General features: G+C 40.5%; 6 protein-coding genes across 9 annotated transcripts in view; all 6 read left to right on the top strand.

Annotated features, from left to right (window-relative positions):
• The window catches only part of st3gal5 (ST3 beta-galactoside alpha-2,3-sialyltransferase 5), a 14,276-nt gene extending 12,787 nt beyond the window's left edge, over positions 1 to 1,489 (top strand). Inside the window, exon 8 of the mRNA XM_071528512.1 lies at positions 1 to 1,489. This exon is cut by the window's left edge and continues 1,182 nt beyond it. The gene's annotated coding sequence lies outside the window, so the exon portion shown is untranslated.
• A 1,007-nt stretch (positions 1,490 to 2,496) lies between these two features.
• Positions 2,497 to 20,491, top strand: LOC139651554 (long-chain-fatty-acid--CoA ligase 1-like). 3 transcript variants are annotated; one of them, XM_071528514.1, is made up of 21 exons: positions 2,497 to 2,532; positions 9,938 to 10,455; positions 11,747 to 11,861; positions 12,063 to 12,127; positions 12,338 to 12,439; positions 12,914 to 13,013; positions 13,151 to 13,308; positions 13,433 to 13,465; positions 13,585 to 13,636; positions 13,787 to 13,860; positions 14,843 to 14,920; positions 15,687 to 15,821; positions 16,470 to 16,604; positions 16,787 to 16,882; positions 17,180 to 17,252; positions 17,410 to 17,498; positions 17,602 to 17,718; positions 17,835 to 17,978; positions 18,123 to 18,227; positions 18,930 to 19,001; positions 19,281 to 20,491. In XM_071528514.1, the coding sequence occupies exons 2-21, from the start codon at positions 10,261 to 10,263 to the stop codon at positions 19,419 to 19,421; spliced, it is 2,079 nt and encodes a 692-aa protein (XP_071384615.1). In that variant the 5' UTR covers positions 2,497 to 2,532; positions 9,938 to 10,260; the 3' UTR covers positions 19,422 to 20,491. The 3 variants fall into 3 exon arrangements, with proteins under 3 accessions (XP_071384615.1, XP_071384614.1, XP_071384616.1); XM_071528513.1 differs by having other exon boundaries at positions 13,133 to 13,308; XM_071528515.1 differs by lacking the exon at positions 14,843 to 14,920 and adding an exon at positions 14,556 to 14,633 and having other exon boundaries at positions 13,133 to 13,308.
• Positions 20,492 to 21,812: 1,321 nt separating this feature from the next.
• cenpu (centromere protein U) lies at positions 21,813 to 28,315 on the top strand. The gene is made up of 13 exons (XM_071528519.1): positions 21,813 to 21,863; positions 22,357 to 22,444; positions 23,184 to 23,370; positions 23,471 to 23,677; positions 24,816 to 24,900; positions 25,171 to 25,254; positions 25,348 to 25,435; positions 25,872 to 25,998; positions 26,353 to 26,431; positions 26,715 to 26,762; positions 26,906 to 26,967; positions 27,290 to 27,446; positions 27,860 to 28,315. Exons 1-13 carry the CDS (start codon positions 21,834 to 21,836, stop codon positions 27,977 to 27,979), a joined length of 1,362 nt encoding a protein of 453 aa, XP_071384620.1. The 5' UTR covers positions 21,813 to 21,833; the 3' UTR covers positions 27,980 to 28,315.
• Positions 28,316 to 28,751: 436 nt separating this feature from the next.
• Positions 28,752 to 41,757, top strand: LOC139651549 (caspase-3-like). 2 transcript variants are annotated; one of them, XM_071528504.1, is made up of 7 exons: positions 28,752 to 28,841; positions 30,792 to 30,872; positions 32,322 to 32,467; positions 33,194 to 33,322; positions 34,441 to 34,616; positions 39,744 to 39,870; positions 40,770 to 41,757. In XM_071528504.1, the coding sequence occupies exons 2-7, from the start codon at positions 30,796 to 30,798 to the stop codon at positions 40,997 to 40,999; spliced, it is 885 nt and encodes a 294-aa protein (XP_071384605.1). In that variant the 5' UTR covers positions 28,752 to 28,841; positions 30,792 to 30,795; the 3' UTR covers positions 41,000 to 41,757. The 2 variants fall into 2 exon arrangements, with proteins under 2 accessions (XP_071384605.1, XP_071384606.1); XM_071528505.1 differs by having other exon boundaries at positions 28,774 to 28,827.
• A 3,934-nt stretch (positions 41,758 to 45,691) lies between these two features.
• On the top strand, positions 45,692 to 56,167 carry LOC139651545 (caspase-3-like). Its single transcript, XM_071528499.1, has 6 exons — positions 45,692 to 45,749; positions 46,812 to 46,928; positions 49,863 to 49,991; positions 51,003 to 51,178; positions 53,185 to 53,329; positions 55,790 to 56,167. The coding sequence occupies exons 1-6, from the start codon at positions 45,692 to 45,694 to the stop codon at positions 56,017 to 56,019; spliced, it is 855 nt and encodes a 284-aa protein (XP_071384600.1). The 3' UTR covers positions 56,020 to 56,167.
• Positions 56,168 to 60,577: 4,410 nt separating this feature from the next.
• On the top strand, positions 60,578 to 68,127 carry LOC139651555 (interferon regulatory factor 2-like). Its single transcript, XM_071528516.1, has 7 exons — positions 60,578 to 60,792; positions 62,901 to 62,993; positions 63,237 to 63,336; positions 63,639 to 63,815; positions 64,013 to 64,071; positions 65,238 to 65,373; positions 67,922 to 68,127. The coding sequence occupies exons 2-7, from the start codon at positions 62,907 to 62,909 to the stop codon at positions 68,125 to 68,127; spliced, it is 765 nt and encodes a 254-aa protein (XP_071384617.1). The 5' UTR covers positions 60,578 to 60,792; positions 62,901 to 62,906.
• The last annotated feature ends 2,252 nt before the right edge of the window (positions 68,128 to 70,379 follow it).

The following is a 70,379-nucleotide window of genomic DNA, read 5'->3' as shown; positions in this document are numbered from 1 at the left end:
CTTTTCTGTGAAGAGTTTGTGAAAAGTGCACACAGCATTCATTTAAATTACACTTTCATAGGCGGTTAGTTTCACTGTGAATACATAGAACTTGAATACTGTTCATTTTTGTGTCATTATCCTAAATTCATTATTGTTAAGATGCAGTTACAGATCTACTTAAAAGTTAAGTACTCAAGTATAACTGAAAATTTTACTCAATTAACATTACTGTTTCCTTATAGACAAATACAGTCAATACTTTGTCTCCTTACAGCGTGGTTTCAGAGTCACAAAGCAGTAAGGATTTATAAATTATCAAGTCATTTAGGATTATAACGGCCTTCTGAAAAAATATCCACTTGTTATTGCTTTATTTACATTTCTTTACAAGTAAACAAATCAGTTACTAGTGAACAATGAAATTATAAATATCTGTTTCTTTAACTTTATTTATTGCACGTTCCTGTGTTCTTAATGTGAGGTCAGATTTCAAGTGAATGAGCTGCAACAGCAGTGAATTAGCGGCTTCTAAATTGATGCCAAAAACTTTGCATCTGGGTCATATTGAATACAACTAAACACAAGGATTATTATTTTTATCTTTACTTTAAACATGTAGCATTTTTAAACATGATTCCCTAGTATAATTACCATAAACAAATGCTAAGCAAACTCAAATTCTACATTTAGGAACTTAAACCTCACTGGACATGTTAGTTTTAATGATGGGTGATCATATTGTAGTCTTTATTTACAGTAGAGCCTTGTTCATTCAAAGCTCGGTCTTCCAAAACAAATGCACCAGTGAAAAAATATGTTATCATTCATGAATATGTACTTTTTGGATCTTTCTTGTTTTGTTATGCAGCCAATTTCACCTGCCTGACATTTCTGTCGTGACTTCAAAACGTTCCTGTGTGCACGCTTCATATTTTGAATATGAAGCTGAAGCTTTACTTTGATCCGTTTCACTGTTCTTCCAGTGAACTTCGTTACCAAGGAGACAGCTGTGCGTTTACTGTATACAGTGTGATTTTTAAGTCCTTTCCCCAGATTTGGATTGTCAACAGTCTTAAAAAAACACATGGTTTGGAAGGGAATTTGTCATTTCCTTTTTTTTGTGTCAGCCTGCATTCCAGAGGGGAATGTTACTGTTTTCCTTCACACTCGACTCTGTACTTTACAGTGTGGTATCACGCTTAAAATGTCTTCCATGTTTTATTGTTTTATGGTTTACAGCCCTAACTAGACGATTCCCCCTGTCTCCATTGGGATCTTAATGCCTGGCGTGTAGGAGGTGTCATGTCTTAAAGGTTTTATTTTGTCGATCGATGTTCACTTTACACTGTCGGAGCTTCACTCTGTTCTTATCATTTGAATGTACAAATGTTGGAAATTCACTTTTTTGTATTGAACAGAAGCCAATACACTTATCACACACTGACAAAATGAGTTGTTTTCATTATGGACTGGCATTATGGGTAGGCAGTAATACCACTTTACTTCACTAGAGGGCAATGTTTTATACTTAACAAAGCAAGTTTATGAGGTTCTCTTAGGTTAAAATATGTTATTCTCAAGGCTGACTGACTATCCATGAAGCAGGGGGAGATTACACCACCTACCATTATAAATGCTCTGGTCAAAGCAGTTGTACAATTCTGTGTGTTCAGCATTCACATTGATCACCCATTCAGCTTTGACCACCACATTTATGATTTATGTTTATGAGTAGTGATGTCCCTCCTTTGAAAAAGAAATAGAACTACCTTTACAAAATGATTGATTATATGAAAGCAGTTGGCATATTACTGATAGACTTTTTATCCTAGTTATCTAAGATAGTTTTAGATGAATGAAGGTCCTGTGTAGAGTTTTCAAACAGGGCCATTCATTTACGTGCTCCGTAATTAACCGATCAAGGTTTGACCAATTAGAAGTCGCCTTACAAAGACAAGTCCGTCATATTCTGAAAAACGCTCCTTGATTGGCCGATTGTGGTCTTGGCTGTGTCAAGCTACCAGAATTGATACCGGAAGTTGAGCAATTGTATCTTCAAAATAAAAGCGTAAATCACATTTGGAGGGGAAAATGCAGATTTGTTATGCTGTCAAAAGGAGAATTTGGGGAAAATACAATTTCTTTTTGCTTACTAAAGATTCCCCCCTAAATAATTATTTGATCTATTTATATTCTATTAATATTCCAGTCGTTTAAAATATTGATTTTGACTTTGGTACCTTGTATTCCGCATGGCAAAAGTATGCCGTTTTCCTTCCAACCAATCACTACACCAGTGGTTTGACTGATTAGTACACCTTCAACCAGAGAGAGAGAGAGCAACTAATTAGCTGGTGTAATGGTTGGTGAAGGAAAAACAAATACTCTTCGCCCCGCTTGGCCCTCTATGGCACGCCACTGTTGCAACACAATCATTAATAAGGGTTTTATTTTGAAAAACTTGAGAGGAAGTCCTCACCTTTAACACTACTACTACAGCACGCGCGTGGTCAGAAAGAAACGAGAAGCCGGGAGCATCGCTGCAAACAGGTGGGAAACAGTTTCCTACAAGTTGGTTATACATGGTTAATTACCTTTAAATTGAATATATAACTATTTCCCACTGTTTTCATAGTTAGTTATTATTGTGTTACTGGATAAAACACGAATCTGTAAATGCAGTATGTGAATTTGTACTTACTCGTATGGAGAGGTCAGGTCAAACTCCATTCAAAAATCTGGCAAATGCTGCCTTGCTTATCGGCAGACGTTCACACCTTGGACAGCGTGACTTAAGACCTTTTCTGAATTGTTGTGACCTGCTTTTCCATTCGGCATACATCCAATATACCAAGCGGCTCTCACTTAAATACATTTTCACCTTTTAGAATTGCTTCACCCGTTGTTCCCACGGTGGTCTTCCACCAAAATAGAGTTAAATCGCAGTGGAGCGTGGCGAGCAGTGTGAACCAGTTGTGATATTTGACAGATAAAAAGTGCTGCTTGGTGTTTTGGACGTATGTCGATTTAGGAGTGCCGCCTAGCATTTTAAAAAAAACGTTTTAAAGTATATTCTACCAGGTCGATAAGCAAGAAAACATTAAATTGACAGATTTTTGAATAGAGTTTGGCGTGAGTACTTCTCCATACACGTACGAGGCTAGTATTGTAACGTTTCAATGAATAACCTGTAGGTGAATGGGGAGACTTGACCTTTGCTCTCAAAAACTGTAATATTTCACTGGAGTGAAAGTTTCTAATCAATTTTGGAATAACTCTGTTTCGTGAGTTTGTGAAAGAGGAATTTTATTAAGCCACGTAGTCAAAGAGTCGCCAGTTAAAGCAGCAGTGGGTATCTCTGTCTGTCACAGTCAGATACGTGTGACTTTTAACACGTCCTGCCCACTTTAACATTACACAACTTGAATGGTCATACCAAAAAGAACTCGAACCAAAAGCACTCGCAGCTTTTACATAGGCTAAGCTTACAGCGTGGGACCAGTGTTGTATATTTACGACCGTGCTTTGTACACGTTTGGTTGCAGGCTGTTTGCTGGCCTGTGTGTGTGCGGTCATGTGTTTGTTGAGATTGTTGTGGCTGGCTGCTCAAAACCGTTCCAGCCTTAGGCATGATGACAAAGACAGCGAAATTGGTAGACACACAGATGGTTGGGTGGACTATAGAAGTAGGCTATATAAGACGCCTTGAGGAGGTCTAGTAGCCATGCCGCAGGTTTTGAGGTGAAAGGTGACTTGTCTCTGATTGGTTGGTGGCCATGAACCCACCCTGCTGTCATTGGTTCCTTGGCATGTCCCCTAATACCTCTCTCTCCCTCTCTCTCTCTCTCTCCCTCTCTCTCTGTGTCTGTCTATCACACACATGCACACATATGGCCCTGTGTGAAATGCAACAGTCTTGCCTGCATACTTAAACACATTTACGTAACTCAGTTGATTGAGGTGAAGTATGTTATTATCAGTGGCTGATAAGAGAGGGAGGAGATATGTATCTTTATTTATAACCGTGTGTGTGTGTGAGGGGGGGGGGCGGGGGGCTGGGATTGCCTTGGGGCTATTAGGAGTAGTATTATTATTGGGACACTTCAGCCATGTTACAATCATACTGTGCTTCTGAGATGTTTTCCAACCGCCTGAGGTTAAATCTTAATGCAAATGTGTGTATATTTAAGTTCAGCTCACAAAGAGTTTTTGCATTTTCAGTTAGTAGCCTATGTTAGCATTATTACAAGTTATTTCAGTGCACTGCAGCACACAAAAATTGCCATTGTTACATTTTGTTTGTCTAATAGATGAACATTAAAATCAGTTCTGCCTCAATTTGTCTTCCAATCTATATAATAATGAACATAATCATGTATACGGTATGGTGGAGAGTGAAGAAATGTCAGAGAAGAGATGAAATAATATGGATTCTACCCCCCCAACACTGCAGTTACATGTTGTGTGCCTCAACCTGCTGAGTCACCAGGACACTCTCTCCTCTCTTCTCTCCTCTCTTGTCCTCCGTCTGGTCAGCTTTTATCTGACTCTTTCCAATCCTCTCAGCTGACTACACCAGGGGTCATTGGTCACTGGGGGAAAGGTGAGGGGTGTGTGTGTGTGTGTGTGTGTGTGGACTTGGGGACTGTCTGAACCTGTAGGTTGAGACTCCAAGGGATTCTATTTCTATTGGAGATTTTTTTTCTTGGTTTTTGCTTAGTAGATACTTTATTTTTAGGGGGGTGATTGGGTGTAATTGGCCTTAATTGCGTTTTATTTTCTACAGTAGCAGCAGTGTTGCTTGATTTGGTGGCCCACCTTTGCTGAGTGAATGTAAAAGAAAGTCAGCATGTGGTGTCTGGTCAATCAGTAGCAGAACAGCAGTGAATGAGTGATGAGATGAAGCCGACAAAAGTACAGAGCCGGGCTTCGTTTAGGCCCAGAGCCCTACAGAGACGGAGTTCGGCCATTGCAGTTTTCAGCGACAGTCCTGTTAGCGCCACAATCCTGTTCCATGAAGCATCCATACAGGGTTCCCACTGGTCACTTAAATTCTGGAATATCATGAAATTTTGAAAGCTGTAAAATTTCAGTCAGGCAATTTGATAAATCGTCTGGCGAAGTCGGGAATATCAGGGAATTTTACATTTGGGTCAGTTGACAGGAATATAGCAGAATGTGTTTTCCATTAGCTGGTGGTTTTCAGCCCAACTGAAGTGGAAACCAGGCTGTTCACCCATAACACTAACAAACCAGGAGGAAGGAATACAATTTTTAGGATGTCATGGAAAAGCCATGGAATTCGTCATCAGGGCCACGGTGGAAAAACCCTTTCTATAGTCCAGACTCACCCAGCTCTTGGTGGCTACGGCTCTGGTGTGGCCTTGTCAAGAGAAGTTAGACATTAGAACCGGCTGATTGACTTTGCAAATTTGTCCTGTTCTTCTTCCTGGGCAACCCTTTGTTTGTACTTATCTGTTGGTTTTACTTGCTTCTTTTCTCCCCCCTCTCTCCTCTCTTTCATCTCCTATCTGTGTCCCGCTGTCTTGTCTATACCCAAGTCCCTCCATCTCTCCTTTCATCAATAACAGTGTAGAGTGGAAGAAAAGATAGGAGAGAAGGATGTGCAACAAATGTCAACCTCCAGACTCAAACTTCTGTTGTAGTGATGCTGGACACCTAACAAGCTGTCTAGTGTCTCGATGCAAATTCTCCTTCTCCCTCTCTCTTTCCTTCTCCACATCTCTAGCCATTATTTCCCTCCCTGAACCTTATCTCCATCTTCATGCTACTCTGCCTCATCAATTTGTGTTCCTTCTTTTCCTTGTCTCCTTCCTTCCTTCTTTCCTCCTTCTACCTCCCCTTTTCTCTTCACACCAAAAGTCCCAAAGAATTAATTTTTCCCTCTGCAAATCAAACGTTTCAGGAACTTATGTGAAATTTCAGTGTGAAAGTCAGTAATTGCATGAAACACTGACATGTCAATTCGTACAGGATTAAAATTAACCTAGGATGTCAGAGATAATTTGAAATAGAGTAGGTAATTTCAGCCTGAATTTCTACCAGAGTAGCTGGAGAAAATCACTGACATATTTGTTCCAGACAGGATAAAATTCATGTGGTCCTGCGGTAAAAATGACCAAACAACAGACTTCCCCTGGTAACACTATTGCTGTCTGGAGAGAGCTTTAGAGGGTCATTGGAGCTTTAAAACAGGGAGAGTGGAAAAATCCCAACTCAGTTATTGACCCGACCTCTAGCCCCTCATTGATTCAATTCATTGAATCTTCGAGTCATTCAGACCGATCAGATCAACTAGCCTTGATGACATCACCTGAAAAAGTGACTGTCTTGACACAACCAGCCAACTGAAGCCCTCGTTGGAACCAGCTTGACCTTTGATTGGTAGATTAGCTGCGGTTGCATATCACTTTGTGACGGAGAGTGGGTGTGTGTGTATCAGTGCATCCTAGTGAGAATAGTCAGTGTGTGTGGTGCTGTTGCAGCAGTGAGAACAGCGTTCCCAGAGTCGCAGTTTGTCTCACCTGGTTGGCTGTTCTGTGTGACAGGTGAGTAGGGAAGGAATTCAACAGGCCATATGGAGAAATATACACTAACCTGCTGGGAGTCATCTTGTGGACCCATTCAGTTTTACAGTTTCATCTTTTGGTAGTTGTCTGTTTGCATTCTGGGTGCAAAATTAACCAAAATAAGGCTTCTTAGTGTTGTTAGTATTGCTTATTGGAACCAATAGATAGTCTACTACTTATGGACAAGTTTGTTCGTAACTAGCAGTACCACTGGTTTCAATGAGGAATTCCAAAAATTGCCAGTTGAGACTCTGCTGCCTGGTGAAAAAAAATAAGAGGAAAATCTTAAGTGTCATTTTATTACTTTAAGCTGTAGAGGTTTTCAACCAGCTGCAGTCAGGGCAGCTTACAGGCTGCCACTATAAGTTTATCAGTAACTTTCAAAGCATACGGGTATGCTATGCTTGTGGTGTTCCACTGAGCTGCCACAGTGACAGTTTAAAGAAAAGGCCTGAATCATGTTTTGAGTGGGTGGTCACCGGACAGATTACAGTCAATGAATCATCCTTCAGACTGTCCCTTTTCTCTTCATTGTGAAGTTGTAATGATGGGGTCCACTCCACCTCAAAAGCAAAACAAAATGCTCAGCAAGAAATCAAGATGACAAAGGACGTCACAAGGGCCAGCTTACTAGAGCTGTGGTCATGTTGCCGTTCATTCTTGCTGGAAGTGCTGGGAGTGCTGGGCTTCATGACAAGCCCCTCTATTGGCCCACAGTAAACCAGAGGACAATGGATTATTTCATTCTAAAGGGACTACTTAGAAAAGATGTAAAACTGGCCCTAATGAAGGTGATTGAACCTGAAAAACCACTGCATACAGCAGACATAGAATAATCTCTGCTCTTTGTCTTTATTGTCCCAGATAATGATTGGTACTAGGGTTGGGCGATGTCTACCAAATTGGCATATGACGATGTCCACAGTGAAACATCGTGATGGACGATGACATCGTTGTTGGGGGGGGGGGGATTTTATAGACAAACAAGAAAAGATCTTCCATATGTCCGTAATGAAACGGATATATACTTTCTTTTATACTTTTTACATGTATGTAGCCTATGTTGGATATTAATTACTATTTCTATTAGTAGGTGAGGATGGGCCCAAAGCCCATCCTCACCACCAATCACTCCTCCACTCACTTCTACGAGTTAAAAGGAGACAACTGGTTTGAATAGTTGGATGTGATGTCATCCTGTATTTTGGAACTGTCAGGAAATAGACGCCAGTTTTGGAATTATGTTTGTGAGTTATTGAATCCTGACAAGACTGTGTCTTGTCAGTTTGACAGAAGGAACTGCACTGAGAGCTGATAAATATCTGGAAAGGTTTTACTTGCAGCCAATAAAATGGCAATTACAAGGAAATGGACTGGATCCCCCCCTCAAGTGGTTAGATATTACTGAGGAGTTCATTCAAGGAGAAACTCAACTGTATTATGAGTACAAGAAACACAATATGAGGAAAACTGATTGTTGATGCTGTTTGCGATTTAAAGGAGCAACACTAATAATGAAATGAAAAGACTCAATGATAATGGTTGTTCCATGATTGTTATAGTAGTAGTATTTGTAGCAGCAGTTGTTCTCAACATACAGGATTACCTTTTCTCTCTTTATTTGACAAATTGAGACCCTTATATGATGATGAGAATTGGTCTGTAATCTATTGTGATAAAGGCTCTGTGAGCCTTCAGAGTGGGTCTTGATGTGATCAGTGGAGTTCCCTTTGTCCCTGCTGTTGGCTAGTAGTCTGGGTCTAAGGTCGGGGTTCACATGGAGGTGGACCTGTCGCTCGGTTTCACCTGAAGACCTCACTCTCTATTTCTAATGAGCTCAGTCTGTCACCTCAACCGGGTGTGTGTGTGTGTGTGTGCGCGCATGTGTGTATTTATGTTACAACACCGACAGCTTGTCTTTGCCACCTGTTACACACACACACACACCCATGGGAACCTTACACCTGACACCTGCTAATCTTGTCAGGAGAAAATCTGTTAAATATGGTAAGGTGATCTAATTATACTGTCATGTGAGCCACAGCTAAACAATGTAGGTTGGTATTAGTAGCACTACAGTGTGCCAGAGGTGCTATACGTTTTTTTTTTATGCTGCGACCAAACTGAGAAGCTAAAAATAGACACAGCAGTCTGCGGTTGGGGAATCCACCAGTAACAGGCCTGTGATCTATGGCCTCCTTTCCACCTGGCTAGATATGATTTAACTAGATAACATTTACACCTGACATTAACATGTGTCTTCAGGATACACACTGGAGTCAGATTTCTCTTTTTCCCTCACAAAATACAGACTGCCACACATCTTTTCCTCTTAATATCTCCTCTAAAAATAAGTAAGTCGTTTAAATCCTTTAAAAGTAAGAAGGCCTGAGTTTCCTGACGATCCATTTTTAACAAGTATGTTTCTATCCAAGCTGCCTGACTGATAAATTGTATGTGCATCCTGGTCGGATCCCCGTGCAAAAGTTTATTTCCATTTCCATAGTTGCTCTATGTGGATTGGAGACACTGCATTTACACTTTTTTGTTAATGTGGCCAGATGCATTTTTGAGCACCTTCAAAGGTGGTTTGGGTGCATCTACACCTGGGTTTCTACACCTTCAGTGTGTTTTAGGTAGATTTACGCCTAGGTTTTATGTCTTTTTTTGTTCTATCTGATTACAATCTGATCACCCAGGAAGCAATTTAATGCCAGGTGGAAAGGGGTCTATTTTGCACCCCACCCAAAGGTCTAAGAATCTAGGCTCTAGACTTATAACAGGCTATTGTAAGCTGCTCTCAGTTTGCATTTTAACAAGAGTAAGAATCACTTATTAGAGCTATCCTGATGGCTCTGTGGGTGCAGAATGTGTGATTGCAACACTGTGGGCCTCTCCATTGTATACTGTCTGACACAGCTGAAATACCATTAAGAACAATTTCTTTAAAGAAAACAAATATTCTCCAGTCACAAGAGCCTATGTACTGTGGATATCAAAGTCTGCACACCCTTTAATAGTTTGCTAGTTGTTATTGCCTTGAGAGCTGAAATGAAAAAAACATTAAATCCAACTTTTTTCCAGTTTCTTTTGGATATATTAACCAAGCAAAATCAACGTAAAAAACAAAACGCTACTCATTTCTGACAATACATTAAAAATAGTTGCCTCAGTGTGGCCATGCTTTATATTTGGAGGTTTAATTATGTTGAGATTATCTAATCGCATTAGGAAGCATGCACAAAGTTAGGAATTTGATTGGTTGGTTGGTGGTTAAACGTAACAAAGCTACACAGAACCTACTGACCAAATAAATACTTACTTATCCAGAAAGTGAACAAATCTCTCTCTTGCTCTCTCTCCAGATCCTCTCCTGGCCAGCTCTTCCCCTCACCCCTCCACACACTCCTTACCATTACACACACTCTTTACCTCACCTCAGGGCATTCACCTTAACTCCACCTTACCTCAGGGCCAATTTAGAGTGGTAAGTGTTTTCAAACGCAACCCTTACCACACCCTCCCTACTGCTATTGGCACCATCACGGCCACCTAACACACACACATAGAGGCACGTTTACTTGACACACCCATCCTACCACCCCACCCACCCACACACACACACACGCAGGCGTACCATCCCCAAGCACACACGCCCCTCACCCAACACCATATCAGCAGCAGCAGCATGCTGAGCCAGGAGTTACTGCGGAAGCTGCGGATGCCAGATCTGGATGAAGTCAGCCAGTATGTCAGGAGTCTCTCCACCCCCACGCTGGTCAGCATGGGGGCGATGGCTGCCATGACAACCTACTACCTGGCAACGCGGCCCAAGCCCCTCCCACCACCCTGCGACCTCCGCATGCAGTCGGTCGAGGTTCAGGTGAGTTAAAAAGTAAACAGTTAAAAAGCAAAATAAATAAGTGTGTTTAGTGCCCTGCTGAAGTGAACTAACTGGTTTGAATCCCCGAATTGTCTGGGAAAGCGAATGAGTGCCGCTCTCCCCTCCCTCCACTACTGTTAGTGCCCTTGAGCAAGGCACTGAACCTCAGCTGCTCTAGTGGAGCTGCTCAGTGTCCAACAGTAGAAGACTTGTTTGTACTGGGCAGCTCCAAGGTGTGAATGCGTGTAACTGTACAAGTGTGAAGCAGGGTGTTGCTGGAAAAGAGCACAATGCTCAGTCAACATTCACTGGATAAATAAAGGTTGCAAAAATCTGCTGGGCTTCAAACCAGAACCAAAGCAGGACAGTTGCCTTGACTGAACTACAGACTAGGCTACAAACCTTTTCATGACTTCTAAGGGCTGCACACTACTAACTTCTTTCACTGACAGGCCTGAAGTTACAGCATACATCTAGTGTCCTCTAGCAAAGATCCACATTCAAATGTAGCCTAGTTTAGTAAGTAGTGTTCTAGGAAGGAGTTAATTTACCAATAAATGTCTACACAGGCACAACCCAGTCTAGGATTGCGGTGCCCTTGGCGTACCCTTTGAATTGGATTTATACGACATAGCTGGGGTTACAGTAGGCTGGGTCTTAACAGAACAGGTAGAGCCTGCCTGGCTAGATATTAGATCAGTTTAGGTGACACCACAAACACTGTAGTAACACTAGTCATGTATTAATAGCAAACAGGAATGTACTGTGTGTATGTGTGTGTGTGTGTGTGTGTGTGTGTGCGTGTGTGTGTCTCCCATAAACTCGTATTACTTCCTCCACTTAAAGGGGCCAGACACAAACCGCTTTGTTTTGGCCAGCAGGTTTACTTCCTGATTCCATCCTGACACGACACACACAAGGTCAAACACCCCGTGGCTGTCAAATTTCAAACCTTGCACCTCCTAAAAGTCAGCCTTTCAGGAACTGAAAGAAATGGGCTGATTTTCCCTTTGTGGCCTATGCGTTTTTGAAAAACTACGCTGGGTTTTGACTAGGTTTCGTTGGCCCTAGGGTCTTGAAACTTAATCAACTTAATGAAGATAAAGACCATGTGAGCTTTCAATTCAAGTCAAAAAAGAAAGTAAATCACCAAAACCGTTACAATGTAACTGCTTTGTATCGGCCAGGTTTTCCACTTTTCCACTTCTTCATACAAATTTTGCGCACAACATAATGTCCACAGGAAAACCTGACATATATTTAATTGACCGTTTCATTTTCGTCCAATCAGGGAGGAGAGTTTGCGCGACGGTCGGCTCTGCTGAACGGAGGCGGTCACATGACTCATTTCTATGACGATGCCATAACCATGTACGAGTTCTTCCTCAGAGGGGCCCGAGTCTCCAGTAAGTCATCAACACTGTAATATCATTATGTACTTAAGGACTATTCAAGAGCCTAGTAGTATTACTGCTGACTGTTCTCCTCAGCCTTCTGAGTTACCATCCTCCACTGTTTACATTACAGCTTATTGCTGCCACTATAAACACTTTCTTTCTTTCTTTCTTTCTTTCTTGCTTTCTTTCTTGCTTTCTTTCATCCCCCAGATAATGGTCCCTGTCTGGGCTCCAGGAAACCCAAACAGCCATATGAATGGATGCCATACAAACAGGTTGGACTCCATGCCGCCATAATCGGCTCACCATATAAAGACATAATGACATTTTAACTGTGATAGTGACAGTACATGTGATTTAGTTTGCATGTCAAAATGTGAAGCCACAATATTGAAAATCATAGCTAGTTTATATAGTTATTTTGTTATAATTAGAGCAGTGTTAACAGCTGTGTGTGTGTGTGTGTGTGTGTGTGTGTGTTTTAGGTATTGGAGAGAGCAGAGAATCTAGGTTCAGCATTTCTCCACAAAGGACACTCAAAGACCACAGACCCCCACATCGGCATCTTCTCCCAGAACAGACCGGAGGTACGGGCACACACACACACACACACACACACACACATACAGTTTGACTCCATCCTCTTTATTACTTTGGTATACAGTAACGATTAGGTCAAAGTACAGACTGTCAGTTTAACTTTGAGGGGATTTTCAGTCATGTAGTTTAATTTTTAGTTAACCAGCTCTTTCGGCTTGAAATCACATTGCAGCTATGGACAATGAAAGTCCTAGAGAATTTTTTTTGTCATCTTCCCCTCTCAGGTTGCCAAAAGTATTTGGACAGTTGAAATTTGTATTCAATAAATGGGTCACTTTTCATATTTCTTGAAAAATTGACTGCACAAGAACACCTCGATGTGTATGTGTGTTTGTAGCAGACTATTTCAGAGCTGAACTGTTAAACCTATTCTGTAGTTTCAGTTCCTTTGCACAGTACTCTCAAATATAACAGTATCTCTCATTAACACAATTAAAATGTGTGTGTGTGTGTGTATGTAGTGGACCATCAGTGAGCTGGCCTGTTACACCTACTCCCTGGTGTCAGTTCCTCTCTACGACACACTGGGGACAGAAGCCATCTCCTACATTATAGACAAAGGTAAACCACAGCAACAACAACAGTGGCATTACACTTTATTTCATCCCTTATATTCTTATATATTATTGCCTCTTTTTGACCTGATGTTTACTGGTGTGTGTGTGTGTGTGTTGCTGCAGCCACCATCTCGACCATAGTGTGTGACGTGGCTGTGAAAGCCAACCTGGTCCTGGACTGTGTGGAGAACAGGCAACACTCAGTGAAGACCATCGTTCTAATGGAGACGCCCAGTGCGGACCTGGTCAACAGGGGGCGCCAGGCCGGTATCCACATCCTCAGCCTGGAGGAGATGGAGGTCAGCAGGGGGTTTCTACCTTTCTTTTTGTTTTGTCTTTCTTTCTTTCTTTTTTGCTTTCTTTCCTTGCCCTCTCCTATCCATCCACCCTGACTTCACTAAGGTCCTCTCCTTGTCTCTACAGGCGATCGGCAAGGCCAACCATCAGCAGCCAGTGGTGAGTAATGTTGTCAACTTGCTGAATTCCCTCCGTCCAATCAGTAGTTTGCATGATGATGATGCCATCTGTTACCTGGCAGAGTTTGACCCTTGATGTTCACACTCCCTCCCTTCCAGGCTCCGCGACCTGAGGACATGGCCGTCATCTGCTTCACCAGCGGAACCACAGGTGACACACACACACACACTCTCTTGCACCATACACTCTTCCATCAATATTTGACATTTGCTTCAATATGTCTTTGATTTATTGTGGTCCCATGTGTACTGATCTATAAATATCTGCCAATTTCCTGCTTGTGTGTGTGTGTGTGTACAGGCAATCCAAAGGGAGCCATGTTGACCCATGGGAACCTTGTGTCCAACTGTTCAGCCTTCATCAGGATCACTGAGGTAAGGCACTATCTTTATACTACTACTGTTAGTACTGTTCAATTATAACTATACAAAACAATGTTTAACAAGACTGTTATTACTGCTATACTACAACTATTAATACTTCTGTTGTTATGCCTTCACCAGATTTACTGTGGAAAGGAGCAAGGGAATGGAGGGAGTGCGGGAGGGTAGAGTGTTAAAAAAAAAAAAAAGGGTTTAGTTGTTTTCCTTTGCACCATTTTGTGTCCCCGTTTAGATTAGATTAAATAGAAAGAAAGACACAAGCGGGACAGAGGAAGAGATGAGGAGAGAGAGAGAGAGGGATAGATGCAGCGAGAGTGCTCGTCCTTTCATCTGATGCTTCCTGCTAAACCGGTTGTTGACAGGCCAAACCTTCCGCTGATTCAGCATCCAGTGGTACCAACATACTGGGTTCAGACTGTTCACCCCTTTAGAAAAACAACAGGAACAAACCGGGAAATAATAGTAATAACCTTTATTTAACCAAGGCAAGACAATTAAGAGCAGAAAAAGAAGAAAATAAAGTAGTAGTGGGAGGAAAAAAGAAAAATGGAAATAATACTAGATGAAAAAAATAGATATATGATCATAACAGGGAGGCAAAATAAGAAGGCATAATAAGGAATAGGAGATGAGTTGTAAGTTTGTATGCTGGATGACTGAACTCTGTCACCTCCTCTTCCCTCCAGTCTTATGCTCAGACTACTTCAGAAGATGTCATGATGTCTTTTCTGCCTCTGGCCCACATGTTTGAGAGGGTGGTGGAGGTACAAACAGTAACATTCACACCCTTCCCTCCCTCTTTGTGTGTGTGTGTGTGTGTGTGTGTCCATCCCTGTCTGGGCCCATGTGTGTGTTTGTACATTCTGGTTTGTCTCTGTGTGGCCATGTGTTCCTTTGTGTGGGTGTATGTCTGTGTGTGTCCATGTGTGTTCCTATCCCTGTGTGTGTGTGTGTGTGTGTGTGTGTATTTTAGACCCACTGTCCATTGCGTCCCGGTGATGTCCATGTATCCTACCTTCCCTTGGCTCATATGTTTGAGAGAGTAGTACAGGTATGTCCCTTCTTCCTTCCTCTTCCTTCCTCTTCCTCCCCCGCACTTTAATAAAGCGTTCACATTGTACAGTAGCATCAAAATGAGTGGAGGAGGATGGCACATTATCTACAGTTCTATCTAGTTTTAAGCATATTTTCCAAATTTAAAAATAAGGCCTTTACATAGTGGGAAGGCACAAGATCATACTGAATCTATTCCCACGAAGCCGATTTTCAAAAGAGCCTCAAGATTTGTTGTATTTTGGATTGAGAGCATGGCAAAAAGAAAAATCATATTTTTTTATGCATTATTTGTACTTTGCTGCTGAAGCCAACCTCAGAGCATTATAGAAAGTGTAATTGAATGGTGAATAGTGCAGTAATGCTGACAAACAGCTCTGCCAGAGCCTGAATGCTGAAACCCTGTTTGTTTTTCTGATTCTGCCTGCTGAGCATAATCATCCAAACTATCCTCCTCCATTTATAAAGATGTGTCCTCTTCCCAGACCTCCAAACCCTATCCTTACCTGGAACTGTCACACCCCCATTTCCCCACAATGAAACATGTAAACATCTCTCTCACTGTTTCTCTGTATCACCCTTTCTCTCTGTCCTCCACAAACCCCCTTCTCTCTCTCTCTCTCTCTCTCTCTCTCTCTCTCTCTCTCTCTCTCTCTCTCTCTCTCTCTCTCTCTCTCTCTCTCTCTCTCTCTCTATCTGTCTCTCTTTCTCACTCTCTCTCCCTCTCCCTGTGTGTCTCTCTCTCTGGCTCGTATGGCTCACAGGGGGTGATGTTGGTGCAGGGAGCCAGGATCGGTTATTTCCAGGGAGACATCCGTCTGCTGATGGACGACCTGACCACATTGAAGCCTACCGTCTTCCCTGTAGTACCCAGACTCTTAAACAGAATGTTTGATAAGGTAGGTGTGAATGATTTGGTGACACTCTGCGTATTCTCTACCCAGCATCTTCTCTGCTTGTCATGCCCTTCACTACACCCCTGGACAGTGAGCCCTATGGCAGGCCCGCCATGCTCTGCCTCAGTCTGACTAGCCAGTTTACAATGGCTCACTACATTTTTTTTTTTTTTTTTTTTTAGAGAATTTTGCTTTACAGACTTACTTAGAGACAATAGAGGTGCTGCTGAATCTCTGGTACTGCTGCTATGAAATCTTGACTTTTTAAAACCCGAAGATGAAAGGCACATCTCTGCTGTCTCTCTGCTAGTGGAGTGTGATTATTGAATAATTTTGGTTTTGAATGACTCTCTTCCATGAAATGGGATCAATGTAATTGATTATGTAAAATATCTATTGTGTTATGGAAACGGTCATAATTTTATTTGCAGCTCCATGTCCTTCAAAACAACATTGCATTAATTTAAAGTGGAATAGATGAAGATGAAGCCTTTATCTTCTTATCTTTGCAACAGATTAACATTCAGTAGGAAGCCCAAGTCTTCTTTACCAGAACCTACACATAGCATCTGTTGTTGTCGATGATGATGATGATGATGATGATGATGATGATGATGATGAGCATCTGCGTCGGTCTGTGTGTGTATGTAGATCTTTGGGCAGGCCAACACCTCAGTGAAGCGCTGGCTGCTGGGATTCGCCTACAGGAGGAAGGAGGCGGAGCTGATGAGCGGCATTGTCAGGAGAGACAGTATCTGGGATAGACTCATCTTCAGGAAGGTCCAGGTACATTAAACCAGCACAGCCGTAACTCTCAGCACGTTACTGTAATAGGAAGTACCACACAATATATGTCTTGTGATGCCCTCTACAGGCCAGTCTATGTGGCACACATGGTGACAGACTACAGTATATAAGGGGGGATTGTATGGTAAATAAATAGTAATGTAGTGTGCTGCCCTCTACAGGCCAGCCTCGGAGGTCATGTACGTCTCATGATAACAGGAGCTGCTCCCATCTCTCCGACTGTCCTCACTTTCCTGAGAGCTGCATTAGGCTGTCAGGTAATACACACACACACACACACACACACACTAATCTTTCCCTGTCATCACAATGTCATGGGTAAGGGTTTATCCCATGTTCCGCATGCTATCCTCTCTCTTTCTCCCATCTTCCCTGTAGTTGTACTATGTACTGTCTAGTAGTAGAAATGCCTTTCAAATCATCTTTAATCAAATTATCATAGTGGATAATATGACATCCCCAATAATGTTCTGTTCCCTATTTGTTCCATTAGGGTATACATCATATAATGTTCTGTCAATGATAATAATAAGCATACCTTTTCTCTGTCTTAGTTCTATGAAGGCTATGGACAAACAGAGTGTACCGCTGGATGCACCATGACCATGCCCGGCGACTGGAGTGCAGGTAAAACACACACCTAGCTAAATACACACACACACACTGACTTTAAACTAGTTAACTAACTAACTAGTTCAAACTAGGTAGTCTGGATATCTAAATTGTATCCTAAGTTAACCTATAGTATTGGTTGCATTAACTTTACATTCCTCCAATTTACCAGGTCACGTTGGAGCTCCTCTTCCCTGTAACACAGTAAAACTGGTGGATGTGGCAGAGATGAACTACCTGGCCGCTAACGGAGAGGGAGAGGTGAAACACACACACATCACCTCAATACCATCAAACAAGCTTCACTAATGACATCTTAACACGATAAGTATATGTTATTCTTAATAACTGTGTGTGTGTGCAGGTGTGCGTGAAGGGTCCTAACGTGTTCCAGGGTTATTTGAAAGACCCAGAGAAGACTGAGGAGACCATCGATGCGGACGGGTGGGTTCACACTGGAGACATTGGGAAATGGCTGCCGGTGAGTTCATTTCAGCCTCGGTTCATTGTATTTCTGCGTCTTAGATGACATGAAGATTTCTGTAGATATGTGGACAGACATTCATCCTGTGTGTGTGTGTGTGTGTGTGTACGCAGAACGGTACGCTGAAGATCGTGGACAGGAAGAAGCACATCTTCAAGCTGGCGCAGGGGGAGTACATCGCCCCAGAGAAGATAGAGAATATTTACACGAGGAGTGATGCACTGGCACAGATCTTTGTGCATGGAGACAGTCTGCAGGTAGGTGGAGGAAACTCTTGTTTTGTGGTGTCTCAGAGGGACGTATGATGAAACAAATTCCTAAATACACTATGTGATATAGCAGTTCAAGCATTCTAAAAATCCCTGTCGTATTTGTTATATATGTATCGTCCTTATCTCCAGGCGTGTCTGGTGGCAGTGGTGGTTCCTGACCCTGACTTCCTGTCTGGCTGGGCTAAGAAGACCCTGGGACTGGAGGGCAGCTACCTGGAACTCTGTGGCAAAGCGGTAATACTCTACAAGACTTAATTATACATACAGACTACATGCACTACCAGTCAAAAGTTTGGACCCACCTGACTGAATGTTCTATGTTTTTCATTCTCTTAAAGCCATTTTGATCTAAAGGCTTCTGCTTAAATGCTTGAAATGTGTTTCTTAGACAAATATAAATAGTGAAGTTGATCCTATGTATGAATTTCTTTCCAAAGCCTTTTGCCTTTCCATCAAGGCAAAGGGCGGCTACTTTAAAGAATCTAAAATATAAGATAGTTTTGATTTGTTGAACACATTTTTTGGTCACTGCATAATTCCATTTGTGTCATTTCATAGTTTTGATGTCTTTACTATTATTCTAAAATGTGGAATATAGTCAAAATAAAGAAAAATGCGGTGTGTCCAAAGTTCTGACTGGTAGTGTACATACTGTATACAGTCAGAATGTGTAAGACTAAACTGCAGTTCTATATAGTTCTGTATGTATATTTCTTGCACATGTATTGTTTCTAACTCTTCTAATAAATGAAAATGTCATACATAACTAATTGTATTTTTCATACACAAATTCATATGCTAAAAAGAGTCATGCAGTCAGGACGTGTAGCTTCTTTTACTCAGAATTCATTAAAGGTATCATCTTCAGTGATGTAACTGATGCAGACCTGGTGACATCATCATTCTGAGGTATCCTCCTGTTCCCCGTCTGTATAGGAAGTGAAGGCGGCCATCTTGGCGGACATTCTGCGGCTGGGCAAGGAAGGAGGCCTCAAGTCCTTCGAACAGGTAGAGCAGTCTGTCTGTCAATCAAGTCGAGCTTTATTCATGTAGCACAGTATACGAACTACAGCATGACTAGATATGTTATTTAAAAAGGGTTATTTTAGTGTAGTATCCCTTTAAACCTCCCTATAAATCAATAATTAGCCTTGTAGACTTTGTAGCATTACCTGAGGAATTCTCTGAGCCTTGACATGCTGTTTTACTGCCGATAAGAAGACTTTATCACCCTCTCTAAGAGAACCTATCTGCTTGTGTGTGTGTGTGTGTGTGTGTGTCCTCCAGGTGAAGGCCATCTGCATCCACACGGAGCTCTTCTCGGTCCAGAACGGCCTGCTCACCCCGACCCTGAAGGCCAAGCGGGCCGAACTCCGGCAACACTTCAGGTCCCAGATAGATGAACTGTACGCTGGGATCAAAATGTAGAACAACACCACCAGAGGAAACTCTACCAAAAGGGAGTTAGATTTAGAGAGGAAGAAGAGGAGAACAAGGGAAAAAGAGCAGAAGAAGAAGAAGAGGTCATCTCAGACCAAAAGGACTGATCAACTGGTCAAGTGAGGTGGATTCTGGTGGAACTGGCTTGAGTCAGAGCCTTTAGAACAACATCTATCAAGTGATATAAGATCTATAGAACCAAATAGGGAAAAAGCTATGGGTGCAAAATAGAACCTATGCACATTTATGCATACAGAAATAAAGCTGTCCATTAATGAAGTAGTTTTATCTATGCTATATACACCATATACTCTATGGTAATGTATTGATTCAAATCGGATGAATTGTGATACTGTCTTTTTAAAAGGGAAATACTGCAGCACTGCACTGTAGGAGCAGGCATCTTAGGACTGCAGGGTCACAAGCCATACAGAGTACCTCCTCCACACACACACACACACACACACACACAGAGTTCTTTTACCTTCCCCTAACACAAACACACTTCACCGGCAGCATCACCGACAATTTGTATTCACTTCTCAGGACATTGTTATATTTGTTTCTTAAACTAAGGGTTGGAACCCAGAACGGCTCACAGGCTCGTCTCTGTTGGGCCCCTACATGTTGTTATCACTGAGCTTGGGTCCTGTTTGGATCCCGGGATATATCAGGAACTGGAAGAGGCAGCCATATTGGAGATCATCTGAAAACAAACTCACACGCAGGGAATTCAGATACTCTATAAATCATCATTCAAGACATAGGATTACTATGTTAGTGTCTTAATTTCTTAATGATGGTAACCGAAAAGGGAGAGGTTTGTTTTAGGAATCAATTGTTTTAAATTAGATGTTTTACTAGGGTGAAAGTTTTGAGACAGTATATTTCAAACTAATATTGTGCACAACCTTTCACATGCTCTCAGTGAGATCCCATTGAATGTTTGTGGTTTTAATTTCATGGAAATACTTTTATGTCTATAGCGGTGCTATAATTTGTTGTTTTTATTGTGCACTGTGATATGTGTGTTTTGTAAAAATAAATTGGAATTTTAAATCACCAAAGAGTTGTGTGTTTGTATGTGATTTGCTTCATCAGGGCGCTATCTTCCTTCATTGTTTTGTGTCTATTGAATACCTTTTAGTATGTAGTAATACTAGTGAATTTGGTACCATACTGCATAGGCTTAGTATGTATTTTACTATTGTATTATGCACTGCGTTCTATTCAGTGCGTCTTCAGTGTCTTTCTATTGCATGCAGTATTTGCATGTGTGGTGTCAACATAGGTTTCATGTGTAACTGAATGGCAACTAGTGAGTTTCACACACTCTGAAGTGGACCATTTCGCTCTCCGTAGGAATCAAGACTGAAGTAAATTATGGAGGTAGCTATTGTTTTCATAATGTAGTTTATGCAAAAATATATACTGACTCAAGGTTATCTACAAACTTTGTTACAGTCTATGTCTGCAACATGTCAACGTTATTGGAATATACGACATTTTTATACGACCTCTACTTTCGAACTTTCGGCTTTTCACTTTACGGTCCCCCCTGGGTTTTTGTATTGGTACAGTCCGGAAATTGGAAACATTTTGCGGGAAGCTTGTCTACAAAACAAACTTGTTGTGTAGGTAGTGGTATGCGTCCATGGCCTTTTGTAATGTTTCAGTTCAACTAAGAATAACTAATTTTGCCGAAAATAAGGTGTCAGGAAACTTAGGAAAGTGCTGACCGGATTAAACGGCGTTAGCTAGCCAGCTAAAGTGGCAAGTCCCCTCAAATCTCCTCATTCCTTGGGCATTTGACAGCTGCATGTACGTTAAGGATACTACGGTGATGAGGTAAGAATTTTGAATAGTACATACTCTAATAATATCCCAACCACTATCTCAGATGTGTTGTCTACAAAAACTGGTAAGGTTAGAACATAACTCAAGACTTGTTACGAATCGTTAGGTCTTTAGTCGGACGTGAGGCACTTTCTTTCAATATAATTGCAACGTTTAGACTTGGCCCACACTGCTTGCTAACTTTTCGCCCTCCGCGATGTATTTTTGTGGAAGATGTGCGTGGTTAAAACAGGCAAACCAAGTCTAAAAGATGTAATTTATTTGTAGTAAATGCTGTTTGGTGGGGGGATATAACGTTACTGTATATGCCGAATGGAAGAGTGGCAGCTAACGATTCAAAAGAGGTATTGTGTCCTATTTTATGAGGCATGTAGTTTTGCTTATTAAGAAGGCCACATTAAATTGCCAGATTATTGAATGGAGTTTGGCTTGAGTTTTACCAGGATGATGAAAGGTGGTGTCTCTATTCATTCAGCCACCAGGTGTCTCAGGTCTCAGTTGTTTCTCTGTCTCCACAGTGCTAAAAAAGGCAAAGGAGCCAAGATGCCTACAGCTCCACCAGATGAGAGTCAGGTCAGTTGGGCACTGTAGCAACCTTTTCAGTATTCATTTTGATGGGAGGGGATGTCACTCCCCTTTCTTACAGTGAAATAGCCTCAACCCCCTTGTTAAGTCTAGATTGTAGGAAAGATGTGAGTGGGTAATTTTCACACCCACCACTGTACTTGTTAAAACTGGACAAACCACTCACTGAATGCAGCTGCCATAGACAAGCACAGAGTAAAGAGGCTGGCATGGTGGGTGTAGGTGTTGGTATATAGTAGTATAGTATTTTATACAAAATAACTGGATTTCATTTTGCATATCTTTACTAAACACACACTCTGTTATACGCTTCATGTCTTTAAAACCAGCTTGAGTGATTATGAAATGGTTTGTGAATGTTATGGAAGGCTGATGCTGCACCATTCACCTTGCTGGCTTCTCCAAATCTGCCATCCACAGACCGCTTTGTGACAGACTGACTGATTGATCGATATTGCTCTATGTTGTGTCCATATCCCAGAAAGCTCCAGTTTTTGACAATTTGGATTCCACCAACCTGTCCTCCATAGAGAGAGCTAGCTTCCTGGAGGCAGTGCAGCAGAATTATGGTGAGACTCTACACTGCAGATCTGTCTCTTTCTTCTCTGTCTTCCAGGTGTCCAGTCTTAAAGTAAATGATCTGAATGTAAGGCCTTCAAAAGTATTAAAATGTCTTAGTTTTTCACCATGATATACAGGTTTATTTTTGTAATTTAGTTTCATTTTGATGCTGTATAAAATTATTCAGTGATATCAGTGAAACGCCATGACTTGTGTATTTTCACCCAAATGGAATGGAACCAGCAGTGATATCTGACTGTTTCATTTTCTGTATTACTGCCCTTCCAGTTGGTCCCATTAAGTTTGACCCATATTTACTCTTAGATGAATACAGGTCAGAGTTAAAAACTATGCCAAACATGATCTGCTTTAATAAACACAGTTGAACTGAACACTATGTCCTTAAACAATACATTTCCTGGTGTCCTTTTTTCTTACAGCGCTCTTTTATAGTTTCAGAACTTTCATTAGTATGTTCAATCAGAAATGGCCTGTTTAGCCAGCTTTTTGTCTCATTATTTTGGTTGTTAAATTGGTATTAAATTAAATTCCAGGTAGCATTAAAAAGGTTTTCTTTCTGAAACCTGCAGATATTTTTCGACAGAACTTGAAAGTGTTTTAGTACCACTTATATCCAGGTTGTAATACTCTGTGGAAAGATGTTGGGGGTTTTATTTCTGTTTTTCTGTCTGTCTCTGTGTCTAGTTATATCTTTCTGACCAGAGAGCTCTCCCTTTGCTTGCCTAGGTAACCCTCTGCACAGTACCGCCGTGGAAGAAGACTTGAGCCTCCCAGAGGAGGGAGGGACGGACGGAGGGGGAGGAAAGGGTGCTCCTCAGACGGGGAGGACCGCTGTCCAGAGGAAGGAGAAAGGGAGGGATGGAGGGAACAAGGAGGAGAAGAAGAAGAGTGGAAATATTGGAAGGAAAGCCAGGTAAGGTCAAAGGTCAGAGTTGTTTGTCTACTCGTTGTCTAGTCGTTCAGATGGTAGTTCCCATACGAATACAAATTCCCTTTCTGTCCGCTCTGAACAGGCCTGGGAAGACGAGAAAGAAAGAAGCAATTGAGGAGGAAGCAGGAGAGGCAGACGTGGAGGGGGAGGAGTCAGAACCAGGCCCCGCCCCCAAGAAGAGCAGTCGGCCAATCCCGTCATCCAGCGAGGTGACGGACAGCGGTACGAAGCGTCTGGTTGGGAAGAGGCCCGCCAAGAGGAGGAGTGCTGGACAGAGGTCTGCTGCAAGGTACATAGAAGGTCACATAGAAAGGTCATTTGCTGGTGTAGGGTGGTATTCTGCTTCAGTAGGCGCATGAGTGTTTTTATTACAAATTATTATTATGTGTTGAATTAGAAAAGCTGAATGGAAATGGCAAAGACTACTACTACTAATCAATTCTTGAAATACTTTTTCCATTGTTCTTGATTAGGGCTGGGCAATATATCGATATTATATCGATATCGTGATATGAGACTAGATATCGTCTTAGATTTTGGATATCGTAATATCGTGATATGGCATAAGTGTCTTTTCCTGGTTTTAAAGGCTGCATTACAGTAAAGTGATGTGATTTTCTGAACTTACCAGACTGTTCTAGCTGCTATTATTTGCCTTTACCCACTTAGTCATTATATCCACATTACTGATGATTATTTATCAAAAATCTCATTGTATTAATATTTTGTGAAAGCACCAATAGTCATCCCTACAATATTGTCGCAATATTGATATAGAGGTATTTGGTCAAAAATATTGTGATATTTGATTTTGTCCATATCGCCCAGCCCTACTTACAACTGAACATTTAGCCCACTTCGTAGAAAATACCGAGATATATATCGTGTATCGTCATTCAGCCTAAAAATACCGAGATATGATTTTTGGTCCATATCGCCCAGCCCTATTCTTGATATATTCAAGGCTAATTTATTTGCTTCAGCCCAGCTAATGGAAATGCACTTAATTGACATTTTATTTTTTATTTTTCCAACATATCAAAAGTTTGAATAGTGAATAGAATAGAATAGAATAGAATGGTGAATGTTTTCATGGAAATGAGACTTGTTTCAGTTCAACACCACCACCAATGGGATGAAGAACCATCTGAGGCCTTTGCCATGATAACACTTTAGCTTTCACAAAGGGGCTTCAGTCTCAAGCACTGTACCCGTCCTCAGTTGCATGGGAACATTATCAAACACACATTCACATGCAGGAATTGTAATATCAATGGGAATCCATGTACTTTCCGTGCTAGTTCTGAGGCCCCACTCCTCTTATTCTGTCTGTTCTTTTGACTGTCCTGTATGCCTATCTATCTATTGAACTGTCTGTCTACCTGTCTATCAGTCTGTTTATTTATTTGTCTGTCTGTCCTGGCCAGACCTGCGAAGAATGAGGGGCTGAAGAAGGAGAAGAAGAGAAAGAAGAAATCGGGTAGTGGAGAGTCCAGTGGCCCCCAATCACAGGTATGGAAGTCGAGTGATAATGTGTTTCTCATATCACTGATATGAGCATATATGACATTATTGATGCATTCTAATGCTACCAAAATAGTAATAATGATAATAATAACATTGTAATACAATGTAATGCATTTACATGGTGCACCCTAACCCACTGAGCCACTAGGACGCCCCAATAAAAGGAAATTGATCAGTGAACAGAAGCTAGCAAAATGGAGGCTGCACATAGGCTGGGAAGATGTTGATTTTATTTATTTATTTTTTTCCTCCTAGGAGGCGTCTGACCCTGATCCCGCCCAGAAGAGCCGTCGGCCAATCCCGTCCTCCGACGAGGTGACGGACGAGGACACGAGCTGGGTAGGGACCGACCTCAGCAGCCTGCGGCCTAGATTTTGTTTTCAGCATTTTATCGACTTTATGTTCATGTCTTTCTTTCACTCGCTCAATCAGACCCCCAGTCGGAAGAGGGCCAGAACGTACAATCTGGATGGATTCAGGAAGTCTTCCTCTGATAGGTCAACAAGCAGGAAGTCATCAGGTAAGAGGAAAGAACAGGAGAGGACGGGCTCTTCTGGCCAAGCTGCAAAGTCACAAATCACTGTAGCTTCCAAAATCTATTATCACATTATTTTTCATCCCTGTTTGAAGATAAAGTCCAAGTTTTTGTGACTTTGCCAACTCATCCTAGAGCCTAAAATACATACAAAACAAAAATGTTTAGCTGCCATTAACTCGGTAGGACTCAAGTGTCTTAAATTATATTATCCAAAGCCAAGGCGTTATGGTTTTGAATGCAGTTCAATAAAGCATTTTGAGTCTTAGAGTTTTAGAAGTCTTAAAAACATGGTGTTTTTCTGGTGAGAAATCAGCCCAGTCACTCGGACCTACAATATATAGTCATTTTCATGTTTATTTTAATTACATCTTAAATTTGGCTTGGTACAGACAATGAAACCCCACGTTTTCTTCCCAAGCCAGTGGATCTGCAGAGGGAGAAGAGGCCAGTAGGGGTCAGCAGAGGGAGAAGAGACATGGCCGTCGGGGAGAAACAGAGTTAGAGGTGGTGCTGGACGCCTTCCTTGACTTCTGTCACCAGTACAGGTAATTACCTAATTAACTCACTCACTCAAGTCCAAGCTTTCTTGGATTTCCTTGACCAACACAGACTACAAGCTATTACAAGCCAGATTTCTGTCATCTGTAGTTTAACTACTAGTACTACTGTGACTATTAAATACAGTACTACACTGTGTTAGCTTACAGTGCTATACTGGACCAAGTATCACAATACCCTTTCATAGCATGATACCACACAGTACTGAAAACGACTTAACATTCACAATTTCAATCAACTTTTTTTTTTTATAACTTTTTTTTTTTTAAGTTAGAAATTGTGTTGCATTCTTTGTGTGTGTGTGTGTGTGTGTGTGTGTGTGTGTGTGTGTGTTTATGAAGGGAGTCGGTGGAGTCCACAACAGTCAGACAGGCCATTGATTCTCTCTCCTCCTCTGTGGAGGAGCAACTAACTGAAAAGGTCAGACTTTCCAATCATGTTGTCTGCTTTCTTTGGTGCAAATGGGTTTAAATTAAACATGCTGTTGAATAATTTGCTTTACAGTAAACATATAGGTTGACACTCTTTGTAGTCTGATATATTTGTTCACAAGAAAAACATTTCTGCATTGGTATATTCAGAGGGAACACCAGCCATGTTAAAATGTTTAATAGTATTTAGGAGATAGTAGATCAATATGCTATTTCTATTTAAATGTATATATTCTAATCCTATGGTCCTGATGGCATTTTTGTTTTTCAAGATCACAGCTTCCAAGGACCTCAGGGTCTTAAGAAAAAACAACGCCAAGGTAACTATGGCAACAAGTTGTCACGAATACCATGGTCTCTATGGCAACTTGCCCTTACTGTGTCCTTTGGGACATCTATCACTCGTGTGTGTGTGTGTGTGTGTGTGTGTGTGTGTGTGTGTGTGTGTGTGTGTGTGTCTCAGGTGGGCTCTTTGATCCGTAGGAAGAGACAGAGACTGTTGGACGCCAAGTATGAGCTGATCAGGTGAGAAGCTGTTGAGATGTACAGACACTCGTTTCCATGTGTTTCCAAGTGTGTATGGAGTAAATATGATCCTTTTAAAAATAAATTCTTCCTTAAAACATCCCTAGGAATGCCTGCTATATTATCCAAGGATGTTTAATTACATGAAATTAATTATTATTTTGTTTGAATCGATAAAATACCAGAACCTTATCAGAGCCATGATTTCTGATTATGAACCAGGCTGATTTTGCGTCAATCCAACATCAGGATTAACCTGCTTCCCCTACCCACAACGGCCCGTACTGTGTGTGTTTGTGTGTTGATTGTTGTTTGGCAATAGAGCCGAACAGCAGTTACGGTCACTGCAAAAAGAGGAAGCCAGGCTCGAGCTGCGATTGGCCGACCTGAGGCGAGGCCAAGCTTTCCTCCGCGGCATCAGGGAGCTCAACAGAGGATACCTGGAACACCGACACACACACCCCAAGGAGAAAGAGGAGGTACACACACACACACACACACACACACAGTGACGTGAAGAGTGGCTTTAAAAAATATTCAGCACCAACTAGTGGTTACACTTGCAGTGCAACTCCTGAACGTTTTCATGTCACATGCTGCCGAATGTTTACACATGAGGGACACTTACGGGGAACTTTCATCCTGTTTTGAATTGTACTGCCTACACTGTATGTGGGGAGATAACAGTGGTGAGAATGAAACCTACGATTAGAACTGTCATTCTTATACAGTGTCTCATTGGGGTAATTCCAGTGACTCAAGTTCTAGTGAAATTAAACTATTCCTCATTTTGCTGTGGGAAAACATGCACAGAACCACCAGCAGTCTGCTCTAAGAAAAGAGTAAATCTATCATAGTCTCTATCTCTTCCTTTCCTTCCCCTCCCCTCCAGTACGGGGCGTCCAGCTTGCCGGCTCTGCTACTGGAGACCAAGTATGTTCTGGGAGCAGAGCATCAGCTGAGAGGAATCAACAACCGGCTGGCAAAAAGACTGGATGAGACTGGGAAATGATACAGACACAAATACATAGGAGGGACGAGCTGCACTGGAACAAGGAACGGCTGCGCTCCATGCAGAATGTCCTAAGTCTATTAAAAAAAAACATTAAACTGGCTTTTCCATCTGTTATCTGCCATTATTTATCCTTATACACGCATACTCACACATACACATTAATCATTCTGAGGCCCTGATGCAAGAAGTATTATTATTATATAAATATTGGAAGGCACCCAGGGGCTAAACATTTTTGGAAGGCAACCAGTATGAAACTCCGCCCACTTTGGGAGTAATTCGCCCACACAACATAGACATGACAGAATATGTGGATCATTGCTACATCAATATACCTAGATCAAAGATTTGAAATGCATCTAATAAAAATAATGTTTTCATAATGTGTGTTTTCTGTTTTGTTAATGTAAAGATGAAGGATGTATTCTCTCATCAGAATCAATTTTGAGTAGTTTCAGGAAGTGATATGTTTTATTTTGGAGCTACTTTGAATCTGAGTTTTAAGATGACTTTACTGAAGACACTGAATGTATGGTTTGGACAGAGGCCTTGGCATCAGTCTCTCCGTGTGTCTGCCCCATTAATTTGACTGGCACTGATGGTTTGTGGTTGTCGAACTTCATAATATAAAAAAAAAAAAAAAAGAAATACCTCCGATGCCAGACAGGCTTCTGAACCAATCACCTGCTCCCTGTGGTCAAGGTGATGTAGTTCTTCCCGCCCATATAAGGAGTGCCGGTCCTGATTGGCTAGAAGTTTCACGCCTGCACTTTGAACAGTTGTACATTTCCTCGTAGGTGGACACCAGCTAATATCCACTTTCTGCGACTGTCTCAGGCCAAACGGTAGGAATATTGAGGTAAACGGCTTTATTGTTTTTGCATGCCATTGACAGTTTATTGTCTGATAACGTGTATTACTGAGCAGCAGTGCGTGTTGTTGCATGTACTAACAGGACTCGTAAAACCGGTGAACTAATTAGTATGCTTGACATATGTTTCCTGAAGCAAGTCTGGAGTTCAAGATAACTTTGGAATTGTCGTCGTTCAAGAAGTTGATGTAAATACCCGAACTACTACAAAAACGCCTTAGCAAATGTACATACACTTTTTAAAACATGTATTTAATGTGTACTAGCCCTGATATGTGCTGTTGTATGGAGAGAACAGCACCCCAAACTTCATTTAATAATATGGCAGTTTACTGTTGCCACATTTAGCTACTGGCTAAAGTACATGCAGCATGAAATAGCGCATAAGTGCGACCTTTTGAATCGATAGAAGCCTCTCTTCAATTCGGCATACATATCCATTAATCACCAATTTAATACCTCAACATTTTTCCCATTATTCTCAACATCCCTTTCCAGAAGAATACCGTGGTTTGCGGTAGGGAGCAGTGTGAACTAATTCTAAAAGTTGAAATTTTATCAACGTTAATTGCCTTTAGGTGGATTATATGTACACCGAAGCTCAGGGTGGCTCCTGGCAATACAGAACAGGTCTTGAATCATATTTTATGAGACACGTGCTTTTGCAGATAACTGCCACGTTAACTAAATGCCACGATTTTGCATGGAGTTTCGTCAATGTAATTATCCCTTGATGATTACCCTATACAGTAGCCTAATAAACTAGGCCATATAATGTTAACAACTTAGTGGAGGAGGCTGTGCTCTTCTGGTCAGTTTAAACATTGCGGTTTATGTATTTCTTAGCCATAATCTTTCCAAAAAGGCTTACAGCCGCCTATTGCTCTGCATCATCTACTTTGTCATAAATTCACTCCACAGATGGAATTTGAACCCAATTCTAGTTAGAGATGATTTTGAAGTTAGGAATGTTAATTTCAGAATTAGGCCATTCACCCATCTGTCTGCATTTATTTACGGTTATCAAGGACCTAGGATAATTGTTGCGTTCAGGGTGTCAACAAGTCCTTAAAATGTCTTTTGTCTTTAAATTAAGTCATATAGATTCAAGACCTTGAAAGGTCTTAAATGGCCTACAGATAAATAGGCTATAGCCTTCACAGGTCTTAAATACAGTTTCAGAGTTGTTAAAATTTTCTTACAAAGATATGAGGGTTTTTTTTCTCCCCCCAAAACACCATATTATCATTTTGGTATCTTAAAAAATGATCAGTCTGCAAACAAACAAATTTGTAAGCAAAGGTCTTATGATGACTCAACATTTAACACGTTTTACATTTATGCCAATAGCATTGTGTAAGGGTCGTCGTCGGTTTCCTCCTGTGTGGGTGGGTATCTGTTTGGAACAAACGTATTCATATCAACCCAGTCAGACTGAATCATATTGTTAAAGGTCTACAAAGTTGTCTTAAATTTACGCTGCGATTATTTATGGGCAGATGTAGGCTGCTGTGTTCATGCACCAATGAGCATGTTTACAAAAAGATCAATTTAGATAGGCCTATCTCTAAAAACTTGACAGTAAGCTTTATTTAATCACCAATTTACCTCCAACTATTTCCTGACATGATGAATCCAACTAGTTTACACACCTTTTTATCTGAAGAATAGAGTTTGCCACCTTTTTAGGCCTATACATCAATTTTTATGACCTAAATTCATAGTACACATCATAGTAAGTAGTATAAAGCTGATGCAAGCCATATGATAGAGACTAAGAGAGTTTAAGGAGAAAATTAATACGTTTGTGAAAATCAATTTGACTTTTGTTTCTGTTGGTGGTTATTTGCCTTATGATGATCACTGACTGGAGGTGATGGTTTATCCAGCTTTTTATTTCCCACTACATCACTGACTGCTCTGCATTCATGTCTTCAGGATCATGTCAGCGGGTGGTGATGACGGTGATGTTGGGAGCCAGGGGGACACTGTGGACGCCTTGAAGTTTTTTTCAAAAGGGTAATTACTGAACACTGACAACTGTCTGATTACCTAGACTTGTATCTGCTATCACAATAATACAAGCTATTGTATCTAGTATCTGTACACGGATATCTGTTCTTTTAAAATAGGCTCAGAGAGGTAGCAGCTGTACACTGACATACGTTTGATGGAAATAGACTTAAACAGTGCAAGTCTACATAAGGAAATATTATCTTATCACAGTAACTTTAAGCAACTATGGGATAGCAGCAATATTGGGTCACTGTCCTTACTGTATAGGCTCCCAGGTGGCAGTTGCTGCCCCTTCTTTAGAACTCAGAAGTGATGGATGCAAATATGTAACAGTATCCTACATAACACCATGATCAGATGACCAAACGTTTAAGGATGCTAATTCTGCACACTGCAAATAAAAGGCTTGGACAAAAAAGTTTCTTTAGTTCAGAAAAACTAATTTATTGCATAAGTGCCCAACTTAAAGTGAAACAAAGGAACTACGGAGCAAATGCTTCATCTACATGCTATTATCAGCATTTCATCAGAGGGCAGTGATGAAAGCATGTAACTGAAACTTTTTAAGTTTCACTTTGAAGTTGGGCACTTATGCAACAAATTAGTTCCTCTGAACTAAAGATTTTTTTTCCTAGCCTTTTATTTGCAGTATGCAGAATTATTTCCCCATTTTTCTAGTTCACAATATTTTGATTCTTGCACCTGCGTTACAGTTGACCTTCATCTGAGCGCAACCAGCATCTTTACTTTTTTTTCTCTTTTCAAACTTCTAAGGATTCCTGCTGAAAGCAGTGTTGCCCATTTACACTGTCATAAGAAATTTCCTGTGTCATTACCTTTTAATTAAATTTACAAAATATTTGGAAGATAAGCTTTTTGGTCTGTTGTGCACCAGTGAAGTCTGGTAGCAGTTTGGCCTTTGTGTGTCCAGTATTTATGTAGTTTGCCACAGTGCATGGTAATCCATAGCATATTATATGTTTAGCGGACGGTACAGGGTAATTGGAAAAAAAAAAAAAAATTAAAAACGATTCCTTCAAGGATAGGGTAGATTACAAAACTGTGTGAAAGAGGCATAAGGCTCTGTGCTGCCTCAACCTGCACAACTAGCTGGACTCATCCCCATCAGTGTGTGTTCCAACAGGAGCTCTACTGTCTATGATCCCTTAGTCACACGCTCAAATTCAGTGAGGCATTCAAAGCATCTTTAAGACATAGTTTGTGTGTGTATGTGTGTGCAGTGAGATGGAGCAGAAGTTGGTTTAACAAGCCCCTCAAATTCACTTACTGTCTAAAACTATCTATTTAAAAGTAGGTGTGAGAGGGAGTAGGTATGTGAGTGTAATGGAGCAGAAGTAGTAGGTTAAACAAGATTCTCAGGTTCAAATACTTGGTCCAATGTGTGTTTAAGACTTTGTGTGTGTGTGTGTGTGTGTGTGTGTGTGTGTCCAGGAAGTCTGCATCGTCCCGGGGCGAGGAAATGGACTCTCGGCCCGAGGGTAAAGCGGCACCCCATGACCCCTACCGCTACAGGATGGACTACCCCAACCTAGGACACTGTCTGATTATCAACAACAAGAACTTCCACAGGAGCACAGGTATAAAGTGGAAAGCATTCACACGCCCTGCATATTGTTTTATTACACTGATAGAAAGACATTTGTAGATCTGTAAAGTGTAAACATCTGGAAATCTGTCATATAGTGAGAATTCTTTCAAGCCAATAGGAGCTGTATTCTTTTTGTTGTAATTAGTTGTTATATTAACTTCTATACCCGAGATTTGTTCTGTTCTTATCTGTATCCTATTCTTTGCTGCTGCAGTGACCCCTTTCATTTAATCTAATCTATAAATACATACACATCTATACACCAGGGTTCCCACTGGTCCTGGAATTTCTTCAATATCATTGAAATTTTGAGGTGTATTCTAGACTGGGAAAGTCAGGGAATTTGATCAATTCTCTGGGGAAGTCAGGGAATTTTACAAACGGGTCACAGGATTAGGTTTACAGGAATATGCCAGAATGCATTTTACAACTTATTTCACACATTCATTGCATTCATAGACTCAACAAACTGTTCACCCCTTTAGAGGAACAACAAACCAGGAAGGAAGAGCATTTTAGGTCACGGAAACACTCATGGACTTTGATAACACGGCCTCAGCAAGAATCCTGATATGCACACATAGATGTGTCACATTTACACAAACACATTTATCAAAAATAAATGACCATAAATGACTCCAAACAGCTTGTATACTCTAGATGCTGATATTTAAAGGGTACCGTGTTCCGTCTGTGTGTTTGTCTGTCTCTCTAGGGATGAACTCTCGTAGCGGGACGGATGTTGATGCTGGTACTGCTATGAAGGTCTTCTCTGGTCTGGGCTATAAGATCAAAGTGGCTAATGACCAGACTGTGGCGCAGATGGAGCAACTACTGTTCAGCCGTAAGAGAAATGCAAATTAGTGTTATTATTCACTCTACCACTGTCTTAAAGGAAAAATCCCCCCTTCAGATACCTTTTGGACCCTTTGCTCTTTGACTCTGAGGGACTGACACCAAAGAAAATTAAGGAACATCTTTTTTTAACAGTGTTACAGTGGTTTAGGGTGGATTGTTTTCCGTTAAATAATGCTCACACTGACAAACCAATGCAGAAGTCCTAGCTAACATTTCCCCCACTTTGGACGTTAAGATAAAGCTGAGTGTCTTCTGTGGTAGAAAAAATGGCGGTTTCATTTTGACAGGGTTTTGTCTGGTAGCACAGAAACTGTTGCAAGGCATCCTGCTTACTATCTAGTGCAAGGGTGAACCTCGCAATTTAAAAGCCCCCACTCTGCTACCTAATGTCCTGTGTCCACTGGGTATTTATTCATTTATTTATTTATTTATTTGGTTATTAATTAATTTATTCATTTAGTTATTCATTCATTTACTTAGGGCAGCAGCGCTACAGGTAGTAGCTCTGAACAGATACATGGTGGAAGTGCTGGTTGTGGTTAGGGTCTAACTGTAACCACAACAAACCTGCAATGAAACCTGCCACACCCTGCTTTAAGGAGCTGCTAACACCTAAAACTATTTCATCATTGTGGCTTTCAATGGAGAGTTTCAGTGTCCCATGATGGTCTAAATGCTGTTCCAGAGGCTTTTTGACCCCGACAAGAATAATATTCTGGACAAACACTGAATCCTTGTAATGTTTTGAAATTTTGTGGCATGAAAAAGGTAAATTTAAAGATACTGCATATCAGCTATCACCAGCTTAAGTCAGAAAGTATTTGTATTGGCATTCAAAAACCCATATTGTGGCTATTGCTGTTGTTATGCAACGATTGATGAACGTGTTTGAAATGCAACACTCTTGCTAAACGTCATGTTTTGAGTTTGAGACTCACGGCATCTGAGCAGTAAAGACATGCTAAACTCTCAGCACTATCCACAGAATGGTATCCAAGAATCCACAGCCATTCCACTGAAATGAAAGAGAAACAGTACTCAGTCTTGTAAAGACACGTCCCTGGAGGGCCGCCAGTCTAACTCTATATGTCTCTTTTTTTCCAGTGTCCAAGGAGGACCACAGCGGCTGTGCGTCATTAGTGTGTGTGTTGTTGAGCCACGGAGATGAAGGGGTGATATACGGCACAGACGGCTTTGTCGAGCTGACGAAACTGACGGGCTACTTTAAAGGAGACCGCTGTAGCGGTCTGGTGGGGAAACCTAAGCTCTTCTTTATACAGGTTAGTTAAACACACATACACACATACAGATACACATGCGTAAAGCTGCACCAGACAAGATTTTTATGTAAAACTAAAAATCTAAATCTCAAAGTGGTAATGAAGTCCTTCAAACTTTCAAAAATTCAAAGTTATCTACTTGGTTGCCACTTGGGGCCGCTACAGTTCGAGGGCTTGGAGCCAAAGGGGCGTAAGTGTGATTTTGGGTGAATATGAGTATTATATATCAATTGAAAGGTCTCAGTGAGATCTTTTCAGTGTCAAAAGGACACAACTGAAATCATGACCCATAAGTTTTAATTAAACAAAAACTGAAAGCCGTAACAGTAAAAGTTGGGTTTTGCTTGCTGTCAAAAGTGCGTAACTGCACTTGCGCCCTTTTGACACCTAGCAAAACCCTTTTGACACTGAACAGCATTGTGGGCAGAGGACTCTAACAGCACTTAGGTCAGCTCAAAATGCATGCTGACGTAAATAATGCTAGCATGGCAGCATGATCACATCATTTTTAGTATCCTATTCATATCCTAATTAATATTCTAGGTCAATATTAGATTAATGTAAATATGTTAATATCCCCATGAAATACTTAGGCCTATAGATTCAAAATGTTATTTTATAATGTTAGGAGTGTGAACTGGTCAAGATGAGCTCTGATAGTCAGACTGCTGGTAGCTGAAGTTCTCCCTCAGTGTTATGAGGAGTTTTACAGGTCTGTGAATGTGTCAATAAGTGATGCGTCCTGGGACACATACAAACATGTATTATACTAGAAAAAGAAAAAAAAGTAGTTTCTTATGTCTATAGAGGTTTATTAAAAAGGTTTATTAAAAGTTTTTAAAGAAAAAATGTATCAATCAATTTGATATGTTCCATGTTCCTACAATTTTAAAGGCCTTGGTGAAAGTTGCTGAGCATTACTTCATTCTGTTCTTGTTTTATATTTCAGTGTTGATTGAAGTGTAATTGCTAGATTTGTATTAAAATTAATTTGTTTTACAATTGTTTACTTACATAAGCCCATATTCTGCATGGCTGTATTGGGACAATGTTTGTGCCAAAAAGGCGTATTTCACTCTTTTGCCATTTTTAAAAAAGTTAACAAATATAATTCAACTTAAACTGTGGCAGTATTGTTTTTATGGTAATGCTCAATCTGATAACACAAAAAGTTTAAATATTGTGCTTAGTATGTGATAACGGCAGCTGATCCAAGTTTGATCAAAATTTGTTTTGGCTCTCCTGTAAAATCTACTATAACACACTTACGCCCCTTTGGCTCCAAGCCCTCGAGTGCAAAGATGCAAAGTGCAGCTTTAAACACACACTTGCATAGTCAGCTCATAAAAACACACAGATATGCATATCTACACATATACACAAACACACATACAGATGCATATACAATCAGGCTCAACAGTTGTTGCATATTTTGTTGTGCTACACAACAAACTGCACTGATATTTTTGTCATCCGAGATCTAAAAGTAGTCAATTCTACTATGAAGTGGGAAACAAATCGAAATGTAAGTAAGAGAATTAAGTTCAAATAAGTATAATAATGTGAAAAAATACACACCCTTATTCATTATTGGCTCTATTGGTGTCACTGTCAGATCTTAATTCAGGATTTCATAGTATGTTACTCAGGCTTTTTATTTAGGCTGGAGTTATGAGTCTTAAATAATATTTTCCATTTACAATTGTTCCATTTCAGCCTTTTTGCCTACAAAGCTGATATCAATAACTCTCCCACAACTACATAGGAAAATAACCCTAACCCTTTCAGTGGAGTTTTCCCTGTCCAATTACACCATTGCCACAATAATTACTGTTATTACCTCAGCCAAGGAGGTTACTGTATGTTTGTGCCCCTGTTAGTCTGTCTGTCTGTCAGTTAGCAGGATATCTCAAATGTATGAAACAGATGAAATGTGGTGGACAGTAGGGTTGGGCGGTAATACGGTATCCCGGGGTATTTGAAAATAGCAACGGTGTCCGTTTCATTACCGTCATAAAAAAAATTCTGCTGACCAATGTGCGCATATATATAACGTTAATAAACGCCTTAAGAGTGTTCATCCAGCACCACTGTCTGTGTCGTTGAAGATGCTATGAAAATGATGACAGAAATTTTGGAAACAATGTAATTTGTCAAATAAATAACCTGTCAAAAAAGACTAACTAGTTAGAAGCGATCATAATCGCGCGTCATGTGACAGCCTCTCCTCAGAAGGGAGAATTAGACAAAAAAGATGGCGAGCGCAAGCGAGTTGGTCCCTAAAAAGAATGCAACTGCTGCAATTTGGCAGCAAATCGGGTTCCGACTAGGGATGGGCATTTCAAGCAAAAATACTAGTCGATATTCACTGGAAACTATTCGACCATTCTTCGAAGATCAACCCCCCTGCACCCCCGCCTGCACGGACGGTGCGAACTAGGCTAGCCATATTGACGTTAGCTAGCCAGGCTAACTAGCAAGCTAGGCGGACGTTAGCATAGAGCTAGCTAGCTAAACCAGCTATCTAGTCTGGCTAAATAGCCCCGAACCGGTCCTTCTCTCGTTTTACGTGCCCATCTCAGAATCAATCACCCGCTAACCGCTGCGAGGATGAACATCTCGTCCAGTTTAAAGCCCCCCGCTGCTGCTGCTGCCCAAGCAGGACCATCCACTGTAAATATGTTGTAAATATGTAACGTTTGCTATTTCGTTTCTGATGTTCAGAGAATAAAACTGGAACATGTATCACATTTTTGTCGTTGTGTGAAAATCACAGTTGAAGTGCACTGCAGCCACCTTGTGGCGGGAAACGGTATAGCAGCGACTACATAAATTCATCATTTGGAATTGGCGGCTCCCTCCAAGCCCTACAATGTGATTTTTAATCAGACGGTAATACCGTATATCGCGGGAAAATTTGGGGAAGGTTTAACGGTGTAAAAAATTGGATACTGCCCAACCCTAGTGGACAGATAGGCCCTGGACCAAGGAACAATTGATTAGATTTTGGTGGTGATCTGGGATTTCCGCCATTAGACTATTATTGTTTTTTTGAGTTATTGTTTATTGAGCGGTGTTTTTTTTTAAGCTAACTGTTGTTCTTTTGTTATGTTGTATGTAACTTTGTACTGTTGTTCAGTGCTGCCCTCTTGGCCCGGTCACTCTTGTAAAAGAGATTTCCTTTTAATCTCGATGAGATATTACCTGGTTAAATAAAGGTTAAATAAAATTGTTTTAACTATGAAACCGAGATAGACACTTGACAAGATTCCAAATCCTAAGGGTACATTTTCAGGGTCAAGAAATCAGTTTAACTCTAGTTTATGAATACTTAAAGTGTAGAGTAGGGGTGGGAATCACAGAGTAACTCACGATACGATACTATCACGATACGTTGCCCACGATAACGATGGTATCACGATACAGCGATTCTGCGATACTCGATACATTGCAAGACAATTCATCTACGATACATCACGATATCTGTGTAACCGAAGAAGAAAAAATACCCCTAAAAAGGCAAAAAGCAGGAACTGTGGTGCCCAGGGGGTTCCCCAAATTTTTGAGTAGCCAGCCAGATGGGAAAAGTAGCCGGCTAAGGGATGTTTGCAGTGGCAAAATGCCCCAAATTTTACATGGTCATAACACCTGCATACTGGCTTTAACAAACCTCCTAAAACAGAAGTCCCTCTAATCTTTCCCTTTTCCTCCCTTTACTTCTCCCATTTATATTTTGAACATTGGCAAAATGGAGTCAGTGAGACTTGGTTAAACTTGGGTGGTAACATCAAAGGCCAGGAATTTCTTTAGGAGCGTTACATGAAGCCCCTAAAATGATCTCCTCAGCTTAGCGTTATACAGTAGTTTCAGCTGTAACGCTTCAGTTGAGTCTGTCGTTACCATGGCAACCGTTCGCTGAGCGATCCGAGGTTCAGCAGAGATCGCTATTATTTTGAAACCGCTATGAAACTCACAACTCTCCTTGCAATTGCACACGCAGTTCGGTTATTAAGTGAGTGACAACCGCATTCTATAACCAAACTCACTACCTGAGAAAATCAGGTACTGACTACCCAATCTGACAGCGGTTTCGGTTAGTAGTGTGAACCAGAACGGGACTGGACAACTGGTTGTTACGTGGCGCGACACTCGTTATGTTACGTAACATTATCATCCTTAATTTGAAAGAGACGGAGGTAAGTGTTGTGGGACATTCTCAAATTTTATATTCCTCAACATTGCAGCTGCTCCTACCAGTTCTGCGGTCTCGGCCCAGATGTTGCGGTTAAAAGTATCAAGTTCCTGCGGTGGAACTTTACCTGAAGTAAACGTTACTATGGTTCCAGACATTATTTCCAGCCATCGCGAGATCGGAGGAATGGAGTGACTCCTGTTAACCGTACAGACACAGTCTAGTCATTTTACTTCAGTCTGCTCCAGTATGTACCATACATATGCGCAGTCACTCTCATTCATAAATTCGGTTGTCACTACCAAATTCTGATAGTGTGTACGTTTAGTGACATTCAGTAATAAAAGTAGCCGGCCAGACAGAGGTGAGTAGACGGCCGTTCACTTTACCCTCATTCATTTGATAAGCGCCACCACGAGGAGTCATTAAGTAGTGACTCTGGTAAGTCAAAATGGTAACAGGCTTAATGCGGGGGAATCCGTTCAGAGCACCGGCATGTTTTAATAAAAATATCGATATTTGGCGCCAGTATATCGATAACGTATCGCAAGAGGAAGTATGACGATATATTCCAGTATCGATATTTTGTCCCACCCCTAGTGTAGAGCCTGCATCACAAGTGTAGCTTTGTACAAATCAGGTGTCTTTGCCTGTGTGTGTGTGTTATAACAAATTCTGTCAATCAATAATACGGCTTCTGACCAGAATGAGGAGAGGCATAGAAACTTAAAAATTCCGTTCTATGAGGCTTCAGCTGTAACGACACTTGGCTCTAAATTGCTTTGTGGCTGGAGTAAATGAGAACAGTTACCCCAGCGTCTGTGTTATCATTCAGCTTTGAATCGCCGAGCCTACTACAGAGCTTCAGTATTGGCATAAAACATATTTGCAGTTTTTGTACATAACCCCATTGTGTCCTGTCCTGTCGTTGCTAGGCGTGCCGTGGCTCAGATCTGGACGACGGTGCCTCTCCAGCCCTCGAAACAGATAGTGTGGCCGAGCAACAATCCGAACGGATTCCTGTGGAGGCGGACTTCCTGTACGCCTATTCCACAGCCCCAGGTAAACACTAACAGCAGCTGTGGAAACTCTGGGTACAGTGAACAATACACTTCCGCCCTTGTGATGGCTTTATTGTCCTTTTTTTGGTAATAGTTTAAAGAGGTCAGAGAGAAGTACTTCCACTTCCTCAAGTACTTGGACTTGGCGTTGGTGAAGGCCACGAATAGAACAGAGTACCTGCACAGTGGTATTTGTTGATGCTGATGATGATATTTACTGATTAAAGCCACTATAAAAACAAAAAGGATACCATTTGATCATATTGACACCTACAATATTTAACAGAATAGTCAGTCCAAAGTAGGCTTGGGCGATATCCAAAATTTAATATCACAATGCTGTCCTGCCAAAACATCGCGATATACAATATACATTATCGCAGTTCGCCACGGGGTGGTTTTTGTCTCAACAATTTTCTCAACAATTAAAAAATCTTGTGCCATTTCATTTTATTTCTTCTAAATTGCATGTTTTATGTACATCAATACAAATTAAATGTAATACCACTATGATTATCTTTGTTTTTTTTAAGATACCACAGAAAATATGGTGATATTTGATGTTACTGAATATCGGTCTAGTCCAACGATCTTGACCATTTAAGCATTTACACCATGAGACACTAAAACTCTCCATTGAAACCCAGGATGATGTTGATGATGATAAACATATGAATGAAATTGCTTAGACAACCAGTGTAGTATTGATCACTTATACAAAAATATGTAATGAAACAAACTGCATCATATCCATCATATCAGACATGGTTGAATACATCTGTATAAATACAGTACTCAGTATCTGCATTTAATCAAAATTAAATGCTCCTTATTTGACTAGTAAAACATGCTTTGAGTGCACCTCTTCTCAGAGTTGTAAGGCTGTAATTTGTCCCACAGGATACTACTCATGGAGGAACACGTCCAATGGTTCCTGGTTCATGCAGGCGTTGTGTGAGATGCTGCAGCGTCACAGTAAGGAGCTGGAGCTGATGCAGATCATGACCCGCGTCAACCGCAAGGTGGCGGTGGACTTTGAGTCTTCCTCCAACCTGCCTGGATACAGTGAAAAGAAACAGATCCCCTGTATTGTCTCAATGTTGACCAAAGACTTCTACTTTCCTCACTAGTCTGATTTCTACTGGGTATAATCTGATTCTCTTATCGTTTCTATTTTGGTATCTATACTGACTCCTGTCATTTAATTTTTTACCTACGCTGAAGAACTGCTTTCCTTGGTAATGTGACTATGCTGGTTCTACCAATTTTAAATGTTTTTATTTTAACTTCTAAGAACAGATCCCATGCATTGTCCCTATGTTGATGAATGATGTCACTATGTGGTCCTAGTTACCTCGCTTGACTTTCCTCTGATGTGACTTCTATTAGTTTCTACTCTCAACTTAAGACTTGAATTGCACAGTCCAAACATGTAAACCTTGTTTACAGTTAATGAAATTACAAGAGGCACCTGAAATCATTTTAAGGATAAAAGGGAACAGGTCGCTGGGATTTCCATTGATCAGAACGAGTTCAGACGAGTTTTATGTCCTTATAATAATTAAGAATGTAGGTTTCTTCTTGGTCATTGTGTTCAGGGAATAGCACTGATTTGCTTCTAAGTGTATTGGGACAAATTCCAGGGCTGCTATCTTTTTGTGTTTGTTTTCTGGTCTTTTTAGAGGGCAATGGGTTGAAACACTCTTTTAGGGATTTGCAATTTGGTGATAAGATTTTTGGCACCAATTACTAGATCCCAGTGAATACATCAAGGGCTTGGGACTTTGGACTATTTATGCACTTTTACCCATATAAAACCTATCTTGTCTACTTTTTATGCAATAAATGGTCAAATGAAAGCACAAACAGATCAACTATGTCCTTTTGGCCTCTTATCATTCCTTTTTCACATGTGAATTACTTTGTCAACCAAACCTTTATAAAGCTGAGATAAATTTGAACATGCATCAATTATGAATTAATTGTACACATTTATAAGTGGTATCTCTCTTAGATGTTCAGAAAGCTCATCAGTTCATCAAGATAGAACACTAAGTTTATGAACAACGCATGCTTCAATATTTGATATTAGTAATTTGCTGTGACAATGGTTATGAGCCCATGTGATGTGCTTTGGCTCTAAACATTTTCAGGAACGTTTTATATGGAGTGGCTCCTTTGCAGATCAAGCTGTTTCACATGCAGCCACTAGAGGAAGCTGTCCTGCCTGATAACATGAGTGCAGCTCTGTGGGCCTGTAATGAATCAGCAGTCCTTCCTGAGATAGACGTTTACACTGGAACACAGGAATCACCATCATATTTTTTCCATTGTTCTGCCATGGTACGTTTTTGTAAGGGTAGGGGCCTCCGTAGTCCTGTAGTTTTGCTCTGCTGTATTTACAAATGTGTTGCGGTTTCTGTCGCCCTCTAGTAGTCGGAAAATCGCTTATTGCAGCTTGAAGAAAATAATTAACAGAGTACAAAAACACACTTTTATTTACATTTGTTTGTAATATGGTTTAAGACAAATTACAAGATTAGTTACACCAAAAGGCTAAACAAGTAACTACCAACCAAGCTGGAAACCGCAGCAGTGTGTCAACCTGGGCAGTGGGTAAACACAGCAGACACAGGGGCAGACTTAGTGATTTGGGGGCCCTAGGCAAAGGCAAGCGAGGGCCCCCCTGAATCCCAACTCTCTCCCATTTTAATCCATCCTTTCTACATATTACCTTCAAGCTAGGGCTGAGAAAGGTATGCATGCAAGGGCACTTTTTTTTTGTGTTACTTCTTTCTCTGATACTGATGTAGTGGCAAGCAAAATGAGCTTAAAGTCAAGTGGCAAAATCACACTAGATAGCCCACTATAGCCTGAGTGATGGGGGCGGGGGGGGAGGGGGGTGGTTTCAAGATTTAAATCATTTATTGTAACAAAGAGAGGGGTGTACATTTATTTTATATTGATTAAAAATAAGTTTACATTAGTTCTATTCTTGTCTTCTGTGGGGCCCTCTGGCTGCCGGGGCCCAAGGCAGTCGACTACCTTTGCCTAATAGTAAGACCGCCCCTGAGCAGATATCTGCAGGCTGTCCAAGCCGAGCAGCATCTCGAGCGTTCGATACTACTGCCATGTCGTGTTGAGTTTTCAGTATACCAGTACATGAGCGAATCGTTCAACAAAGCAGTATGTAAGTACTGCAAGCCCCGAGGGGAAAAACACAAGTCGGCACATGACACAAAACTATACAACTGTAATACACTAGGTTGTCATACTAACACAATTTCTCTAACGTGCACTAGAGGCCGGCTCCAAAAAGACTCCAAACCGCCCAACTCCATGTAAGACAATGACCACAACCCAACTTCTCACTCAAAATGTAAAGTACATTTTTTTCGGCAAGAGGTTGTGGCCTCTAGCTATTTTTCGCTTCTTCTAATGTGTATCCATATGCCGATTTTCAAAATAATTGTGTCACCACCGTGATATAAAACGGGGTTGTTTTCCTAGTGATTGACAGGTCGCCTCTCCAGTGATAGATAGTGATAGATAGTCGCCGATTATGGGCCAATAGTAGCCGCTGCGCTCTGGCTGCGCTGGCTCCAAAAAATGTCAAAATGGCGGTGATCGATCTTTCAAAACGGCCCTTCAGAAACCTATGGGTGACATCACACTCACTATGTCCATCTTTTTTTTTTTTTTACAGTCTATGGATAGGATTCGTAAAAACCGGTGAGCTAATTAGTATGCCTGAAAATCATACACCTGCGCTGACACATCAAAGGCTTGACAGCGACGATGCCGGCCAGGCTTCTGAACCAATCATCTGCTCCATGTGGTCAAGGTGATGTAGTTCTTCCCTGCCCATATAAGGAGTATGGTTTTTGATTGGCTAGAAGTTTCACACCTGTACTTTGGACAGTAGCCTAATAAACTAGGCTATATAATGCTAACAACTCAGATGAGGAACCAGGCTGGTCTCCTCTGGTCAGTTGCGCTTTCGTTTTGTGTATTTCTTATTCAAATTATCTCACGTTTCACACCTGCACTTTGAACAGTTGTACATTTAATCTTGGTGGAGACCAGCTAATATCCATTTTCTACGACTATCTCAGACCAAACGGCAGGTAAATTGAGTTATACGGCTTCATTGTTTTTGCATGGCATTGACAGTTTATCTGATAATGTGTATGAATGAGCAAATGACAGGACTCGTAAAACTAATTATTTAATAATCATTATTCCCACCATCCCGTTGCATAAAAATACACCTGGCTTTACGGTAGGGAGCAGTGTGAACTAATTGTGAATCTTATTAATTTTATGTGCTGCTAGGTGGATTATATGTATACCGAAACTAAGCGTGGCTCCTGCCAATGCATCTAATAAAAAGAATGTTTTCGCAATGTGTTTTCTGTTTTGTTAATGTAAAGAGGAAGGATGTATTTTCCCATCAGAATCTTTTTGAGTAGGCCAGTATGGTCCTCCATATTTTTCAGGAGGCGGTTTTTAGGACGATGTTCTATTTTGGGACTACGTTGAATCTGAGGAGTTATTTGGAGATGACTTTATTGAATTCATGGCTTGGACTTGACATCAGTTTCTCCATGTATGTGGCCCATGAAGCTATTTTGACTGACGTTACCAAAGTCAGGTAGCTTATTTGCAATTCTTGAAAATCATACACCTGCACTGACACGTCAAAGGCTTCTGAACAGACAGACAGACAGGTTTCTGAACCAATCATCTGCTCCATGTAGTCAAGGTGATGTAGTTCTTCCCGCCCACATAAGGATTAGGCTACCCTTTCTGATTGGCTAGAAGTTTCACACCTGTACTTTGAACACTTGTACATTTTATGAGGATAACCTCATACAGTAGCGTAATAAACTAGGCCATATAATGTTAACAACTCAGAGGAGGAACCAGGCTGGTCTCGTCTGGTCAGTTGCGCTTTCGTTTTGTGTATTTCTTATTCAAACTATTCTGGTCAGTTTGAAGTTCCTCTAAGCCTTACTGTAGCCTACTGAAAAAAATAAGCACACACTGTAGGCCTATTGCTGTACATTTGCTGATTATCAATATGCGTTCTTGTGCGTTCTTGTGTCCTCCGTGACGCGTTTTACGTAATATCTAACCATCAAAGCAGGATTCCAAAACAAAAGAACAACAGGACGGAGGACGGATAGAAAACCCAGAAGTTTCCTTGCTAACCTCAAAATATCGAGGATGCATCAGTCCATCTCAAACTGTAAGGAAGCTTCTCTGTCCGGTCTCCCCAAGACAACTTGGGAAGAACGTCCTCCACAAGGACACAAGTATCGACTTGGCATTCTTGGTTTTGATAATCAGCCAGGGGAACCTGGTGGACGAGACTGGAAAGACAGGGCCTGAAACAAAAGCACACACAAGACAGACACACACACACACACACACAACACAGAGAGAAGAGGGGCTATGGGGAATGAGAGAATGCTGGACTGAGTCATGAGTTGGAGCTGGAGCTTGCAGAGTTTGTGACAGATGTAGTTGAGGGTAAACCCAACTAGTTTACACACCTTTTTATCTGAAGAATAGAGTTTAGCACCTTTTTAGTATACATCATAGTAAGTAGTATAAAACTGATGCAAGCCATATGATAGGGTCTTTTAAGGAGAAAATTAATGCATTTGTGAAAATCGATTTGACTTTTGTCTCTATTGGTGGTTATTTGCCTTATGATGATCACTGACTGGAGGTGATGGTTTATCCAGCTTTTTATTTCCCACTACATCGCTGACTGCTCTGCATTCATGTCTTCAGGATCATGTCAGCGGGTGGTGATGACGGTGATGTTGGGAGCCAGGGGGACACTGTGGATGCCTCAAAGCTTTCAAAGAGGTAATTACTATACACTGACAACTGTCTGATTACTTAGACTTGTGTTTGATGACATACGTTTGATGAAAGTAGAAGTAAACAGTGCAAGTCTACATAAGAAAATATAAGCTTATCACAGTAACTTTAAGCAACCATGGGCTAGCAGCAATATTGGATCGCCGACCTAACTGTATAGGCTCCCAGGTGGCAGTTGCTGCCCCTTCTTTAGAACTAAGAAGTGATGGATACAAATAACAGTGTTCTCCATAACACCAATCTCAGGTGACCACATTTTCTCTGTTGAAGGCAATGTTCCCCATTTACATTGCCATAAGAAATTTCCTGTGTCATTACCTCAATTAAGTAAATAACACTGTGTACTTTGGCAAATAAGCTTTTTGCCACAGTGCATGGTAATCCGTTGGCGTATTGTATGTATGTAGAGGATTGTACAAGCTAATTAAAAAAAATATATGTAGAAACTATAGAAAAAGAAAGTCGCACACTCCTTTCCGTGACATATATTTTAAAAGGAAGCAAATTTAGCATAATCACATAAGTACTAAATACTGAACACGCAGATGTGGAGCTATCATATATCTTCTTGTGATACAATCGTGAATAGTCACTGAGACTTTTGGCCAAAATGTTGGTGTATTCCTTCAAGGATAGGGTAGATATTTGATTTTCAAAACTGTGTGAAAGAGGCATAAGGCTCTGTGCTGCCTCAACCTGCACAACTAGCTGGACTCATCCCCATCAGTGTGTGTTCCAACAGTAGCTCTACTTATGATCCCTTATTCATGCGCTCATATTCAGTGAGGCATTCAAAGCATCTTTAAGACATTATCTGTATGTGTGTGGAGTGAGATGGAGCAGAAGTTGGTTTAACAAGTTTTAGACAGTAAGTGAATTTGAGGGAAATTCACTTACTGTCTAAAACGTGTTTAAAAGTGGGTGTGAGAGGGAGTGGGTATGCGAGTGATGGAGCAGAAATAGTAGGTTATACAATCTTCTCTGATTCAAAATACTTTGTCTAAAGTGTGTTCAAGACCTTGTGTGTGTGTGTGTGTGTGTGTCCAGGCAGCCTGCAGCATCCCGGGACAGTGGCAAGATTGCTGAGGAACCGCTACAGGATGGACTACCCCAACCTAGGACACTGTCTGATTATCAACAACAAGAACTTCCACAGGAGCACAGGTATATACACCTGCACAACAGTATACACACGTCTGTGCACTAGGGGTGAAACTATAACTAAAAATCTGTGGTGTATGGTTCGCCACCCACAGTTCGGGACACGCATGCGTACCGCGGATCATTTGGATCTGTGTCTCCCACTTCCCATGTGGGTCTGATCTCCTTGGAGAGTATCTGTCCAATCTGTTGTCAGAATTATGTCAATCTACAATGACATGGCAGTTGGATACCGTTACTAACCATGGATGTATGTGTGTATACTATGGGTGAGGTATTCAAAGACGGCAGCCCACTGAAAGTTGCTCATCCGGCGCATATGCCGAAAAAGTTCTACGACTCCTACTTCCATGGCCCACTGCATTTGCGCGTTAGTGTCTTTCTTGGCCCCGCCTGATCCACATGAATGGGCCTAGTCGCATTCTTGTAGCGACCGTGACGACAGCGCGTTCATGAGCGCCATCAGCTTGCTTTGGTTCTGGTTGACTTTGCTGCTGCACACTCCGGCTCGTTGGGGAAACCATCGTTCGAGTCATGGGTGAACTGATCCAGGTATGACCCTATCATTTATTCAAGAACAATGTAACATTCTTGATCTTGCTTTATTTGTATAAATCGTACATCCGATGTGAAGTGATTTAGTCTGGATAAAGTTGAGCTAAGCTAACGCTGGCAATAACGTTAGCATAACGATACAGAGTCAGCTAAGACATCCATGAGTTAACGTTAGTTAAAGATATATAGTTTTGCTAGATCATAGCCTAAACTCTGTATTAGTGATTTGTGCCCCACTATGTTCAATGTTATCTTGTGTTTTTTACAGGGAGTCAAGTTCATGCGACACATCACTAGCCAAGTTGCCTGTGGCTCTGCGGATTTCTCATGCTTAGGAGATTTATTTTGAACTTAATGGTCCCATATTGTGTAAAACAGGATTCCCCTTGCCTCTTTGATTATAAAGCAGTTGGATGTGGTATTTAAACATTGTGAAAGTATCAAAACGCATGGTCGCCAACTAAATCCACACAATCCATATTAGAAAAGCGAGCCTCTAAACGAGCCGTTTGGACTTGTGGCGTCACAAAGGTTCGCTCATTATCATTTTTGTAAGAAATAATAGACTAACAAAGTATTTTTTTCAAAGCGGTTGAGCGGTTGTCATTGTTTATTACAGGAGAGTTTTCCCTACCTGTAGCTGCCGGGCTGCAGTGTCTCACGGTTTCACTCTTGAAACGGTTAGCCAATCCGAACAGAGGGGTCGTTAATATTAATGAGCCTTAAAGACACAGCGACAGAAACAGCCTGTTCTTGGTAAGGCTCAGAAAGATGCTGGAAAATGAACATGTAAAAATGGATTGAGTGTTTTTGGTACATGACACCACACACACAGCTTTGAATGGACCTCAAGACCTAAAATTAAACACTGGAAAGTGGAGAATATGGGACCTTTAATGTTGAGCATTTTCAATGTGACATGGTTCATACATTGGTCACAGACAGTAGGGACTTGGTAGCACCTTTTTCACCTGTACTGGAGCTAGTGCTTCACAAATGAAGTAGTTTAACATCATTATGATGTTAGTGTCTGTATGCTAACTGTTTAATGTAAAATGAAACGTATATTTTGAAATAAATGTTTACTTTACACTACATATACCAATTTGTCTTGGATCATCTCTTAAATAAGTCTTATCTGTCATGACATTGTAGTCCATTGACTTCAAATTACTTTTCTCCATCTTACCTTGGTTATTACATTTTACCAGCATTGCAAATATCAACATTATGTTACTGTTTTTAATTATATAAGTCAGTCTTACAGAATATACACTGATACTTTTTCGAATGTCATTGACTACATAACCCCATAGTCCAAGTTAATGAACAAGCTGCTGCCTCAGTGTAGCCATAATATTGCTTGTAGCTATTATTATTTTGCTACATATATATTGATTAAAGCCATGGGATTGAACTACACTGGATCAAAGGTGAGTCACCTCAAAACATTTGGCCATGAACCAAATGGAGTCTTATGTAAACAGTGAAGATAGGTTTGCCTTACGCTACTTAAATGCAAGTTTTACGAGTGAAAAAAATCTGTTAAACTAATTATCCTTGAGAATATTCTGTCACAGGTTTACGATTAGTAGTAGTAGTTATTAGTATCTAGAACCCATCTGTTATTGTTCCTAAGTCTTACATGAATGTCAGCGGACGGTGAATGCGCATGGAGCGTTCTCATGGCCCTGAAGCATGTTCACGAAGCACCAAAAAATACAGCTTGATACAGCTCTTGGTGGCTTCCAAAGAAAAATGGACCCAGTGATTTAAAATTTGACTTTTTATGATGCCCAGAGTTTTACAGGCATTTATTTTCTAATGTATCTCTATGGGAAAAAGTCTGTTTGGGCCCCATGGTGTCACGTGCCTTGCAATTCTGAGCGTGGCCACTATGCCAAAATCACCACACAGCCCAGAGCTGGTCATGGGGGCTTTTTACTAACACATGCAAGTTTGGAGCAAATTGTGGAATGTTAAGTTTCACTTTCGTTTTCACAACAGAGATTCTGTTGGATTGAGTGCAATGCTCTAGAAGTAGTCAGTAATCAACATAGTGAGAAATCTTTCAAGCCAATAGGGGCTCTAGCATGGCAAAGATGCTGTATATATTTCTTTAATATCATTGAATTTTGAGAGGTGTAATCCATACTGGGAACGAATTGGATCAATTGTCTGGGGAAGTCAGGGAATTTTACAAATGGGTCACTTTACAGGAATATACCAGAATGTATTTTACAATTTATTTCACACATTAATTGCATTAGATGGTGGTTTTCAGCCTCACCAAACCATTCACCAACAAACCAGGAAGGACGAGCGTTTGGTCATATTTAAAGGCTACTATGTTTTTGTCTGTGTGTTTGTGGTTCTCTCCAGGTGTGGACTATCGTAGCGGGACAGATGTTGATGCTGCTGCTGCTAAGAAGACCTTCTCTGATCTTGGCTATAAGATCATAGTGGCTAATGACCAGACTGTGGCACAGATGGAGCAACTATTGTTCAACCGTAAGAGAAATTAAATTAGTATTATTATTCACTCTAAAGGAACCCTCCCCCCCGATACTTTTCGGTGCAAAATGATGAGTCTGGAAAGAAGCTCTTGCTCTGATTCTGAGGGACTGACACCAAAAAATATTTCATGTTGATGTTTTAGATAGCTGACACATTTTCTGCATCGAACTCCATTGTAGCCATCAAACATCAAAATGGGCCCAGGAATGTCACAGCTTTTTAACAGAGTTAAAGAGGTTTAGTATGGAAGCCCTGAGAGGCATGGGAGGAAAAAAAATAGTTTGCAGTCAGTTATCTTGTACGTCCGAGTACAACTAACTTTGTACAAAATAAAACATATTTCCATTATTTTCTCGGTTGCCTGTAGTTTGTTTTACTTGATTAAATTGGTTGCATTCAATAAGTAATATTTGGCTACATTTAGGCTACTTGCGCACAATAAAGGGACTACTGCCAGTACTCTATATGTCTATATCTATATGTCTGCACCTTTGCCAACAAAAGCCACGAAAATAGCACAGAACACCTGAGGGAGTCAGGACCTGGGACAGCGACCGCCCCGAGCCTAATATCTTATGAGAGGCATAGCAGAATTAAGTATTCTTATCTTTCTTTTGCCAAATAAAGCCATGACTTTAATTAAGTTAGTTTAGGCTATGGAAATCCTACTCTGAAATAAGTTGTAAATCATGAATGTGGCGCCCCAGAAAGGCAAAATCCCCCAACAGATATTGCCAGCTTCAGTCAAAAAGTAACCCTAGTAACCCTAGTTGTGGCTATTGTTGTTTGAAACCTGTGCAGCACTTGTGCTAAAAGTTGTCATGTTTTGAGTTTGAGACTCAAGACATCTTAGCAGTAGAGACATGCTAAACTCTCAGCACTATCCACAGCCATTCCACTGAAATGAAAGAGAAACAGTACTCAGTGTTGTAAAGACACGTCCCTGGAGGGCCGCCAGTCTAACTCTATATGTCTCTTTTTTTTCCCATTCTTGTCTGTTTCCAGTATCCCAGGAGGACCACAGTGGCTGTGCATCATTAGTGTGTGTGTTGTTGAGCCATGGAAACGAGGGGGTGATATACGGGACAGACGGCACTGTAGAGCTGAAGAAACTGACGGGCTACTTTAAAGGAGACCGCTGTAGGAGTCTGGTGGGGAAACCTAAGCTTTTCTTTATACAGGTTAGTTAAACACTCATACATACAGATACACATGCATAAATCATGCAAGATATTTATGTAAATAATAAAAATCTAAATCACAAAGTGGTAATGAAGTTATCCCCGCTGCCACTTGGGGCCACTAAAGTGCAAAGATGCACTGTGCAGCTTTAAACATACACTTGCATAGTCAGCTCATGAAAAACACACAGATATGCATAAATACACATGTACACAAACACACATACAGATGCAAATACAATCAGGCTCAAAGGTTGTTGCATATTTTAATGAAGAAAGTTCAAGAAAGTATAATGAGTAATAAGTAGGGATGGGACGATATATATCAAAATTCAATATATCGCAATACAAAAATGTGATGATACATATCGTGGGGCAGGAAAATGAATTCTAACATTAGCTACATTTTATTCTGCTGTAGTAATCACAAATGAGATGCCTGACCATCACAGTTTCACAAGCTCTGCATCCAAATTATATTATTTTTACTTTGTAATGACATTTTAAATTGTTGTTTACATTCTAGCAAGCCAATGCCATTGCTAGAATGATTTGTGTCTCAGAAATAAACATAATTCTGCACAGTCAGACTTTGTTGTCATTCAAGCTTTTATTTATTACATCATATCACGGTTGTATTGAATCATGAACCCGCGTATCGAATCGTATCATGAGCATATCATCCCATGCCTAGTAATAAGATAAAAATAATAATAATAATAATAATAGCATGAAAAAACATACACCCTTTTTCATTATTGGCTCTATTGGTGTCACTGTCAGATCTTAATTCAGGATTTCATAGTATGTGTTACTCAGATTTTTACTTAGGTTGATCCATAATATTTTCCAATTTGCAATTGTTCTAATTCAGCCTTTTCTGCCTACAAAGCTGATATCAATAACTCTCCCACCACTACATGTGAAAATACATAGGGAACCCTTTCAGTGGAGTTTTCCCTGCCCAATGTCACCATTGACTTCTGTGGAGATACACATAGAGATAGCCGATGTTGGCAGTCTCCTACCAATAATAATTGACTGTTATTACCTCAGCCAAGGAGGTTACTGTGTGTTTGTGCCCCTGTTAGTTTGTCTGTCTGCCTGTCTGTCTGTTAGCAGGATATCTAATAAATTAATGAAACAGGTTTCCATGAAATGTGGTGGATAGATAGGCTGTCGGTCAAGGAACAATTGATTCGATTTTGGTGGTGATCTGGGATTTCTGTTTCCATTAGACTATTATCGTTTTAACCCCAAGATAGAGACTTTATTCCAAATCCTAAGGGTACATTTTCAGCATCAAGAAATCAATTTAATTCTAGTCTTTGAATAGTTAAAGTGTAGAGCCTGCATCACAAGTGTAGCTTTGAGTACAAATCAGGTGTCTTTGCTAATGTTGTCCGTGTGCTAACAAATTCTATCAACAAGGAGCTCTGCCTCAATATTTAGAAAAGCTGAATCTGCAGATTCATATAGATGTGGCTCTTCAGTGTTGTTGGCAGAAACATCACATTATGTGACACAGCTACGAAGACTGGACAGGAAGCTGTCAATCAAGAGTGACATGGCCAGTGCCATGCCGAGACATTACTGAAATGGTCCGATCATTGCTTTGTAATAGTTAACCATTTTTTATTCTTATTTTGGTGAATGCTTAGACACTCAACTGTGATATCAAATATACATTTTTACTCTTTGAATCCCAGCTTTCTAGAAGTTGTAAGTATTGTGTAAGTTTATTTTATTACTTTGTGTTTAGCATTATCAGTTGTGAATTTGTACCAAAGTCAAAGTTCTGGTAATATGACTATTGTCTATGAGGCTTCAGTTGTAACGATATATGGCTCTAAATTGCTTTGTGGCTGGAGTAAATGAGAACATTTATCCAGCGTTTGTGTTATCATTCAGCTTTGAATCACCATGCCTACTACAGAGCTTCAGTACTAACATAAAACATGTTTGCAGTTTTTGTACATAACCCCATTGTGTCCTGTCCCTCCTATGCGTGCCGTGGCTCAGATCTGGATGACGGTGCCTCTCCAGCCCTCGAATCAGACGACTTTGACGAAACAGACAGTGTGGCTGAGCAGCAGTCAGAGCGGATTCCCGTGGGGGCTGACTTCCTGTACGCCTATTCCACAGCCCCAGGTAAACACTAACAGCAGCTGTGGCAAGGACTTTGGGTCCTGTGAACAATATATTTCTGCCATTGTGATGACTTTATAGTCGTCTTTTTATTGATTTTAAAGAGGTCAATAACAGGTACTTCCTCAAGTAGTTGGACTTGGTGTTGGTAAAGGCCACAGATGGAATGGAGTACCTGCACAGTGATATTTGTTGATACTGAAATTACGTTTACTGATTAATAAAGCCACTATAAAAACAAAAAGGATACCATTTTATCATATTGACACATACAATATTTGGTAATGCTTTATTTTACAGGCCGTTATTACAGTGTAACTAGTTCGTAATTATGAGGTACTAATAAAATAACAATGCTGTAGTTATAGGGTAACAAAACAAGAAGTCCGGGAATTAAGGGATAACAATTTTGTAATTATGAGAGTCTTATAAAATAGTTATGGTGTAACTATTTTCATATTTACCACATACTTAAAAAATAATTACAGGGTACAATAACGTAATTGGGGGGGCAAAACAAATGTTATAGGTACTTGTTCCCTGTAGTTATGGAGTAACTACAAGGTGTGCAGGCTGTAAAATAAAGCAGTGCTTGTTCCCCTCTTGTTCACAGTAATTATAGGGTAAGTACAAGATTGCCCCACAGTAAATAGTTTAACAGAAAATCACATACGTCTGACTACTTTGGTAATCGATGTTAGGAGAGGAGATCCTAGACCAGCTTCAACACAAAGTAACAGACTTAACTGAGCATACAATATACAGTCAATATGTCAATCTTATAATATAAAATGAAAACCATCAGAATCCTTTTATAAAACAATTTAAATATTTAAATTTCTAAATTTGGCTTTTTGTTGGACACAATAGTCTTTTAATGTAAAAATGGGGAGTAGTGAATAAACAAAAATTTGACTGACAGGGCAGCTGTCAGAGACAGAAGTGACGTTGCATGTTCTCAACATCACTGTAGTGATGCGTAAGGTTAACATTAGGTAACATTTGCTAGCTTGATATGTATGTAGCCAGCTTGCTATCGTAGCAAATGTTAACTTACCCTAATGATCAAAAATATAATTTTTGGAGAACAGCCATATCCTTTATTCTTCTTTGCACATTCAGTGTGTGGAAATTCCTCTATGAACCGACTAATGTCACCGCTTGAGAGAGCTGGGAGATCATTAGACAAGTTGGAAAATCCCTTGTTTCCATTTTGAAGAGGACTGGCCCAGACCGGATCTGATGTCACCTGGTTATGACATCACTTCACATATCACATATCACATATGTGAAAAAGGCTCATTGGGGTAATTTAGATCCCATTATGTTGTATATTCCAGACACAATGCATGTCATGGTTAACTCATCGATCTCTAGATACTGACGGGAACAAGGGGGGAACAACAAGAGTGGAACAAGCACTGCTTTATTTTACAGCCCGCACACCTTGTAGTTACTCAACAATTACAGGGAACAAGTACCTATAACATTTGTTTTGTCCTCCCTAATTATGTTATTGTACCCTGTAATAAGTGTGTGGTAATTATGAAAATAGTAACACCATAACTATCTTATAAGTCTCTCATAATTACAAAATTGTTACCCCTTTTTTTCCTGGACTTCTTGTTCTGTTACCCTGTAACTACAGAATTGTTATTGTATTAGTATCTCATAATTACAAACTAGTTACACTGTAATTATCGGGCTGTAAAATAAAGCATTACCAAACCTTTTATAGATGACACAGTCAGTCCAAAGTAGGCTTGGATGACAAAATTTGATATCACGATGCTCTCCCGCCAAAATAACGTGATATACGATATTATCACTGTTTGTGGTTGTGTTTTTCCTGCCAAACAAGACTAGGTCAAAATCTAGTATACGGCTGGACCGTGTATGGGTGTGCTACGTGCCACAGCCGACCAATGGTGTAACTAACTCCGCTGTAGACTGTACCCACCGGTGCCAAAAACGCTGTTCACAGGACACCCGGTGATGCATCGGCGTCGGGACCCCCGCTGAAATCTCGGCCGGATCACCGGGAACATTACTTCATTACTCAGTCAGTCAGTCAGTGAGTGACAGACATTCGCGTTTATAGGGCCCCCACTGTTGCGGTCCGGTATTTCTCCTAGATTTGTATTCTTGGCAGGGTGGAAAAGACTCTGAAAAAGCATGTGGACCATGAGACACTAAAACTCTCCATTGAAACCCAGGATGATGTTGATAATGATAAATATACTATATTAATGGATACTTGCATGGAATCCAATGAAATTCCCTTAGACAACCAGTGTAGTATTGATCAGTTACACAAAAATATGTAATTAAACAAACTGCATCATACCAATCCTATCAGACATGGTTGGCACTATCCAATATAGGAAATACTCCTTATTTGGCCAGTTAAACATGCTATGAGTGCACCTCTTCTAAGAGTTGTAATGCTAATTTGTCCCACAGGATACTACTCATGGAGGAACACGTCCAATGGTTCCTGGTTCATGCAGGCGTTGTGTGAGATGCTGCAGCGTCACAGTAAGGAGCTGGAGCTGATGCAGATCATGACCCGAGTCAACCGCAAGGTGGCGGTGGACTTTGAGTCTTCCTCCAACCGGCCTGGATACAGTGAAAAGAAACAGATCCCCTGTATTGTCTCAATGTTGACCAAAGACTTCTACTTTCCTCACTAGTCTGATTTCTACTGGGTATAATCTGATTCTCTTATCGTTTCTACTTTGGTATCTATACTGACTCCTGTCATTTAATTTTTTACCTACGCTGAAGAACTGCTTTCCTTGGTAATGTGACTATGCTGGTTCTACCAATTTTAAATGTATCTATCTTCAAAGAACAGATCCCATACATTGTCCATATGTTGATGAATGATGTTACTATGTGGAGAAGTCCTACTTTCCTCACTGGACTGGTTTCCTCTGATATGTTCTTCTGTTCTGGTTTCTATTCTCAATTTAAGACGTAAACGTGTAAACATGGGGTTAATGAGATTACAAGGAGCACCTGAATGCACCATCATTTTAAGGATTAAAGGATTTCTGTTGAGCCAATCAGAACTATGTCTTTATAATAATTCATAATAATTTATAATGTAGGTTTCTTTTTGGTCATCATGTTCAGAGAATAGCACTGATTTGCTTGTAAGTATATTGGGACAATTTCCAGGGATGCTTTTGTTTTGTTTTGTTTTAATTTGCTCTTTTTAGTAGGCAATGGGTTGAAACACTCTTTTTTGTTTTAGGGATTTGTAGTTTGATGATCTTTTTTTGGCACCAATCACTACTTACCAGTGAATACAGCAAGGGCTTGGGACTTTGGACTATTTCTGCACTTACCATATAAAACAAATCTTGTCCACTTTTTTAACTACAATTTTAATGCAATAAATGATCAAATGCAAAAACAAATAGATCAGTGTAACTATGTCCTTTTGGCCTCACATCATTCCTCACACCTTTTTACATGTGAATTACTTTACACACTAAACCTTTATAAAGCTGAGATAAATTTGAATATGCATCAATTATGAATTAATTGTACACACTTATAAGTAGTATCTATCTTAGATGTTCAGAAAGATCACCAGTTCATCAAGATGAACAACGCATGCTTCAATATTTGATATTAGTAATTTGCTGTGACAATGGTTATGAGCCCATGTGATGTGCTTTGGCTCTAAACATTTTCAGGAACGTTTTATATGGAGTGGCTCCTTTGCAGATCAAGCTGTTTCACATGCAGCCACTAGAGGAAGCTGTCCTGCCTGATAACATGAGTGCAGCTCTGTGGGCCTGTAATGAATCAGCAGTCCTTCCTGAGATAGACGTTTACTCAGGAACAGAAAATGTGATTGAGCTCAACCCTTGATGACACAGATCTGACCTTTTCAAGGCTGTTTGAATACAGACTAATCAGATTCTCTGTGGTTTCTCTCTCAGCTGCCATAATTTGTTTCTATATGTCAGTCTGTTTCTGTGGAGCTCAATGAGAAACAGAATCAGAACTTTATTCGCCAAGTGTACAAGGAATTTCTCTTGGTGCAGGTGTCAACATAAAATCGAATAAGAAGAATGTAAAAAATACAATAAAAATAAAAGATATGTTCAATGTTCAACTATATGATCAGTGATATGTACAGTTAAAGTGCAAGTGCGCTATGGGCCTTCTTGGTTCTTCTTGGAATTTGTAAGGATTCGCTCTGCTAACCGTGGTGCCATGTATTTCCAAGGGAGGGCTTCCTTCTGATATCAATGACCATCTCCACAGTTTTTAATGGGGTCAGCTCCAGGTTGTCGGCTCCACACCATGACACCAGCCGGCTCGTTTCCTCCTGGTATGTGGACTCTTCACCGTCTCGGATGAGACCAAATCAGAACGGTGTCGTCTGCAAACTTGATAGGTTTGATGAATTCACTGCTGAGATCTCCTGTAGTTTTTTTGGGGCACCGGGATGACGACGGATTGGGAAAGTAAGTAAGTAAGCCTCGTCCTTGGTGGAGCGTACTTTCCCCAGCTCAGCAAAAAAAAACAGGGTTTGCTGTTGTTGTACCTGTGGATAGTCCTAGAGAGCAAGGCGGCACTGATACTGCCAAGGTTAGGGTTTCAATTCCTACTGGGACCTACCAGAATGAAAACCGATGCACTCTCAGTAAGGCACTTTGGATGAAAACTTCCCCCAAATGGCATATACTGTATGTATGCTGCAGAATCTACTTGACTTTCTGCTTCCCTCTGTTTCCCTTCCGCTGTCTGTCTGACCCGTCTGTCTGTCTTCCTGTCTCAATTTGTTGTCTGCCTGTCAGTCAGTTTTGCTGTTTAGCCAATAGAGGAAGACTGGGAGAAGAAACACAAATTACTTATCAGACGCCCTCCACCTTCACCCGCTCTGTGTGTGTGTGTGTGTGTGATAAGCCTGCCTGTGTAGTGATCTCTCGCCAGTCAAGAGGAAAGTGACCTGACTCCCTCCTCATAACTGAACTGTTGATAATGCTGGCTCTTTAGTTGTGTCATTACGTTTGAGTCTGGCTCCAACCTACATAGCAGACATGTTGACCCCATATGAGCCAGTGCGCAGCCTTAGATCCTCAGGCGGGGCCCTTCTGGCTGCTCCAAAGTCTAGACTTAAAACTAAAGTTGACTGCGCTTTTTCCATCAGGGCCCCTCGGCTTTGGAACGACTTGCCTGAGGAGATAAGGCTAGCAGAATCAGTCACTTCTTTTAAATCTCTTCTTAAAACACATTTTTATAGACTTGCTTTTATGTGATGTCGTCTTTTTATCTTTTATCAGCTTTTTATTGTCTCTTTATCTGCTTTTTATCGTCTTTTTATCATCTTTCTATTGTCTTTTTACGTCTTTTATCTTAACTCTGTCTTCATTCTATCTTACTTTTATTCTATTTTACTGTTTATCTTGGTTTTCATCCTACGATCACTGTTTATTATTGTTTTATTGCCTTTTAAATTCATAATTTGAGTATTCTGCTTTATTTTGTCTGTCAAAGCACTTTGTAAACTCTGTTTTTAAAGGTGCTATATAAATAAAGTTATTATTAATATTATTATTATTATTTACTGATGATTCACAGGTCTGGGGTCAGCGTCATAGTCCGGGATACAGCAGTAAAAAAAGGTGCTTTTTATCATATTCTGTTCCTGTGTTTTTAACAGATGTATTTTCTTTTCTTGTGTCAATTAGACAGGGCCAACAGCAACAGAAATTATAGGGATTTTGTACTCAAAAACTTCATCTGCAAATTCAATCAGCCTGCATCATAAACTGGAACAGCTGCTCTTCAAGCACCAATATGTATGTACTTTCAATGGGGCACAATACCTGATAGAAAGGTTTGTTTATTTTGTGTGTTTTTTATATGTAGTAAATTGCCTTTTTAAACCCCTTTTCAGAGGTTAAAAAGTACTTTCGGTAGCTTGAACAGACGTAAGAGGAGCAGAAAAATGATATGAAACTCTGTGGCTGTGCGCACTGCTGATGGTGTTGTGGTTGATATACAGTAGAATAATAGGAAAATAGTTTACAGGTTGTTTTTTTTTTGCCATATTACCGATGCATGCATGTAACATTTTTTTTATTTTACTTTCAACATGTAAACATTTTCACCCCAAAACGACACATTGCAGATTTGGCGAGCCTATGTAAAACAAGGAACAAGCTCCGTGTTTGTATTCAATATAAAACAGACTTCCTTCAGGTTTGACCCCTGAACTACATGAGGCAGTTCTGATGTGGTTCTGAGCAGGCAAATGAAGTGAAAAGCTGCAGTCTTTCCTGAGAACTGCAGGTGGTTTTAAACACACGTACACACACACACACACACACACACACACACACACACACACTAACTTGCCTGCAGTTTCTAGTTTCGTTTCCAGCGTCAACCCAGGCAGAAAGGATAGGAGGGAGGGCGGGGGGGGGGCGGAAAATTGAGGAAGTGAAAATGAAATCGGCCCCAAAGATCGTCTATGTTTAAGACGATGAATCACTAGTAAATAGTAAAACTCATCAAAAGTGGGCGTTAACCTTCAACAGATTCGAATGGCATAGGCGGGAATTAGCAGAATTTAGTGGTGCATGCTGTGCTGACGACATGCTACGGGAAATCCTTCCTTGCTCAACCAGTCAGCGTTTGTTTGATGTTCGGGACAGCAGATACACAGCTGTTTTTTGCATATTAGCCATATACATGTATATGAATGCCAAGATTTTGCTTAGTATAGTCATTTAGCACCATGTAAGCTATATGAAACATCATAATGCATAGCACAGAAACAAGAACAGACTCAAAGTTTTCAAAAAAACTATATAAATAGATAGCTACAAAGCTCAACCTAGATAGGCTAAAATTGCTACAACTTTAGTTGTTCATGGAAAATAAGCAAAACTAGATCATTTTGTTAACTATAGGTGCAAACAAATCATGTGTTCTAGGAGCGACTGAATACAGTAGAATGGTATAAACCCAGCTATTTAGAACTTTCTGAAACAAATGAATGGCCAAAATACTAATGTAATTTAGAATTACACATTAAAAGCAAACTGTGGTGACTTTGTAGTACCAAGAAATAAGTGCAGAGTGATACCTCTTTGTGTATTTCCACTATCTGTTGGGACTGATCAGCCTGTGTGTTTTTTTTTAATGGAACGGAGGCGCGCGCAGGCGGCCGAGAGACTTCCGCGACGCCACCGAGGGCTCGAGATCGAGAGAGAGAGCACGAGAGCAAGAGGGGGATTTCCAGCTCGAGCCCCCACTTCCCGAAGCCAGCCGTTGTTTTGCTTTCGGTCTGAACACAGAAACAGAAATACAGGACGGCTACACTTTCCCTTTTTAACCAGTTAAACTACAAATAAATAAAGCAGTACAACTCTAACTACACTTGATATTCTGACAGCAGGAGGACTCTGAATCTACAGGCCAACTAAACTGAACAGGTAACGTTTATTTCCGCATATTAACGTTGTACACTCACGTTCGCACCAGCGAGACTTCCTATGGGACGACATGACGGATCCTTAGCTTTCTGTGTAAGTGAAAGTAGTTGTGTAGTTTTTCTCTGGGTTCGTTGACCAAGAATGAGATTTATTTTCACTTTTGGCTCGGTTGTTTTTGGGCCAACAGGCTGGCACACGGGAGACAAACACACCGCGGTTGACTTTTGACTCGGTCTTCAAGGCCAAATCAAACTTTAATAACGCCAGCTGAACTTGCTACTGCTGCCATACGCTAGAGTTAATAATATGGCTGGGAATCCCGCATTTGGTAACATGTAGTATCAGGGTGACCAGTTAGATTGACTGATATTCTTTTTAACAGTATTGTATAACAGTATCGTGACTGATATTTTTGCGATGTGGGCAGAGAATGAGCTGGCCTCAATAATATTTGCACTGTATGTAGGCCCTCGTGCATGTACTGTAGATTGAAGTATGGTGTGTTTGTTATTTTGACTGCATTGCAGGTAATTTACCCTGGTTTGCACTTTGCACTATGCAAGTGGGAATGTGTTTGTGGTGCTGTGAGACTGACAGTTAAACAATTTATTACAGTTAGTGAGTGATTGATTGGAAGCAGGGAAATCGTTGTTTCTAAACACGTCCTCCTTCAAATCACTTTTACAGTTACATGTAGTTAATACATGTAGTTGTAACCTACAAATGAACGATTAGACTATGTGAGTTAAGATTGTAGTGCTTGACAATAATACAGATCAACATATTGTCATAACTGATAGTATGCATTCTAATTTCAATTCTGTTGTTTCAGTCTGGAATCCAAGTTTACTAAATGTCCCCGCACTGTGGAATTAATCCCTATTAAAACACACTGCCCCATAGTATAACAACCAACAGTGTGGGTCTAAACCCAGGTTAGGCCTTGCTTTATGAGTGAGTGACTGGACCACATGGCTTTTCATTAGGCTGCTATTGATATCTAGACAGTATGACTGCACAGGTAATAATTTTGCAGACAAAACCACACACACTTCTGTAGATTCTGTTTTTAATGCTGTTTCATGTCAGATAAGAGTTGCTACCACAGTGTTTGCAGTCCTTACTGTACTAAGTATATGCAGTATACTAGTATAACAGTATATGCTGTTTTAATGCTGTATGTGGTATCTTACTGAACAACTGTCCTGCGACTCGCCTATTGGCTGTGATACAACGGGAGGTTTTGACCCTGTGGCTGATAACGGGAGATAGTATTTTGTATTTAATGCTGTGCCGTGTCACCCTACTTGACCTGTCAGGGATCTCATTATCTTGACAGCAGGCGGTGTGTTGGCTTGCTGTAACACGTATGGGGAGTGTCAAGCTCTGTGACTGCTGTGGGCCACCGGACTTTGATCACATTAGACTGCAAGGATCATAACCCTGCTTTTAAATTGGTCGGGGTGGGGTGGGTAAGATGTGTATGTGTGTGTGTGTGCCCATGCTTTGTAAAGAAAAGTGTTGCATTATTGTTATTAGTAGTAGTAGTGGTAGCATTAGCATTATTAGCAGTATGTGTAAGGGGGGTCACATTCTCATCTCAACATCTGGAACCAGGTTATTATTTAAAATTTGTATTTAATCAGGCAAAGAATGTTAATTAGCGGTGTAGGTAGGAGCGGGCAATATGGCTGAAATAACAACAGTCTGTTTTACTTTTGAGTGTAGGCAAATATTTAATGTATTTGTTCAGATTATACAGTGATGAGACCAGGGCAGGAGTTTGACATTTGCATCCACTGCGCCTCTGTTTTACCACACAAATTTGATTGTTGGAATGAAAAATAACTTTAAATGGTTGCTTACATGCTGAAATGGCTGAGAGAGTAGACCAACTTACCAAAATGTTCTGGTATTTGTCTGGTGGCTAGAGCTAATTTCCCACCCTGGATCTACACTGGATTTAAATGGTCATAATACACTGTATGGACCCTTGTGAAAAACACTTCAAATGATATATTCTACATAGACAGTATAAATAGACCAAGCAGCAATCATCATGCATACAGTTCTCTCTTATATCTAAATGTGTGTGTGTGTGCATGCAGGCCACAATGCCAGTGGAGAGGATGCGAATGCGGCCCTGGCTGGAGGAACAGATCAACTCCTGTCAGATACCAGGACTCAAATGGGTCAACAGAGTGAGTACACGTGAACACACACACACACACACACACACACACACACACACACACAAACACTCACATACACACACACATACAGTTAGTTTAAGGGTTGACTGTGTTAAGGGAAAATGTGAGTGGAAAAAATATTGACCTGTCTTCATCCCCCTTGTCAAAAGTGCAAATAACACACACATACACACACACATACTGTATATAAGGTTGTGTACATGAGGTGTGACTGTATGTGAATGTTTTTAGGAGAAGAGAATCTTCCAGATCCCGTGGATGCATGCTGCTCGTCACGGCTGGGACCTGGAGAAAGATGCTCCACTGTTCATGAGATGGGCCATACATACTGGTAATAGACCTAACTCTAAGTACCTACATACCTGGAGTGAGATGCTTAAGTAGTCATGAAATGAGCCATACATAGCTGACTGTAAATGATGCTTGGCAATTCAGGAGATGGGTCATACCTACTGATAATGCATAGTACATACTAAGTAACTAAGTAAGTAACTAGTATTTAAGTTAAGTAGTTACCTGTAAAATGATGCTGCATCACTCATTTGATGGGCCATACTAATAGTTAACTATTCTATTACTCTCCTCTTTGGTTCTCTGACTTTCTACTTCTGTGCATGTGTATGTGTGTGTTAGGTAAGTACCAGCCGGGCGTGGATCGTCCAGACCCAAAGACGTGGAAGGCTAATTTCCGCTGTGCCATGAACAGCCTGCCAGACATCGAGGAGGTGAAGGACAAGAGCATCAAGAAGGGAACCAACGCCTTCAGAGTCTATAAGATGCTCTCCTCCTCAGAGAGAAGCTCCAAGAGAGGTCAGTGCTGCCGCCGGTCCTGTATTGGTGGAGAACTCTGTCGCTTGCTTAATTCATCATTTTCTCTTGAAGGACATTGCTTTATAACTGCATCTTTACTGCAGCGATGAAGCAGCCAAGTTGCCAGTTATATTGGTGCTTTTCAGATTGGCCTCTGAAAGATGTCTGTCTCCCTGTCTGTCTATCTGTCTGTCCAGGGAAGAAGAAGACCGAGAAGGAAGGGAGGACCAAAGGAAGCAAAGAAGTAGATAGAGAAGTAAGCTAACATGGCTTTCCTCCTCCATATGGTTCTGACGCAGTGAGACGCAGCGAGATGTGGACTCAGAAACCCAAAACAAGTGCAACTTAGTCTGTATGAGGGTGTTTTGGGGATGAACAGGCATGCATGTTAAATATTTTGAATGAGGTTTGGAGTGGTATGTCAGTGTATTTTGGCCAAATGAATGAGTGTGTTTACATGCCTGAAATACTGCAGATATTATTTGGAATAAGGTGTATATGCATCATATGCCACTGACCAATATCCCTGTATATCTGAATGCCTGAGCAAAACCAACAGTACAAAGTGTATTCATGCCTCAGTATTGGGACATCAGTACATCCCAGCTATCTTATTTTGGTTTCTCATCATCAGAATAAGAGCTTATTGAAATGAAATGTGCATAGGATATAGGGCTGGGCGATATGGACCAAAAATCATATCTCGGTATTTTTAGGCTGAATGGCGATACACGATATATATCTCGGTATTTTCTATGAAGTGGGCTAAATGTTCAGTTGTACGTAGGGCTGGGCGATATGGACAAAATCAGATATCACAATATTTTTGACCAAATACCTCAATATTGATATTGCGACAATATTGTAGGGATGACTATTGGTGCTTTCACAAAATGTTTACACAATGAGATTTTTGATAAATAATCATCAGTAATGTGGATATAATGACTAAGTGGGTAAAGGCAAATAATAGAACAGCTAGAACAGTCTGGTAAGTTCAGAAAATCACATCACTTTACTGTAATGCAGCCTTTAAAACCAGGAAAAGACAACACTTATGCCATATCACGATATTACGACATCCAAAATCTAAGACGATATCTAGTCTCATATCACGATATCGATATAATATTGATATATTGCCCAGCCCTAATAGGATATGATGTTTAAGTGTTCTATCTGGATATTGATGTGCGTATAAACACACCAAATGACATCCATTCCTGGAGTGGGGATTAGATAGTGTCTGCTGAACAAACAGTGGTTCCAGGCTGACATCACAGTGTGACACATAGCTCACTCTCTCTCAAGTCAATTCAGTGTGCTTTTTTGACACAGACATGAACAATTGTCTATATTGGTTATAGATCATCAATCAATAATTATCAATCTTTCTCTTTCTCCACTCTCTGCCACCCCCAGGTAGCCCCTCCCTCTCCAGATTGGAGCCATTCTGAAGCTCACACTGGACCCCTTAACTATACCAAACAGGAAGTCATCAAAGAGGAAATGATCAAAGAGGAAATAGAGGAGGTTACAGTGGCGGACAGCATGTCAGGTACCACGCCAGTGTCTCCTTTATGATATTTTGTAGCAGTTGTAATATGGACTATTTTGGCTCTGATTTGTCCCTGTTTTGGTTGCAAGTTTTAGAGCTGAAACTTTTTTTTTCTGGATACTTTATAATTATGACACAGCAAAATAGAGGCACTGGCACGTTACTTGTGTGGTGGTATTATTGATGATGAGACCACTTGCAGACACTTACTATGTCTGAATCCTCCACTATGCTATGGAGTACCTGCTGATCATTAGGCTTTTTCATTACACTGAATACAGAAATGGTGGTTGTAGTAGTAGTAATCGAAGTAGTAGCAGGCAAATTGTCCTACCTCATTATACTGAGAATGCCTGTTTTTCAGGTTTGATTACATAGACAGGAAAATACAATCCAGGAAGCAATAGTATTAAAAGCTATTTATAATGTAGTGTGACATGAGTGGCATTTTACCCCCAATCTCAAGTGGTCTTGAGTGGTCACTTTGCACTATTGTGTGAAAGTGGACACTACTTTTTGTTGGTGTTTTAATGGGATGAGAGAGTCTGCATTCAGGTTGAGAGGGACCCAGCTTTTTTTTTTCTCATGAAGGCCGGCATTCAGTGCATGCGCGCTATCCGCATTTGGTTATGTTGTTCGCAAAGGAGCACGTGGATTTTACAGAGGTAGTAAACAAAGAGGTAATCGAAGAAGTCTTTGTCCCTAACTGACTGACTGACTGACTGTTAAAATGAGCATGTGCTTCTTTACCATACATGGGCTCTATGGCATGTTGCCACAAAATCAAAAGTTGCTTAATGTATAGAAATGGATCTAAACCAATCTCTAATGCGCCTGATGTGCACATCACGTCATGTCTGTCATTTGGCGATGCACAGACCAGTAAACCTGCAGAATTGTACTCAATCCGACAGAGCCTCCTGTCGTGAAAACAAAAGTGAAATTTAAAATTCCACAATTTGCTTCAAACTGGTATGTGTTAGAAACCGGATTTGTAAACAGTAACACTTTTTAATCGGAAATGTGTCAAACTGCTCAACACTCAGAGAGTTAACATGAGTGCAGTGCAAAGACTGCTTACCATTGGATTCCATACACTGCTGGACACACTGCTGTCATTGTAGGTAAGTTCAAGTTCAAGTTTTTTTATTTATAATCGAACTTGAACAAGTAACCACAAGGAATTCATCCTATTGAAATTAATTGCACTGATTCTACTATATTTGTACATTCAGAGCACTCCAATCCATTTTCCATGCCACATTTTATGCCGCTGCAGGTGTTTTAGAGCACAGGGCGTCACATTGACTTTCAACAGGGAGGAAGAATCTTGTGGAACCTACATGAAAAGAAGGTCCAGTACCATTTATGGATAGAAAGTCATGGGTCAAATGTTTCAGTTCCTAACAGACAATGTTCAAACAAGGTAAACTAGGCTTGCCGTGGTTACAGGACCTGCAACAACGAGACTAAAATAAGTTGGCTAACGTTAAATGCTTGGAGCCGTTTGGCATTTTCAAATTCGTTATCTCCATATCAATATATACTCTTGCTGGACTGTTCAATAAACGTTTGATTGAAAACATTGAATAAAACCTTAGGAAAATCAACAGACTTTTTAAAGATTCTTAATAAACTTTGTATATTACCTCTGTAAAATTCTTGCAAACTACAAATGCGGATTACGCACATGCGCGGAATGCTGGCCTTCATGAGAAAAAACAACACGAAGATGTTGAGATCACGTGATTTCATGTGGAGGTGGAGGTGCCTCTGATGGAGGTCCGCCATGATGTCGGCAGCTACAGTAGGTACTGTTGTTCAGGTTTCCAGTAGTCGTTTTGGCTCATGTTCAGCTTTGGGTAAACAGCAGTATCCTCTCATGCTTTGTGAGTGCTGCAGCAGAGTTATAGTGCTGAGTTGTTGCTAGCTAAGTGGTTGAGGTACAGTTTGATGGTTATTCTGCATTAAGAGCTGACAGAGGGTTCAGTGGGCCAAAGATTGTCTATTTAGGAGATGAATCAGTCAGTAGTAAAAAAAGCCCACCAACCAGTCTGCAGAAGTGGGTGTTAACTCTCACCATGCACTCTTCTGTACCAGATCAGTATTTTTCCTCAAAAAATACTGAAAAAATTGGGTGTTAACATGGGCTGTGGGTATTAACAATACGTTTGGTTGAAAAAAAAAAACTTTGAAGTTTTTAACGGAACGTTATCTGAAACTGACAAACTTTTCCATAAACATCAATTGAGAGTAGACTCAGCAATTTGAATGACACTTAGATTTTGGAGGTGTAGGACTTGCTGATGGAAAATAATCAAAACTTTCAGATCCCAACGTAACTGATACTGGTCAATCTGATCCAGTGGTTCAAACATTACCAACATATACAAACTATTTACAGCTTAAAAATATTTGTAAATACCATGTTTAAGGGCCACACACTTTCAAAATTTTTCCAAGAAATCCTGCACTGAATTATGCACTGAATGTGAATGCATGTCTTCAGCCCGGTCAATCATAACGCATACTGTCTGTGCCTGTTCAGCCCTTCACAGTCCGGTAGAAGATCATGTGATCACCAGTGAGCAGCTGCCATTCGTCTGTCAGACAATCGAAGTGACCACTGAGAACGAAGAGCAAACAGTTAGCTCCTCCCACTCGTACCCGCTCCAGATCTCCCCTGTGTCTTCAGGCTGTGGTGAGACAACACACACACACACAGACAAACTGATACAAGCAGTTATATACTAAGACATTTGCATGCAAAGATTCACATGCACATAAGGAATATGTAGGAATACGCTGCTCTTAAAAAATGTTTATCACATGTTGTGTTGAAAAGTAGCACAAATGGGTTGTCCCTAACTAAAACATCCTTTTTAAAAGTTTAGTTGATGTACTTTGTCCTTTGTGTGTTTGTGTTTATGCTCACATGCAAGTGTGGGCATGTGCTTCTTAGCAAGCATGAGCACTGGAGGTTACAGGTGACTGCGTCTGTGCCTCTGCAGTAATGCTTCTAGTACTTGTAGAGCAGCATTTCTTGGGTTGTGACCCAGAATGGGTCAACTGCCGCAGAAATGGTAGAAATGGTAAAAGCCAGATTTTTACCACTAAGGAACTTTTAAATGGTGATTACTTAAACTGAGTCTGTAGGCATGTCCATATAGACCAGCACTTAAATAGTCTAGACACAGAACATGCCTTTTAGTCACTTTACAGAGTAACACTCAAAGCACTATTATTGGCTAGAATGCGGTGCACGCATAATCAAGCATAAATGCCACAATTCACAGTACAATGGCGGATGTCGAATGATACTGCAACATTAATATCAGTGCGATGACCTAAGAAAGGCAGCTTGAGCTGCTATTTTAACCAAGGCAGTTGCTACAGTGTTAAACACTTAATAAGTGTCTTTCGGCAGGACAAGCATCAGGGACAATCACTACCACCAGTACAACAAAGCACTGGAGCCACAAAGATACCTTCTGCTATTACATATGAACACTGAATATCAAGTTGATTGCATGGGCAGTTTAGGCAAATTTGCCTCAAGCGGGCCACACCAGATAATGTAGTGTGAGTGGTTATTGATGGTGTCTGATATCAACACAATTTAGAGTTAACTTCAATGTGAATTAAAGAACGGGGCACCAGATAACAGACAGTATCAATTGGCATAATCTGAAGCACTGAATTCTGAGCTTGCTTGAATTCGAAACCAACAGAAAATGAGTTTATGTGAAAGTATATTTTTTAACTAAACTAAGACACACTCAATGATTAAACAATGACAAGACTGCAGTATGTTTGCAAGAGCCTTGAATCCTGGGGAAGAGACTATTATTTGTATTATTATATAGAGTAGAAGGTGGAGTCAAGTTTTGAGGAAGTAAACAGTTCAGTGGATTGACATGCGGCCTGCACTCTGGAACACAGAGGTTACCATAGTTACATGGGACCAGCATTCTAGAACACATTGCTTACCATAGTTACATGGGACCTAAACATGAGAATACTGTGGTTATCATAATTATATGGGACCAGCATTCTAGAACACAGTGGTTACCATCATTATGTGGGATCAGTACTCTAGAACACAGCGGTCACCATAGTTACATGGGACCAGTGGTCTAGAAATGTGGTTCTCAATCTTTTTGGCTCGTGACTGTTTTTACTGGTTTAAGATCAATGTTTAGTTTCCCGCATGGCAAATCAGGATTTGAATATGGTCCATAGTATTTGCATATTTATTTTGTATGTTTTCACTGCAGTCAGACACACTAATCCTTATCTAAAGTGAGGTTTGACTACGTCTGCGTCTTCTAATCTACAGTCACCAGATCTTATCTGAAGTGGGTTTTGGGGAACCAGTGGGCAAAGCAGTTGGTCTGTGAAAACATCCAAATATAGGATGTGATACAGGAAAGATTATCACTGAAAATTGCAGTACTAGGTATAAGTTAACAGGATTCTCCTATTTTTAATTTGACTGTTTTTGAACTTTTAGTTAGAGTGGTAAAAATATATTTTGTTGGAAAGAAAGAAAAGCTATTCCACTGTCTTAAAATTGTCAATACACATTGATATACACACAAAAAGAAATTCAATCCAAACAAATTGTACTGAATGCAAAAATGATGTGAATGTAATTAAAACTGATAATACATAGTAGAATACTAAAAGTTGAGAAAAATGTATAATTGGTCATACAGCTGTAGTGACTGCAAAATACAAGAATCTGGAGTTGTGCACAGCTCTAGTGATGATTTCAAATGCTTCCCCTGTTAAAGTGATCAATCACTGAAAATTGGCTGATCGGAAACTAGACTTGCTGGTGCTCAAAATCACACATTAGAGCATTAATGTTCCATATCAAGTGAGAAAAAATCCTGTACAACCTTGGCAGTTTGATAGTTGGTTATATTCTTAATACTTGTCAGATCACTGCTTTATTTGGAACTCTTTTATTTACTCCCTTGCTTCACCATCACCTCCAGTTT

Source organism: Centroberyx affinis, unplaced genomic scaffold (genome assembly GCF_046629955.1).
Source record: "Centroberyx affinis isolate AG114_WGS23_722 - 3 ecotype Tasmania unplaced genomic scaffold, CSIRO-AGI_Caff_v1 ptg001682l_1, whole genome shotgun sequence".
NCBI lineage: Eukaryota > Metazoa > Chordata > Actinopteri > Beryciformes > Berycidae > Centroberyx > Centroberyx affinis.
This window is presented reverse-complemented; position numbering and strand designations above follow the sequence as displayed.

Excerpts from the sequence above, each read along its gene's own strand:
- LOC139651554 (XM_071528513.1), top strand. The coding sequence starts at position 10,261 with ATGCTGAGCCAGGAGTTACTGCGGAAGCTGCGGATGCCAGATCTGGAT. Across the intron at positions 13,466-13,584 it reads CCAACCATCAGCAGCCAGTG|GCTCCGCGACCTGAGGACAT; the intron begins GTGAGTAATGTT and ends CCTCCCTTCCAG. Across the intron at positions 18,228-18,929 it reads TGGAACTCTGTGGCAAAGCG|GAAGTGAAGGCGGCCATCTT; the intron begins GTAATACTCTAC and ends CCGTCTGTATAG.
- cenpu (XM_071528519.1), top strand. The coding sequence starts at position 21,834 with ATGCCTACAGCTCCACCAGATGAGAGTCAG. Across the intron at positions 25,436-25,871 it reads AACAAGCAGGAAGTCATCAG|CCAGTGGATCTGCAGAGGGA; the intron begins GTAAGAGGAAAG and ends TTTCTTCCCAAG. Across the intron at positions 25,999-26,352 it reads GACTTCTGTCACCAGTACAG|GGAGTCGGTGGAGTCCACAA; the intron begins GTAATTACCTAA and ends GTGTTTATGAAG.
- LOC139651549 (XM_071528504.1), top strand. The coding sequence starts at position 30,796 with ATGTCAGCGGGTGGTGATGACGGTGATGTTGGGAGCCAGGGGGACACT. Across the intron at positions 30,873-32,321 it reads TTGAAGTTTTTTTCAAAAGG|GAAGTCTGCATCGTCCCGGG; the intron begins GTAATTACTGAA and ends GTGTGTGTCCAG. Across the intron at positions 33,323-34,440 it reads GGAGCAACTACTGTTCAGCC|TGTCCAAGGAGGACCACAGC; the intron begins GTAAGAGAAATG and ends CTTTTTTTCCAG.
- LOC139651545 (XM_071528499.1), top strand. The coding sequence starts at position 45,692 with ATGACGGTGATGTTGGGAGCCAGGGGGACACTGTGGATGCCTCAAAGC. Across the intron at positions 45,750-46,811 it reads GCCTCAAAGCTTTCAAAGAG|GCAGCCTGCAGCATCCCGGG; the intron begins GTAATTACTATA and ends GTGTGTGTCCAG. Across the intron at positions 49,992-51,002 it reads GGAGCAACTATTGTTCAACC|TATCCCAGGAGGACCACAGT; the intron begins GTAAGAGAAATT and ends GTCTGTTTCCAG.
- LOC139651555 (XM_071528516.1), top strand. The coding sequence starts at position 62,907 with ATGCCAGTGGAGAGGATGCGAATGCGGCCCTGGCTGGAGGAACAGATC. Across the intron at positions 62,994-63,236 it reads GACTCAAATGGGTCAACAGA|GAGAAGAGAATCTTCCAGAT; the intron begins GTGAGTACACGT and ends GAATGTTTTTAG. Across the intron at positions 63,337-63,638 it reads GAGATGGGCCATACATACTG|GTAAGTACCAGCCGGGCGTG; the intron begins GTAATAGACCTA and ends TGTGTGTGTTAG.